The 60,948-nt window shown below is 35.8% G+C and overlaps 1 protein-coding gene across 1 annotated transcript; it reads left to right on the top strand.

Annotated features, from left to right (window-relative positions):
• The first annotated feature begins 18,583 nt into the window (after positions 1-18,583).
• LOC148947349 (uncharacterized) lies at positions 18,584-60,440 on the top strand. Its single transcript, XM_089095220.1, has 4 exons — positions 18,584-18,657; positions 51,736-51,913; positions 53,653-53,820; positions 57,454-60,440. Coding segments are annotated over exons 1-4 (603 nt in total). The 5' UTR covers positions 18,584-18,656; the 3' UTR covers positions 57,710-60,440.
• The last annotated feature ends 508 nt before the right edge of the window (positions 60,441-60,948 follow it).

The raw sequence follows: 60,948 nt of genomic DNA on the forward strand, positions 1-60,948 counted from the left end.
TTTTTATATCTAAAGTGCCTGTCTTTCTCTGTTGGCATGTCTGATTCTATTTGTTTGAATGTCTGGGTTGGTGTGTGCCAGTCCAACTATTTGTGTTTGTTGGTTTGTATGTTTTAAGTGCCCATCTTTCTCTGTTTGCATCTCTGATTCTATCTGTTTTAATGCCTGGGTTTGAGTTTTGAAAGTCCAAGTATTTTTATTTGTTGGTTTGTATATCTAAAGTGCTTGTATTTCTCTGTTTGCATTTCTGATTATATTTGTTTGAATGTATGTGTGGTTGTTTGCATGTCATAGTATCTGTCTTTGTTGGTTTGTATATCTAAAGTGCCTATCTTTCTCTGTTTGCATGTTTGATTCTATTTGTTTGCATTTCTGGGTTGGTGTTTGCAAGTCCAAGTATTTGTGGTTGTTGGTTTGTATATCTAAAGTGCCTGTCTTTCTTTGTTTGCATGTCTGATTCTATTTGTTTGAATATCTGGGTTGGTGTTAGCAAATCCAAGAATATGTCTTTGCTGGTGTGTATATCTAAAGTGCCTATCTTTCTCTGTTTGCATGTCTGATTCTATTTGTTTGCATGTCTGGGTTGGTGTTTTGCAAGTCCAAGTATTTGTCTTTGTTGGTTTGTATATCTAAAGTGCCTTTCTTTCTCTGTTTGCATGTCTGATTCTATTTGTTTGCATGTCTGGGTTGGTGTTTGCAAGTCCAAGTATTTGTCTTTGCATGTCTGATTCTATTTGTTTGCATGTCTGGGTTGGTCTTTTCAAGTCCAAGTATCTATCTTTGTTGGTTTGTATATCTAAAGTGCCTGTCTTTCTCTGTTTGCATGTTTGATTCTATTTTTTCGCATGTCTGGGTTGGTGTTTGCAAGTCCAAGTATCTGTCTTTGTTGGTTTGTATATCTAAAGTGCCTATCTTTCTCTGTTTGCATGTCTGATTCTATTTTTTTGCATGTCTGTGTTGGTGTTTTCAAGTCCAAGTATTTGTAGTTGTTGGTTTTTATTTATAAAGTGCCTTTCTTTCTCTGTTTGTATGTCTGATTCTATTTGTTTGCATGTCTGGGTTGGTGTTTGAAAGTCAAAGTATCTGTCTTTGCTGGTTTGTATATCTAAAGTGCCTATCTTTCTCTGTTTGCATGTGTGATTCTATTAGTTTGCATGTCTGGGCTGGTGTTTGCAAGTCCAAGTATCTGTCTTTGTTGGTTTGTATATCAAAAATGCCTATTTTTCTCTGTTTGCGTGTCTGATTCTATTTGTTTGCATGTCTGGGTTGGTTATTGCAAGTCTAAGTATCTGTCTTTATTGGTTTGTATATCTAAAGTGCCTGTCTTTCTCTGTTTGCATGTCTGATTCTATTTGTTTGCATATCTGGGTTGGTGTTTTGCAAGTCCAAGTATTTGTCTTTGTTGTTTTGTATATCTAAAGTGCCTGTCTTTCTCTGTTTGCATGTCTGATTCTATTTGTTAGCATGTCTGGGTTGGTGTTTGCAAGTCCAAGTATCCGTCTTTGTTGGTTTGTATATCTAAAGTTCCTATCTTTCTCTGTTTGCATGTCTGATTCTATTTGTTTGAATGTCTGGGTTGGTGTTTTCAATTCCAAGTATCTGTCTTTGTTGGGTTGTATATCTAAAGTGCCTGTCTTTCTCTGTTTGCATGTCTGGTTCTATTTGTTTGCATATCTGGGTTGGTGTTTTGCAAGTCCAAGTATTTGTCTTTGTTGGTTTGTATATATAAAGTGCCTGTCTTTCTCTGTTTGCATGTCTGATTCTATTTATTAGAATGTCTGGGTTGGTGTTTGAAAGTCCAAGTATCCGTCTTTGTTGGTTTGTATATCTAAAGTGCCTTTCTTTCTCTGTTTGCATGTCTGATTCTATTTGTTTGCATGTTTGGGTTGGTGTTTACAAGTCCAAGTATTTGTCGTTGTTGGTTTGTATATCTAAAGTGGCTGTTTTTCTCTGTTTGCTTGTTTGATTCAATTTTTTTGCAATTCAGGGTTTGTTTTTGTAAGTCGAAGGATGTGTCGTTGCTGCTTTTTATATATAAAGTGCATATCTTTCTCTGATTTAGTGTATTATTCTATTTGTTTGCATGTCTGGGTTGGTGTTTGCAAGTCCAAGGATCTGTCTTTGTTGGTTTGTATATCTAAAGTGCCTATCTTTCTCTGTTTGCATGTCTGGGTTGGTGTTTTGCAAATCCAAGTATTTGTCTTTGTTGGTTTGTATATATAAAGTGCCTATCTTTCTCTGTTTGCATGTCTGATTCTGTTTGTTTGCATGTCTGAGTTTGTGTTTGCAATTCCAAGTATATCTCTTTGTTGGTTTTTATATATAAAGTGACTGTCTTTATCTGTTTGTGTTTCTGATTCTTTTTGTTTGCATGTCTGGGTTGTTGTTTGCAAGTCCTAGAATATGTCTTTGTTGCTTTGTATATCTAAAGTGAAAATCTTTATCTGTTTGCATGTCTTAATCTATTTGTATGCATGTATGTGTGAGTGTTTTATCGTCCATGTATGTGTCTTTGTTTGTTTTGTATTTATATAGTGTCTTTCTTTATATGTTTGCATGTCTGATTCAATTTGTTTGCATGTCTAGGTTGGTGTTTGCAAGTCCAAGTATGTTTAGTTGTTGGTTTGTATATCTAAAGCGCCTGTTTTTATCTGTGTGAATGTGTGATTCTATGTGTTTGCATTACAGGGTTGGTGTTTGCAAGTCCAAGTATTTGTCTTTGTTGGTTTGTATATCTAAAGTGCCCGTCTTTCTCTGTTTGCATATCTGATTCTATTTGTTTGCATGTCAGGGTTGGTGTTTGCAAGTCCAAGTATCTGTCTTTGTTGGTTTGTATATCTAAAGTGCCTATCTTTCTCTGTTTGCATATCTGATTCTATTTGTTTGCATGTCTGGGTTGGTGTTTGCAAGTCCAAGTATTTGATATTGCATGTCTGATTCTATTTGTTTGCATGTTTGGTGTTTACAAGTCCAAGTATCTGTCTTTGTTGGTTTGTATATTTAAAGTGCCTGTCTTTCTCTGTTTGCATGTCTGATTCTATTTGTTTGCATGTCTGGGTTGGTGTTTGCAAGTCCAAGTATCTGTCTTTGTTGGTTTGTATATCAAAAGTGCCTATTTTTCTCTGTTTGCATGTCTGATTCTATTTGTTTGCATGTCAGGGTTGGTGTTTGCAAGTCCAAGTATCTGTCTTTGTTGGTTTGTATATCTAAAGTGCCTATCTTTCTCTGTTTGCATGTCTGATTCTATTTGTTTGCATGTCTGGGTTGGTGTTTGCAAGTCCAAGTTTTTGTCTTTGCATGTCTGATTCTATTTGTTTGCATGCTAGGGTTGGTGTTTGCAAGTCTAAGTATCTGTCTTTGTTGGTTTGTATATCTAAAGTGCCTATCTTTCTCTGTTTGCATGTCTGATTTTATTTGTTCGCATGTCTGGAATGATGTTTGCAAGTCCAAGAATTTGTCTTTGTTGCTTTGTATATCTAAAGTGCCTGTCTTTCTCTGTTTGTGTGTCTGATTCTATTTGTTTGCATGTCTGGGTTGGTGTTTGCAAGTCCAAGTATTTGTCGTTGTTCGTTTATATATCTAAAGTGCCTGTCTTTCTCTTTTTGTATGCCTGATTCTATTTGTTTCCATGTCTGGGCTGGTGTTTGCAAGTCCAAGTATTTGTCTTTGTTGGTTTGTATATCTAAAGTACCTGTATTTCTCTGTTTGCATGTCTGATTCAATTTGTTTGCATGTCTGGGATTGGTGTTTGCAAGTCCAAGTATTTGTCTTTGTTGGTTTGTATTGCTAAAGTGCATGTCTTTCTCTTTTTGCATGTCTGATTCTATTTGTTTGCATGTCTGGGTTGGTGTTTGCAAGTCCAAGTATTTGTCTTTGTTGGTTTTATATCTAAAGTGCCTGTCTTTCTCTGTTTGCATGTCTGATTCTATTTGTTTGCATGTCTAGGTTGGTGTTTCCAAGTCCAAGAATTTGTCTTTGTTGGTTTGTACATCTAAAGTGCCTGTCTTTCTCTGTTTGCATGTCTGATTCTATTTGTTTGCATGTCTGGGTTGATGTTTGCAAGTCCAAGAATTTGTCTTTGTTGGTTTGTATATCTAAAGTACCTCTCTTTCTCTGTTTGCATGTCTGATTCTATTAATTTGCATGTCTGGGTTGATGTTTGCAAGTCCAAGAATTTGTCTTTGTTGGTTTGTATATCTAAAGTGCCTGTCTTTCTCTGTTTGCATGTCTGATTCTATTTGTTTGCATGTCTGGGTTGGTGTTTGTAAGTCCAAGTAATTGTCTTTGTTGGTTTGTATATCTAAACTACATGTCTTTCTCTGTTTGCTTGTCTGATTATATTTGTTTGCATGTCTGTTTTGTTGTTTGCAAGTCCAAGCATTTGTCTTTGGTGGTTTATATATCTAAAGTGTTTGTCTTTCTCTGTTTGCATGCCTGATTCTATTTGTTTGCATGTCTGGGTTGGTGTTTGCAAGTCCAAGTATTTTTCATTGTTGGTTTGTATAACTAAAGTGCCTGTCTTTCCCTGTTTGCATGTCTGATTCTATTTGTTTGCATGTCTAGGTTGGTGTTTGCAAGTACAAGGCTAGATTCAGTTAGGTTAGATTAGGTTAGGTTAAGTTAGGTTAGGTTAAGTTAGGTTAGATTAGGTTAAGTTAGGTTAGGTTAGGTTAGCCTACGTACGCGCGCTTAAGTAGGCTAACCTAACCTAACTTAACTTAACCTAATGTAACCTAACTTAATCTAGCCTAACCTAACCTAACTTAATCTAGCCTAACCTAACCTAACCATACTCGCCGGAAAATCCCCGCAGGTCGACTTTGTATTTCTCTCTCACTATACATGCTTGCGGTTGTAGCAAGGCGTACGCGCACGCGTATGTAGGCTAACCTAACTTAACCTAACCTAATCTAACCTAACTTAATCTGGCCTTGGACTTGCAAACACCAGCCCAGACATGTAAACAAATAGAATCAGACATGCAAACAGAGAAAGACAGGCACTTTAGATATACAAACCAACAAAGACAAATACTTGGAATTGCAAACACAAACCCAGACATGCAAACAAATAGAATCAGACATGCAAACAGAGAAAGACAAGAACTTTAGATATATAAACCAACAAAGACAAATACTTGTACTTGCAAACACCAGCCCAGACATGCAAACAAATAGAAACAGACATGCAAACAGTGAAAGACAGGCACTTTAGATATATAAACCAACAACGAAAAATACTTGGACTTGCCAATACCAACCAAGACATGCAAAAAAATATCATAAGTCTTGCAAAAAAAGAAAGAGAGGCAATTGAGATATACAAACCAACAAAGACAAATACTTGGACTTGCAAACACAAACCCAGACATCAAAACAAATAGAATCAGACATGCAAAAAGAGAAAGATATGCAATTTAGATATACAAACCAACAAAGACAAATACTTGGACCTGCAAACACCAATCCCAGACATTCAAACAAATAGAATCAGACATGCAAACAGAGAAATACAGGTACTTTAGATATACAAACCAACAAAGACAAAAACTTGGACTTGCAAACACCAACCCAGACATGCAAACAAATAGAATCAGTCATGCAAACAGAGAAAGACAGGCACTTTAGATATGTAAACCAACAACGACAAATACTTTGACTTGCAAACACCAACCCAGACAGGCAAACAAATAGAATCAGACACACAAACAGAGAAAGACAGGCACTTTAGATATACAAAGCAACAAAGACAAATTCTTGGACTTTCAAACATCAACCCAGACATGCAAACAAATAGAATCAGACATGCAAACAGAGAAAGACAGGCACTTTAGATATACAAACCAACAAAGACAGATACTTGGACTTGCAAACACCAACCCTGACATGCAAACAAATAGAATCAGACTTGCAAACAGAGAAACACAGGCACTTTAGATATACAAACCAACAAAGACAAATTCTTGGACTTGCAAACACCAACCTAGACATGCAAACAAATAGAATCAGACAAATAAACAGAGAAAGACAGGCACTTTAGATATACAAACCAACAAAGACAGATACTTGGACTTGCAAACACCAACCCAGACATGCAAACTAATAGAATCAGACATGCAAAGAGAGAAAGATAGGCACTTTAGATATACAAACCAACAAAGACAGATACTTGGACTTGCAAACACCAACCCAGACATGCAAACAAATAGAATCAGACCTGCAAAGACAAATACTTGGACTTGCAAACAAATACAATCAGACATGCAAACAGAGAAAGATAGGCACTTTAAATATACAAACCAACAAAGACAGATACTTGGACTTCCCAACATCAACCCTGACATGCAAACAAATACAATCAGACATGTAAACAGAGAAAGACAGATATACAAACCAACAACGACAAATACTTGGACTTGCAAACACCAACCCAGACATGCAAACAAATAGAATCAGACATGCAAACAGCGAAAGACAGGCACTTTAGGTATACAAACCAACACAGAGAAATACTTGGACTTGCAAATACCAACCCAGACATGCAAACAAATAGAATCAGACATGCAAACAGAGAAAGACAGGCACTTTAGATATACAAACCAACAAAGACAAATACTTGGACTTGCAAACACCAACCCAGACATGCAAACAAATAGAATCTGACATGCAAAAAGAGAAACACAGGCACTTTAGATATACAAACCAACAAAGACAAATACTTGGTCTTGTAAACACCAACCCAGACATGCAAACAAATAGAATCAGACAAGCAAACAGAGAAAGACAGGCACTTTAGATATACAAGCCAACAAAGACAGATACTTGGACTTGCAAACACCAACCCAGACATGCAAACAAATAGAATCAGACATGCAAACAGAGAAAGATAGGCATTTTTAGATATGCAAACCAAGAAAGACAGATAATTGGACTTGAAAACACCATCCCAGATATGCTAGCAAATAGAATCAGACATGCAAACAGATAAAGAAAGACCCTTTAGATATACAAACAAACAAACACAAATACTTTGACTTGCAAAAACCAACCCTGACATGCAAACAAATAGAATCAGACATACAAACATAGAAAGACAGGCACTTTAGATATACAAACCAACAACGACAAATACTTGGACTTGCAAACACCAACCCAGACATACAAACAAATAGAATCAGACATGCAAACAGAGAAAAATATGCAATTTAGATATACAAACCAACAAAGACAAATACTTGGACCTGCAAACACCAATCCCAGACATTCAAACAAATAGAATCAGACATGCAAACAGAGAAATACAGGTACTTTAGATATACAAACCAAAAAAGACAAATACTTGAACTTACAAACACCAACCCAGAAATGCAAACAAATAGAATCAGGCATGCAAACCGAGAAAGACAGGCACTTTAGATATATAAACCAACAAAGACAAATAATTGGACTTGCAAACATCAACCCAGACATGCAAACAAATAGAATCAGACACACAAACAGAGAAAGACAGGCACTTTAGATATACAAACCAACAAAGACAAATTTTTGGACTTGCAAACATCAACCCAGACATGCAAACAAATAGAATCAGACATGCAAAGAGAGAAAGATAGGCACTTTAGATATACAAACCCACAAAGACACATACTTGGACTTGCAAACAACAACCCAGACATGAAAACAAATATAATCAGACATGCAAACAGAGAAAGACAGGCAATTTAGATATACAAACCAACAAAGACAAATACTTGGACTTGCAAACACCAACCTAGACATGCAAACAAATAGAATCAGACACACAAACAGAGAAAGACATGCACTTTAGATATACAAGCCAACACAGACAGATACTTGGACTTTCAAACAACAACCCAGACATGCAAACAAATAGAATTAGACATGAAAATAGAGAAAGAGAGGCACTTTAGATATACAAACCAACAAAGACAGATACTTGGACTTGCAAACACCAACCCAGACATGCAAACAAATACAATCAGACCTACAAAGACAAATACTTGGACTTGCAAACACCAACCCAGACATGCAAACAAATAGAATCAGACATGAAAACAGAGAAAGACAGGCACTTTAGATATACAATCCAACAAAGACAAATACATGGACTAGCACATATCAACCCAGACATGCAAACAAATAGAATCAGACATGCAAACAGAGAAACTCTGGCACTTTAGATATACAAACCAACAAAGACAAATACTTGGAATTGCAAACACCAACCCAGACAGGCAAAAAAATAGAATCAGACAAGCAAAAAGAGAAAGACATGCACGTTATACATAAAAACAAACAAAGACAGATTCTTGGACTCTCAAAACACCAACCCAGACATGCAAACAAATAGAATCAGACACAAAAACAGAGAAAGACAGACACTTTAGATATACAAACCAACAAAGATAAATACTTGGACTTGCAAAACACCAACCCAGACATGCAAACAAATAGAATCAGACATTCAAACAGAGAAAGATAGGCACTTTAGATATACAAACCAACAAAGACATATACTTGGACTTGCAAACACCAACCCAGACATGCAAACAAATAGAATCAGACATGCTAAAAGATAAAGACACGCACATTAGATATACAAACCAACAAAGTCAAATACTTGGATTTGCAAAACACCAACCCAGACATGCAAACAAATAGAATCAGACATGCAAACAGAGAAAGAAAGGCACTTTAGATATACCCACCAACAAAGACATATACTTGGACTTGCAAACACCAACCCAGACATTCAAACAAATAGAATCAGACATGCAAACAGAAAAAGATATGCACTTTAAATATACAAACCAACAAAGACAAATACTTGGACTTGCAAACACCAACCCAGACATGCAAACAAATAGAATCAGACATGCAAACAGATAAAGACAGGCACTTTCTATATTCAAGCCCACAAAGACAAATACTTTGACTTGCATAAAACCAACCCAGACATTCCAAAAAATAGAATCGGACATGCAAACAGAGAAAGATATGCACTTTAGATATACAAACAAACAAATAAAAATTCTTTGACTTGCAAATATAAGCCCATAAAATAAAAAATTGATCAACAGACTTTCAAAGTGAGATTGACTTTCAATTGAGATTTAAAAACCCCCAAAAGACAAATACCGTGATTTGCCAACACTAAACCAGATATAAAAACAAGTAGAATCAGACTTGCAAAAAGAGAAAGACAGGCACTTTAGATATATATACAAGCAAAAACAAATACTTGGACTAGCAAAAATCAACCCAGACATGCAAACAAATAGAATCAGACACACAAACATTGAAAGATATGCACTTTAGATATACAAACCAACAAAGACACATACTTGGACTTGCAAACACCAACCCAGACATGCAAACAAATAGAATCAGGCACATGCAAATAGAGAAAGACAGGCACTTTAGTTATACAAACCAACAAAGACAAATACTTGGACTTGCAAACATCAACCCAGACATGCAAACAAATAGAATCAGACAAGCAAACATTGAAAGATAGGCACTTTAGATATACAAACCAACAAAGACAAATACTTGGATTTGCAAACACCAACCCAGACATGCAAACAAATAGAATCAGACATGCAAAGAGAGAAAGACCGCCACTTTAGATATACAAACCAACAATGAAAAATACTTTGACTTGCAAAACACCAACCCAGACATCCAAACAAATAGAATCAGACATGCAAACAGAGAATAGATAGGCACTTTAGATATACAAACCAGCAAATACAGATACTTGGACTTGCAAACGCCAACCCAGTCATGCAAACAAATAGAATCAGACATGCAAACAGAGAAAGACAGGCACTTCAGATATACAAACCAACAACGACAAATACTTGGACTTGCAAACACCAACTCAGACATGCAAACAAGTAGAATCAGACATGCAAACAGAGAAAGACAGGCACTTCAGACATATAAACCAACAAAGACAAATACTTGGACTTGCAAACACCAACCCAGACATGCAAACAAATAGAATCAGACATGCAAACAGAGAAAGACAGGCACTTTAGATATACAAACCAACAACGATAAATACTTGGACTTGCAAACACCAACCCTGACATGCAAACAAATAGAATCAGACACAAAAACATAGAAAGACAGGCAGTTTAGATATACAAACCAACAAAGACAAATTCTTGGACTTGCAAACACCAACCCAGACATGCAAAAAAATAGAATCAGACATGCAAACAGAGAAAGATAGGCACTTTAGATATACACATCTACAAAGACAGATACTTGGACTTGCAAACACCAACCCAGACATGTAAACAAATAGAATCAGACATACAAACAGAGAAAGACAGGCACTTTAGATATACAAACCGACAAAGACAAATTCTTGGAGTTGCAAACAACAGCCCAGACATGCAAACAGAGAAAGATAGGCACTTTAGATATACAAAGCAACAAAGACAGATACTTTGACTTGCAAACACCAACCCAGACATGCACATACAACAATGTGGGGGCCCGGTGGCCCTTTGGGGGCCCGGGGGGAGGGGGCATTGGGGGACCGGGGGCCTTTGTGGGGCCGGGGGGTTCCTTCGGGGTTGGTGTATGGGGGGTCGGGGTCCTTTAGGGTTAGGGTAGAGGACCTCGCAACACTGTTCAAATGGAACTTGTGTATTATAACGACCACAGAGTTTCACCCTCAAAACATCTTCTAAATCATCTTCTAAAATCATCTTCTAAAATACCTCAAACGGTTCCACTTAAATCATCTTCTAAAATGTCTCAGAACGGTTTCGCCCAAATAATCTCTAAACGTAATTTCTGCGTGTTCCTTTTGTTTTGTCATCCCTGCCCTAACACATTTGAAATTCCTAAGAAACCCTTTCCCGCGTTAATATCTTCATCTCTAAGATCAAAACATTCTCCCCACCCTTAATATGCATGTGCAAACTTCGCCCCGAGACAATTCTCCAGGACGAACACCAAATAATCAATCGACCTTGACATCATCCATCAGACCTTAATAAACTTCGCCCGGAGACAATTCTCCTGGACGAACACCAACAAATCAATCGACCTTGACATCGTCCATCAGACAATAATAAACTTCACCCAGAGACAATTCTCCTGGAGGAAAAGCAACAAATCAATCGACCTTGACATTGTCCATCAGACATTAATAAACTTCGCCTGGAGACAATTCTCCTGGACGAACACTAAAAAATCAATTGACCTTGACATCATCCATCAGACATTAATAAACTTCACCCGGGGACAATTCTCCTGGACGAACACCAACAAATCAATCGACCATGACATCATCCATCAGACATTAATAAACTTCGCCCGGAGAAAATTCTCCTGGAAGAACACCAACAAATCAATTGACCTTGAAAGCGCATGTGCAAACTTATATATAATATATATATATATATATATATATATATATATATATATATATATATATATATATATATATATATATATATATATATATATATATATATATATATATATATATATATATATATATATATATAACAAATAGAATCAGACCTACAAAGACAAATACTTGGACTTGCAAACACCAACCCAGACATGCAAACAAATAGAATCAGACATGAAAACAGAGAAAGACAGGCACTTTAGATATACAAACCAACAAAGACAAATACTTGGACTTGCACATACCAACCCAGACATGCAAACAAATAGAATCAGACATGCAAACAGAGAAACTCTGGCACTTTAGATATACAAACCAACAAAGACAAATACTTGGACTTGCAAACACCAACCCAGACATGCAAACAAATAGAATCAGACATGCAAAAAGAGAAAGACAGGCACTTTAGATATACAAACCAACAAAGACAAATACTTGGACTTGCAAACACCAACCCAGACATGCAAACAAATAGAATCAGACACACAAACAGAGAAAGACAGGCAATTTAGATATACAAACCAACAAAGATAAATACTTGGACTTGCAAAACACCAACCCAGACATGCAAACAAATAGAATCAGACATGCAAACAGAGAAAGATAGGCACTTTAGATATACAAACCAACAAAGACAGATACTTGGACTTGCAAACACCAACCCAGACATTCAAACAAATAGAATCAGACATGCAAACAGAGAAAGACAGGCACTTTAGATATACAAACCAACAAAGTCAAATACTTTGTCTTGCAAAACACCAACCCAGACATGCAAACAAATAGAATCAGACATGCAAACAGAGAAAGATAGGCACTTTAGATATACCCACCAACAAAGACATATACTTGGAATTGTAAACACCAACCCAGACATTCAAACAAATAGAATCAGACATGCAAACAGAAAAAGATATGCACTTTAAATATACAAACCAACAAAGACAAATACTTGGACTTGCAAACACCAACCCAGACATGCAAACAAATAGAATCAGACATGCGAACAGAGAAAGACAGCCACTTTAGATGTACAAACCAACAACGACAAATACTTGGACTTGCAAACACCATTCCAGACATGCAAACAAATAGAATCAGACATGCAAACACAGAAAGATAGGCACTTTACATATACAAACCAACAAAGACAGATACTAGGACTTGCAAACACCAAACCAGACATGCAAACATATAGAATCAGACATGCAAACAGAGAAGGACAGGCACTTTAGATATACAAACCAACAAAGACAAATACTTGGACTTGCATAACACCAACCCAGACATGCAAACAAATAGAATCGGACATCCAAACAGAGAAAGACAGGCACTTTAGATATACAAACAAACAACGACAAATACTTTGACTTTCAAACACCAACCCAGACATGCAAACAAATAGAATCAGACATGCAAACAGAGAAAGACAGGCACTTTAGATATATATACCAACAAAGACAAATACTTGGACTAGAAAAAATCAACCCAGACATGCAAACAAATAGAATCAGACACACAAACATTGAAAGATATGCACTTTAGATATACAAACCAACAAAGACACATACTTGGACTTGCAAACACCAACCCAGACATGCAAACAAATAGAATCAGACATGCAAACAGAGAAAGACCGGCACTTTAGATATACAAACCAACAACGACAAATACTTGGACTTGCAAAACACCAACCCAGACATACAAACAAATAGAATCAGACATGCAAACAGAGAAAGATAGGCACTTTAGATATACAAACCAGCAAATACAGATACTTGGACTTGCAAACGCCAACCCAGACATGCAAACAAATAGAATCAGACATGCAAACAGAGAAAGACAGGCACTTAAGATATACAAACCAACAACGACAAATACTTGGACTTGCAAACACCAACACACACATGCAAACAAGTAGAATCAGACATGCAAACAGAGAAAGACAGGCACTTCAGACATAGAAACCAACAATGACACATACTTGGACTTGCAAACACCAACCAAGACATGCAAACATATAGAATCAGACATGCAAACAGAAAAACAAAGGCACTTTAGATATACAAACCAACAACGACAGATACTTGGACTTGCAAACACCAGCCCAGGCATGCAAACAAATAGAATCAGACAATAAAACATAGACAGACAGGCAGTCTCAATATACAAACCAACAACGACAAATACTTGGACTTTCAAAAACCAGCCCAGACATGCAAAAAAAAGACACAGGCATGCACACAGTGAAATACAGGCACTTTAGATATACAAACCAACAAAGAAAGATACTAGGAATTGCAAACACCAACCCAGACATGTAAACAAAAAGAATCAGACATGCAAACAGAGAAAGACAGGCACTTTAGATATACAAACCGACAAAGACAAATTCTTGGAATTGAAAACATCAACCCAGACATGCAAACATATAAAGACAGGAACTTTAGATATGCAAACCAAAACAACAAATACTTGGACTTGCAAACACCAACCCAGACATGCAAACAAATAGAATCAGACAAGCAAACAGAGAAAGATAGGCACTTTAGATATACAAATCAACAAAGACAAATACTTGGACTTGCAAGCACCAACCCAGACATACTAACAAATAGAATCAGACATGCAAACAGAGAAAGAGATGCACTTTAGATATACAAAGCAACAAAGACAAATACTTGGACTTGCAAACACCAGCCCAGACATGCACATACAAAAATGTGGGGGCCCGGTGGCCCTTTGGGGGCCCGGGGGAGGGGGCATTGGGGGACCGGAGGCCTTTGTGGGGCCGGGGGTTCCTTCGGGGTTGGTGTATGGGGGGTCGGGGTCCTTTAGGGTTAGGGTAGAGGACCTCACAACACTGTTCAAATGGAACTTGTGTATTATAACGACCACAGAGTTTCACCCTCAAAACATCTTCTAAATCATCTTCTAAAATCATCTTCTAAAATACCTCAAACGGTTCCACTTAAATCATCTTCTAAAATGTCTCAGAACGGTTTCGCCCAAATAATCTCTAAACGTAATTTCTGCGTGTTCCTTTTGTTTTGTCATCCCTGCCCTGTCACATTTGAAATTCCTAAGAAACCCTTTCCCGCGTTAATATCTTCATCTCTAAGATCAAAACATTCTCCCCACCGTTAATATGCATGTGCAAACTTCGTCCCGAGACAATTCTCCAGGACTAACACCAAAAAATCAATCGACCTTGACATCATCCATCAGACCTTAATAAACTTCGCCCGGAGACAATTCTCCTGGACGAACACCAACAAATCAATCGACCTTGACATCATCCATCAGACATTAATAAACTTCGCCCGGAGACAATTTTCCTGGAAGAACACCAACAAATCAATTGACCTTGAAAGTGCATGTGCAAACTTATATAATATATATATATATATATATATATATATATATATATATATATATATATATATATATATATATATATATATATATATATATATATATATATATATATATATATATATATATATATATATATATATATATATATATATATATATATATATATATATATATATATATATATATATATATATATATATATATATATATATATATTTACACATCTCTAGATCTATAGTTTGTAATACCATTGTTGTAGATCTATAATATCAAATTCTGTAACATCTGTAATAGCTATAAGAATCTGTATTAAAAATAATAATAACAGTTTATTTTTGAAAATGCCAACAAAGACCAAAACAAGTACAAAACAGACCAGTCGATGACAGCACTAAATATCAAACACGTGACTAAATACAATCATCATAATCATTTAAGGTGCAGATTTCAATAGTTCAGTCCTGCTAAAGGGATTTGTCCAGTTTAGATATTCCCAAAATTCGTCTTTCACATTACTCTTATCAACTGATATGTATCGATAAGAATTTCCGAAGAAAATATTCTTTTAATCGACCAAATTTTTCCATTCCCCTACAAAATATACCAACCCAATTGCAAATAACCCTAACACAATAATTCTATCAGTAGCCGATTTCGGAGTTTTGGCAGTGGAAAATTATGATATGATGCGAATACTGATGAGTTTTGAATCAGATCAGTAGAGAAAAAGCTATTTATCATTTTCGGGTATTATTTTGTAGTGAACACTTCTGCATTTTAAAAGAAATCTTTACTCAGCTAGAATCTACGTTTAAAAAGTATACAGGATTTTTACAAATATTACAAATGCCATAACGAGATGCCTAAATCAGTTTGATCAGCTATTGGAATTTGCCCCAACATTCTAATTTTCCATCCTAAGCTAGAGGTTTTAAGAGAGGTAAATTACATTAAATATGACCCATAAGAAGTATTTAAAGCATAGGCATGTTCATTTGTACATACATGAAGTATCTACTATTATTACTTAATATTTTGGGAATAAAGCCCCAGGTTTTTTTGGCAGTAAAGGGGGGGATATATTTTCAACCGTCAGTGGCAATGTATATAGAGGAATAAAAAATAAAAGAATGTGATTAATAAATTATATAACCAAATCAATATAATTTAAGATTCAACGTTCAAAATATAGTTTGGATTACATATAATAGAATTAACATAAATCATCACGAGTTAAGATGGAGGCTACTACTTTTTAACCCTCTACTTCTGGCGATAATTTAAAAATGGGTACTAAAAATATTTTTCTGGTGGTAAGATCAAAGTTTAATTTTTTTTTTTTTTTAAGCTAGAAAACATGTATTTCTGAATGATACATCACTCTGTATTTTATCTATTTGTTGTTTTGGTTTTCTAACAGGGGTCCAGGCACAAAATTTTTTGACCTAGGGATTATCTTACTTGTGTGGAACTTACTAATTCTTTACTGTCTGTATGTATTTCTTAACATTTGAAAAACGACTTTACCCTAGGAAACTCTATTTCAGCAGTCACTAGGGTTTAAAGTAGATCTCTAATTTGGCTAAAAAATGTTACTTTATAAAAGTGCATAAAATTACACATCTCAGCAGTATTTTTGGATTTACATTCTCTTGTTCTTTTCTTCCAATAAATAATCCCAGGTAAAAGTGAAACAGACAAGTCTGAATTCAGAGGCTTTAATTTCTCAAAAAATTGTCTTTTCAGGATAGTCGTTTTATGATGATGCAAGAAGTCAAGCAAACAGCAAAAATTCCTTGGATGAGAGTTTAAAGCTTAAAGTTTAAAGTGCTGGAAAATAGAAGAATACAAACACAATACAGTTGTGTCTTAGGCCACACTTGTCCGGCTAGCCGTTCAACCCACTCTCAAAGAATCTCCCCACTTCTAGCCAACATGTATGTATGTAAAGAACTAACATTACATTTCCTGCATTTTGATGCACTTTGTCAAGAGTTTCTTGTAAAGGGGGTAATAAAGACTTCCCCTTTGCTTTCCCCTTGAGCTCGAATAAGAGCAAGACATAACCAAGATATGAACTTTAACCTTCGCCAAATTTCAACTTAATGGTAAATTCTAATCTGTATTTTTAAATGGGTAATAGTTAAAGCTGGCGTTTAAAAAAAAAATAAGGAAAATTTTCCAACAATTAGAGATCTGTCTGAAACGGGTTGTTTAGAACTAAAACTTTCTGAAAAACAAAATCAGAAGAATAACTAGTCTCATTTTTAAGCAAGCTATTTCAAGGTCACGTCAGAATAGTTTTATTTCAGGCTCAAGAACAACCCCTCTAAAATCCACTTTACTTAAAAATAACTATACAACTTACTTTTTAAACTGGTTTTTCACTTAATTGGTACGACAACTACTCCTAGGTATTTGGGCGACTAATCCCAAATAAAATTGGGACAAAAGTTCAAACTTTAGCGTGAAGAGCGGGGTATACAGGAGGGCATATACCCCCTTATATACTGAATAATTTATGTTTGCTTTAAGTTTTAATGTTGCTCCTTACTTTCAGTAGAATAAAAGTTATTTTTTTTATTTTATTTCTTATTATTTTCCAAATAATCCCAGGAAATCCACCTCCCCTCAATGGAAAATTCCTTCCACGAAAAATTCCTCCATAGAGCGATTCTCCCACGTAAAACCCTTTCCCCCAGGGATTTTCGGAAATGCTCAGGCAAAAGGGTTATATATTTTTGGTTAGGTTATAATTAGCTCCGTAATGATACAAATCAACAGGCCCGTCAAATAAACAGGCCCAAACTATGAAATTGTAATCTTATCAGGTAAACAATGAAAAGTTCACTTTTGATGAAACTGTCTACATCTAAGAAAGCAGGGGCGAGGGGGAGTTCGGGACCGGTAACACCCGTACATCGAGGAATTGAAAACGAAACATAGATCATAAATATTCAATAGCACTTCTTCAAACATGTGTACAAGAACTATTTTCAAAGGATCCCAGGAAAACTAAATAAATCCAACATTTAAAATATCAATAAGTTCTAAAAGCTTGCTTTTTATTAGAAATAGATCCAAAAAATCAAGGTACAATTTATAAATTCAAAATTATCCACCATCCACCATCATCGTCACCATAACCATAATAAAAAAAAATTGAAAAGACAACACGAAAAATTATATTGAAATACTTTTGAATTGAAAAAGGATAAAGACTTTACTATCACCAGTGCAGATAAAGACAATACTATTGTAATTATGGACACTAGTGATTATGAACGTCAAATGAAATCTATTATTTCTGATACCACCACTTATAAAAAACACACGTTTCAGTTTTGACTCCCAGATTTGAAAAAGATTACGTGTCTGAGCATAGCTTTCTTTTTCTACATTCCTTTGTTCTTTTCCTTCAATGCAGGATTTAAAATATAAACGGCTATGATTTCACCTTCAGATTTCTTTTCAGAAGAACCCCTTACCCATGAAGGAAAAGCAAGCAAACCATAAAATTCCTCGGATATCAGTTTTGGGATCTGTACAAAGTAATTTTAATTGCGACCTAAAGCTGATGAAAAACTGTTATTAACTAAAGTTCTACAATAGGGCTAAAAGAACAATTCCAGTTTTGGCAGTTTGGCAATACTTGAGAATTTGATATTCTAGTATCCGATGATTATAATTCTTGTGAAGTATGGGCAGCTTAACCTTAATACGAGCAACAGACCGTCTCTCCATTTTTATTAGTGTTAGTCCGTTATACACTATAACACAGTCAAGTTCTCCAATAAAGGGTACAAAATTTGAGAGTTTAAAGTAAGTAGACTTTAGTAGAATAGTAGGTCAGATTAAGCTAGTAAAAATTTTCAGTGTTTTGAATAATATGCTTTAATGAGATAGGGTGGGGGGAGGGGGAGTATAAAAAAATGCTTTTCCCATAAAAGTGCCATTTTCTCGGAATGTCACGAAATCGTTTGCTTTATATATATTAGCGATCTTTAAGATGGGGCCACACTGCCATGACGATAAATAACAGTTCGAATAGGAATAAGTTTTTCTATTACACAGTAAAAAGATAATCAAAAATATACTGGATATTTTGATATGTGATTGAAAAACGCGTTTGGGGCAAAAAAACGAAAGGTCCAGTTGAATGGTCCAGAAATTATATCTAAGAGGATGATACTCCCCCCACAGCCCCCGGATAAGGGTTTTAAGTTGTAGTTTTTATAAAAGCTTTGTTGTAGAAACTTGATCCTTCAAGTGATCCTTCAAATAGAAAAAATCCTTCTGGTATTCGATGGATAGTAATTGAATTATTATTAAAGGAAAAAGTATGCTGATACTGTTCGATGGAATACAAAGATTGCAGCTTCGTTATATAACACAAAGTAATTGGATCCAAATGATAAAATTAATTTCTTTCAGATAAAGTATTTCACACCCAAAATACCCAAACTTTTTAATCACAACATTTTTGGATTCAGTGGTTTCAGATTTATTCATTCACCAAATCAAATTATGATAGTCCTCAGATTTCTCTTAGAGAATGATTTTAGATTATAATAATTGAGAAGTCTCTGTAATGTATATTACACACAGGAAGAAACTGTGGTGGGTAGGTCAATTCAAAAGATATTGAGCTAAAAAAAAATTTCACAGAAAAATTTCAGTTTTGGGGCATTGACAAGTCAGTTGCCTTTTACAAGGAATATTTTTAAGTTTTTTAAATAAAGGAAAAGTAAGTTTGGTATAGAAAATACCACTGTTAGAAGGGTTATTATTTTGTTCTACTGATGAGCTTTGCTGAATTTCCATTCAGTGCAAATTTTCGATAAGAAAATTTGCACTTCTCTTCTCCTGGGTTTACTCAAACCTTTCTTTGTCCTTATGTGCAATATTTCCTTAATAGTTCCAATTTTATCCGACTTCCGACTAGACCTATGTTTAAGGGCTCTCACACTATAGTATATGAAAATTTGCTGAAATTCTTTGATTTTTCTACTGAAATTGCTTATAAGCAAAAAAAGTTTTGTCCTTAAGACATTTCTACTAGAACACAATATTGACCAGAGTAAATTACCATAGCCTTATTTGAACTGATTACTTCCATTAGCAATCTTAAGGCATACATACAAATGAAAAACTTTTTTCCTGTGATTAGCTGCCCTAAGGAGGGACCTCTTATCAGAGGTTGTCCTAAGAAAGCTTTACTTTGTATAAACTGGAGTTTCCCCTTTAATGTAAGGGGAATTGATCGATGAAACTAGCGGCATCATTTGATCGTCCAACGAATCTTTCAAATGAACTGAATAAAAAAAACAATTTTGTTCAGCTAAAGGTAAGGAGCAACTTTAAAACTTAAAACGAATAAAAACGAACAGAAATTATTACGGATATGAGGAGGGTTCTTCCCTCCTCAATACCTTGCCCTTTACGCTAAAGTTTAACTTACTATTCCGATTATTTAAGAATGACCTCTGAAGCAAATTGGCCGTTTAAGTAGAATAATATGCTTTTTTAAAGTTCGAAAAAAATTCAGCCTGAAAAGTGAGGTATTGAGTAGGGGATATCTCCCTCACATCCGTGATAATTTCTTTTCGTTTAAGTTTTAATGTTACTCCTTATTTTCAATTGAAAAAGTGTGCATTTTTTAAGATTCGGATCTTTTCTTTAACAATACCGGGAAATCCAGCCACCCCTCCGTAAAAAAATTTCTCTACCCCGCAAAAATTCCTTAATAGAAAGATACTCAAACGTGACCCACGCCAGAAAAATTGCCTCTCCCGAAAAACATCCACATACTTCATAATAGTCAATACTATATGTAAGCAGTGGGCAGAGGTCACAGCTTTCAACCCTTTCCTCGAGGGCTGTGGAGAGTCAAGTAATTCTCAAAGACATATTTATAAGATCTTACGACTATACTAAACAAAATGGTAATACAAATTTTTATCGGGTGACTTTGGGAAAAAGCAGGCGTGGGAGGGGGCTAGTTACCCTTCAATATTTTGGTCACATAAAAAGGGCACTAGAACTTTTTATTTCAAATAAAATGAGCCATCTCCCAATGTTCTGGGATCACGACACGATCACCCATTGGAAAAACAAACCGGAATAAAAATAAATAAACACACATCCGTGATCTTCCTTTTGGAAAAAAATGCAAAATTCTGCATTTTTGTATATTGAAGGTTAAAACCTCTACAGAGGGGTTCTCTGACATGTTGAATCGGATGGTGGGCATTTTATTAAGATCACTTGATTTTTTGGTGGGTGTTTCTTCCCCCTTTTTCAAAAACTGGCCAAATTTTCTCAGGTTCGTAGTTTTTGATGAGTAACATTAAACTTGATGAGTTTTGTATATCTTGAATAAGCATTGAAATTTGATTCCTTTCCATTCCATTATGTTACATAGCGACCCTTGGCTCAATTCAAACAAGCATCTATCTCTTTTTTGGGGCCTCTCCCAGGTAACTCAGCGTACCCCCGGGTGGAGGATAAAGGAACGCCCTACAGATATTTAGGGTACCTCCACTAAATAGGAGCCGTGGACCAAGGTAGCCTAGCTCCAGGGGTCCATAATTGAAACTGGGACACCCTCACCCGGGGTAATAAATGCTTGTGGAGAAGGAAGGAGGCCCCTTTGATGAAGACTGAGCTGGGACCATCAGTGTGTGGACACGTCCCGTCAGCTGTAAGCCTTCTCCCAGCAGCGGGTTAAATTGCATGGTACTGCAGGATACCATTTTGGGAGGATCCTCTTCAGGAGGACAACTCCAAAAGGGCGGATGATCCAGACACGGAAAATGACCCCTACCAGTTGTCGGAGAGGAATGGCTAACCGCTGTCTACTAATCAGCCAAGAAAACCTTGCGTGGACCAAGGGGAACCAAGCTCCTGGGGGTCCATAATTGAAACTGGGACACTCTCACCCAGGGGTCATAAATACACATGGAGGAGGAAGAAGGCCCCTCTGATCGAGACTGAGCTGGGCCCATCAGTGTATGGACACATGCCATCAGCTGTAAACCTTCCTTCGGCAATGGGTTAAATTGCATGGCACTGCAGGATACTATTGTGGGAGGATCCTCTTCAGGAGGACAACTGCAAAAGGGCGAATGATCCGGAAACAGACAACAACCCATGCTGAGAGGAGTGGCTTATCGCCGTCTACTAGTCAGCCAACAAACCTCTTTTTAACCTATTGATATACGTATTTGAAAAAACGATTAATTATGAAAGCCAGTGCTACCGTGTCCGGGATAACCGAAAAAGACCACACGTTAAGAACTACCGTGTCCAGGGCAACCGACGTTGTGACGACCGTGAATCGTGTGAATATGACAACTCCAATCTCTGATGCCAAAGAATTACCAAAAACAACCCTCTTAGTTGGTACCCTCAACACCTGAACCCTTGCTAAACAAGAGTAAAAAATTCTTACTTCTGAGAGAGATAAATCGATACACTTAGGAAGTTAGTGGTTTATCTGAAACCCACCTTCCATTCACTGGTGAAAAGAAACATACTAACGCCACCCTTATTCTCTCTTGACATAATGATGGGAAACATCGACAGGGAGTCGGCTTTCTTCTGTCCAGGAGAACTTGAAAATCTCTGATGTCTGAAACACCCATATCCAAACGACTTATTATGATCCACCTGAAAGGATCGCCTGTCAATATGACAGTAATCCAAGTTTATGCCCCTGGCTCTAGTAGAGGCGATGGAGAGACTGAAACCTTCTATCTACACCTCAAAAGTCTAATTGGTTCTGCCCCAAAAAAAGAATGTGCTGTTTGTCATTGGTGAATTTTATACCAATACTGGCAAAGACCCCGTTGGCCTTGAAGATGTGATAGACAAATTTTGCCACAGGAAACTAAAGAAAAGAGGGTAATACCTAATAGAATTCTGCCGAAACAGCACTTTTGTCATCACGAGTACAATCTTTAAGCACAGACCCCAAAGTAAAACTACTTGTAACACCCCTGATAAAAACTCAAAATCTCATTGACTACATCTAGTCTTTGATTTGTCAACCGTGGCTGATACGGTCAAGCTTTCAGGTGGTAACTTTGACAGTGACCACTTCCTTGTAATTTCTAACTTCAGAATAGGCTTAAAACAGCCTCAAATCCGTCTAGGAGGCTCCCCAGATTTTGAGTAGATCTCCTGAATGACAAAGAAACTCAAAAAGCCTACATAACCACACTATCTGATAATATTTTGAAGCTGACTTCAAACTTACCCCCACCAATGCATAAGAGTGACATTGACAACTTGGTGACTGTCACTATGCAAATTGTCCCTGATGTTGCTCTCTCCACATTGGGTGTCCAGAAAGAAAACGAGAACCACTGGATCATAGACGAGATCGTTCATTTCTGCGACGAAAACCACAGCGTCACCAACGAGCTTGATAGAGAAACCAGAGGCCAATGAAAGCAACTTAAAAGGGTGGTAAAGAAAGCAGTAAGTCCTGCTTACCTCACCTTTTTTAAAGACATATGTGAGTAGTGTGAAACGGCTTTTAAGAAAGGGGACTCACGAGTTAGGGAAGTTGCTAAGAAGAAGGAGCTTGGGACTTGCTCCCTTCTTGACGCACATGGCAACCATATACAATTCACAGATGGAATCCGATCTAGATGGAAAGAGTACTTGGAGAATGAATTAAATTCAATCATCGTTCCTGACCCAGCTGTGCTATCTAGTTTCCCCCTAATCGCTACCGTCTAAGTCACTTCCCTTTCGCTTTGAAACTAAAGTAGCCATCAGAGACTTGAAGACCAACAAAGCTGTTGGTCCTGATGGAATACAGCCTTTACTTCTGAAAGTTAAATGTGAACCCTTCGTTGATCTAGATTATAACGTCACCACACCTGCCTGGGAAGTAGGTCACTTCTTCGCACCATGCTGTGAAACCACGATAGTCCTTCTTCATGCGAAAGGCTTACAAACATTCTTTGACAACTACAGACCCATCAGTCTGACCAGCCATGCTGCTAAAATAATGACAAAGCCATGCAATGGCGCATCCGAGCCATAGGATCAGCAAACATTCCAGAATACCAAGTGGGTTTTAAACCAAATAGGTCAACAGTCAATCAGATCTTCATAACCCGTCAGCTCATGGAAAACTGTCTCGAACGAGCCCACTTTATATTGCAAGCTCTTCATAGATTTCAAATAGGCCTTTGGCCTCGTTTGGAGAGAAGGTTTATGGCCAATTGTTCTTCACTTAGGAATTCCGGCTAATATAGTCTCCATGATAAGGGACATGTACAGGAAGTTCGGACGGACTTACCAAAAGCTTTGCAACATCAACCGGTGTTCTAAAAGGTTGCTTAGTGTCACCGGAGCCCTTCAATTTCTTTTTAACTACAGTCCTTTCAGTAACTGATACCCCATCTGGTACCCTCATAGGAGGGGTAATGATGGACAAACTTGCCTATTCCGATGATATAGCTCTAATTTTTGGGTCCCTTTGTGATTTAATTCTGGACTCACATCGTCCACACGACAACCAACCTCTTTGGGACGATCTTCAACACCTCGAAAACGAGGGTCATGCATTGCTCATGTAAACCTTATCTTCAGGTAAACTCCAGCCTCTACTTTGAACATCTTAATATAGAGTGAGTCTATGAAATTACCTAACTTTGCAGTTTACTCACCTCCGACAATAACTACTCCAAATATATAAAGAGACACCTGGCACTTAAGAATTCCAACTTTAAAAGTCGGATGCCCATCTGCAGGAACAAGAACTTATCAGCAACGCTTAAAGTGAAGCTATTTAACTCGCTTATCACCATTACAGCCTGTGATTCCTGGGCTCTAAAAAAAGATGATAAGTATCGTCTTATTGCCTTCGAAACAAAATTGTCTTGACGTATTGATGGTATCACTTATCATGATAGAATTTCCAACATCAAACTTCTCCGTAAACTCAAGGTCAAACTAACCATCCTCGACAAAAAAAATTGCCGCACCTTGGATGGCTAGGGCACATACAACAAGATAGCCTTAATCCTGAAGATAACTTTTGATGGCCGGGTACTTGGTTTTTGACCTAGAAGGCACCCCCACAAAGAGATGGAAGGACAACTTCTCGTCCCTTATCCTACAGTATTTTCTCCACCTCTCAGGAGATAAGAGTGAATACAGGACTTAAATCAATAGAATGGTGTAAAGAAGAGGCCCCAAAGTGACCTCCAAGGACGGATGGGAATTAAGTCAAGTTATTTTTATCAGGACTCGGTTTCTTAGAGTTTCAGTTACTATTGGGCCGCACTGTTCCTTGCTTACAGCTTGTTACCACAAACTGTTTGTAAAATCCATTTTTTCTTAGAAGAAACTTTCAAACCTTTTTATAAATTTCATACTAAACCATAAACAAACAGAAATCAAGCCCTATAATAATTGAAACTCAAGAGAGCTATCTATTTTAGAACTGTGTCGCTCTCTCTAAAGGAAAAGTGACACTTTGGTCTTTGGAAGATTAAATGAGTCTGGCTGCCCAATTCTTATTTGTGGTAATATCTGTTCCTTTTAAGTTTGACTTGATAATTCAGGTCAGTTTTTTTTCGTATTAGTATTCATTTATTCACCCGTAGCAACGTATGTTATCTTTAGATTTGATATAATTATTCCTTGTAACTTATGTTTGTCGCGGGTTTCCTTTATTCATTCATAGTATTACCTCTTCTTTTTCAGTTGGAACTATTATAAATGACTTCACTTTTGCTCATTCTAGGTTTTAGTTACAATATATTTGTTTATCTTTTTCCGAAAGTTTTTTATTAATTTCTGTTAGTTTTTTAATAGACATAGATTTTTTAATACGTATTTGTAGGAAGATTTTGAAGCATTCTTTGCCTACAGACGGATGCTTTTGAAATTAAAAAGTGGTCTAATGCCTGGATGGTAAGTTTTAAGTCATCGAGAACACAAAATTTGATGATCTAAGTACAACATATACACCCCAACTTCATCTTCATTAATCAAGTTAAAGTCGACGTTAATAAGGAAAGTCGACGAGCTACGTCTCTTTGGAATTCATATCGCAACGGATCTCCCTGATCCAGGAGCCTAAAATTATAAGCTTCAAGCCATAAGAAAAAATTTTCACCTTTTTCAAAATCGGAGGAGCCAATTTTTTTGCTTTTCTTTTTTTTTTGTGGCCCTCCTGGAAGCAAAACTTTGGATATAGGTTTTAAGCTGATCCGAAAAAGGTGTTTTCGACTATTCCTGGGACCATATTTGAGAGAACTCTAAGCCTAAATAAGATTTTCTTAATATGTAAGTAGGGAGGGGTCAGAAGGCACTGATTACACTACGTGCTGCCATCTTTAATTGAGTCTAAAGCTGTACGTACGTAATTTATTCAAGGATTATTGATCGAGTCTAACGGGTCAATGACCCCTTTTTCAAGGTCGATTTATTTGTTGTTTCTATTTGTAATTCTCCCGGGGGGATTTCTCTTAGTCTATATGATAAACTAAGTAAGCTATAAAAATAATGAGAAAATCAAAAGGTTCTACCGGGATCGTCTATGATCACACCATTTGAGCCGTCATAGCTTATCTCGTGCCGTTGAGGGCTTCAACGACAGCTATGGTTCTCCTCCAAATTTATCACCGCGCCACTTGTGGCGTTAAAGACCGTGCCATATGTGGCATTAATGATCGACCGCGCTACTCGCTGAACGCGAGAAAATAAAATACGTAACTGTATAAATGTAATCTCTTTTCCCTGGGTTATCTCGAAATCAATTACCTCTAATGTTAAGTAGAAATCAGATTCCTGGGAGCGCTACCGATGGAGACATTCGAACTAGTTACCTGCTGTGTGATTAGATAAAGATACATAAATAAAACGAACACAAATAGAAAAGCAATAGATTTATTAAGACTTACATTTTAGATGTACAACAGTGCTTCGCTTCAACTGACGACAATAGTGGCTGAGATTACAATAATGACCAAATCTCTACAATGACTGCATAATAATAATTTGAATTGCAATGCCTGAATGCCAATAATAATAATTGTGATCTACGAATGCCTCGAAAAACACTTTTTTTTCACTTTATCACACAAATATAGCATCTGCGCTCTACTAACTTTTTCACGATTGGCCCAAGTCCTCTGGAGGGGCTGCTACCTTGTAATTAGGTTCGCAAACTGACTTCATTATGCTAACTCTCTATCCAATAATTTGTTTTAAATATTTCTATGATTTAAAAATTGACACTGCTCTTATAACTTAAAACTTCCTGAGAAACTGTGTATCTATCATTTTTCTTATTACCAATTATCTTAGCGAAATTCAAAACCGAATACCGTCGTTGTTTGGCTGAGGCTAAAATGCAATTTCTCTTTTTGCTGATTAAGAACTTTTCTTTTTTTGAAACTAGATTTAAACTTAATTAGAGAAAGTCGGAATTATCTTTAGAAAGAAAAAGATTTTATTTTTTTGTATTTTAAATATATCACATTTTACTCACGGTACATATTACCCTTCCCATTATTTAATGACGTCCCTTCATTAGGACTTGCTTGCCCTTGGGTTTTTGAAATATTTGCGATTTATTTACTATTGGTCCTACGTAATTTTAATTGACATTGTATTATTTTATACTTTTATATAAAATTAATCAGGAGCGCTAAAAATTTTCTCTATTACTTTTCTTATTTTATTATATATTCCTTTCTAAAGTTCATCTACTGGATTAAGATTATTTATGGTTCTAGCCTAGCTACTATACTAAAGTTTTTTTTCTTTTTCTACATCTAACAATGATAACTTTTACATTTCCAACAAGGTTGGGGCTATTCTGCCTTTACATAAGATTTTTTTGAGAAATCACCTTTTATAAGTTTTTTTTATTTTGCTGACTATAGGGCACACTGCTTCCTATCTACGCTAAATTAAATGAATAGTACGATAACGCTACACATAACTATCTGAACATCTAACACTACATATAAGAACGATTTAAAACACACAATATTATGTTTACCACGTTCACTGGTAAACATTAGAACACTTTCACTGGGAATGTTTGCTATGTAATTTTACTGATAGGATATTGGAATTTTTAAGTTATCGAAGTTTTTAAAATGTAGCATATGTAAATTCACACCTATTTCATCACCATTCATGTCTTTTAGGGTACTCAATCCTTCTATTGTAAATTATGGTCCTTCACTCCTTTCGTCTTGGCAACATTTTTATAACACTTGCAATATAGTTTCTTCATAGAACAGTTCGAGCATGATTATGTTCATCTTGGACGAAACGCCTTCTCTAATTGTCAAATGGGAAATGATACTCCCAGGTACAGATGTGTGGAATCTTGATATCAGAGTTCATTCTCTCCTGCTGTTTTTGGATAGTTCGTAGGGTGCCTTATCATTAAGGGGTTGAACACTGGGACTGCGTTCATTTTCTTCTCAGTACATCATTCTTGGGATATTTTAAAGCACATAGAGAATGTGATTCTCGTATAAAATTGTTCATTCGTGCAATTAGAGATTATAGTTCTCTTACAAAGTTGTTCGTGCCTGGCTTGCGTCTATTAACTTTTGCGGTGATTCCTTGGTTATTCACAGGGGAATTGATGTTTGGATTTGGAATGGGTCGACATCAAACTTTAGTGACCCCTTGAACTTATTGTCTTTAACTTGTGGGAGGGGTATATTATCACTGAGAGATTGGTCACTTGGGCTAATTTTTGTTTTTATAATTCAATGGATGGTGTCCAGGTCCATTTTCAGATATTATCTCTTGTCATTTATTGGATATCAGAGATATTAACTTTTCGCATTTGATAGAGGTGACAGGATAGATTCCGAGGGATGGTCGAAAGGGATTCGACGCGTGAATCTGTTACACGTAAATGATTTTTGGGATCATCAAATATCATAACTATACAGTCGTATGGTACATGGGTCCATAACGATTATCAAGGGTGGTATTTATGTACTTATATCTCGTACTGGTCGATGGGGTTCTCAGTATTTATGTGATTATATTGTTCGATAATGCACTGGATACTGAGGTTCAAATATAGTGTTACCTGATACGTAGTAGGGTTGGTGGTCGAGGAAAAAACCATCAAGAGGTAACTATAATTTTCGTAGACGAAGCTGGGATGACAATTGCCCGGAGTCTATGGTGAGTTCTCTTCGTTGGTTGAGGTTTGATGAAAATAAATGCTACTAGGTTGTACCTGCGCTGGACAACGCATTGTAGTAATTGATTTCCACTATGTCAATCTACTTCGTGTAATAAAAATAACGAGGCAGAATCACACGTTCTTTAAAACAAGTAGTCATAATACATAACAAGCAATATGATTGGTTACAATAAATGGTTAACATTACACTACAAGGCAATATCAAGCAAATGCCAATATTAATATGCATATATTGTTTTTAACAAAATGGCAATGTTATTTCTCTTATAAGAGATTACTTCTCTTAACTTTAAGTAGTGCCCCTTATTATTTTCCTTGATATACTTTATTACACACAATTTAACTTAATCTTTCTCAACACTCATTTAATTCTATATTAGGTTTAAAATAATCATTTAAATATAAGTTACGCTACATCATTAAGTTTGAGGTCTAATTTTAGAAACATATTTCATGCCTGCATTGTTCACACACGTCCGTGCTGTTTAAGAAACGCATGTTGCAGCGTCAGAGCAACACGAATTTACGTAAACTACACTTACAATGAGGGAACAAGACACAGCAAGGACGAGTGGAGACATCTATACCCACTCGTTGTCTAATGTCTTCCCTATTTCTTGGCTTACACGTTCTCATGGGTTTCCGGGTTTAACTTCTGCATTTCTGCCGTTTCCCCGTGTTCTTCCTTTTGGTTTTGCCTTCTTAGTCTCAGGATTTTTCTATAATTAAAAGTCAGTAAGATTCTCATGGTTAGGGATGTCGTTAATACGAAAAATACGGTCAGTAGTATGTTCCACCAGAAATTTGTTGAGAATAATCCGTATCTATCATCCACGTGCATTAATCTTTGGTCTTTATTTTTAAATAGGGGAATCTGGGGGTCTAATGCTTCTCTTATTTTGTAAGCCTTAGTGTCCCTTTATTCTTTTCTAGTTTGGACCATATCGAGGTTATCATTTCCTCACTTTCTATATTGGGAATAGTGTACGACAGGTTAATTGGTTTGAAATTGATTATTTTGGGACTTATTACATTTGCGCTCGTGGTAATTAACGGCGTTCGAATAGTTGACTCTTTAGTTACAAGTCGACACCCTTGTTTTATGGTTATCGTACCCATATCTTGTAACAGTAATTCTGTCCTGTAACTTGGATTTATTCTTTCTGTATTATTATAGCAAGACAAAGTTCCAACAGTTTCTCTTGGAACAGAAAATAACCAAAGATCATTTCTAAGGTGTATGAATATTTATCGTTTAGTACTTCCTATCACGGCTTCTTTCAGTTGGACTAAATACATCGTACTGTAATGGTACGGGTAGACTTTTTATATTAAAGGAAATTATTCGAATTAATTATATGCAATGTGACTTTTTAATTAGAATTTGTTTTCGGGAACTGATATATGTTGAAAAGATGGTATCAGACGGTTTTGAGTCGTGCGAAGCCTTGATATATGTTGAAAAAAAAATTCTACAGCGTTTTTTTAATTGTATGATTTTTACTTGTGAGCTAAGAGTCCTTTATGACGCCTACCCATTTAAAATCTTTTTTTTGTATTTTTAAGGGTATTTTAATCTGTCCGGTTTCTTAACCGTTCTACTTGACTGTGTCGTTACTTTTTTTTCTGTTTGTTTCGGTATTTTCCGTTTAGGTTTTTCTAGCGATATAAGATCAAAATTTTTGTATAGTTTTTTCAAATATTCTTTACCTTTTAATTTTGTTTATTTCGCATTCTCTGCTGCTGAAGTCGGTTTTGATTTCCCTATTTCTTTAACTACTATATGGTCTGATTCACCGCCAGACTCTTCGGAACTGGTTTCCGACAAACCCACATTAGAACTTTTAGAAGGGAAACTTCGCTTTTTTGAGGTATCACCTGCCCTCCCTTCGTAAATTTCTACTCCTCTGGAAGTAGAAGGTTTATTCTCTAAGTTATCGCTTTGAGTTTTCAACTCGGGAGATTTGAAAGATTCTTGAGAGCTTTGAGAGGAATCAAAAGTTTTTGCGGGGTTCCTCCACTATTTAAAAGCCATGTCTTCAGAAGGAGGGGGAATTCTTTGCACTAGTGTTTCCCTCCATGAAATCCAGAGATTAGGTTTGATCTTAGACGCAGTTCTATCATGATATTGTTCTTGCTGGTCATCCTCGAGATTTGGATTCTTAGGCAAAGTACTTTGATTCTTTTTAATTGCAAAATTTATTAAATCCGTCGCTTCTCGCAGATTTGTTTTAGATGAATCTTTGGGAGGAGTTTTCTTTACAATAATACCCGGAGTTTCTACAGCTCTGTTCAATTCCTCCTGTAATGACAGGGGCCTCTCTATTGGCTTTGCAGGTCGTCTGGAAATCTTTTGGGGGGCCAAGGGGTCGAAATTCTATCAGGGAAAAATTGGGTTTTTGGAGATATCGTATAATCTAATTCTCCTGCGCTCTCTGTTGATGAACTTTTTGGATCTTTTGGCGGTTTTTCTCTTACTGGTATTAGGGATTTTCTCCTGGGATTAACTAGATTTTTCAAAGCTAAAAATTCTTCAAAGTTTTCCTCGTCACTTTCATTCTCGAAATAGTCTTGCTTGAAATTAAAGGGTTATAGCTCTGCCAATCTTGATTTAGGTGGCTCATTTTCTGCATCTGACGAAACGGTAGACGGGGGACGCAGTACCCATCTTTCTGGAAATTTTGCTCTTTTTATTCGGCTAACATGTGCCTTGTAAGTTCTTCCACTATCAGAGTTCATTACTTTAAAAGTATAATCGTTAAATAACTTTTGACCATTCTGTACGGTCCAGAATATTTGTTGGAAAGTTTCTTGCCTTCCGCTTTTGCCTCATTTTTTAGGTAGACACAATTTCCTATCTTAAAATCTATATTCCCTTTTATTTTGGGTAGGTTTCTTACCTCATGACATATTTTACATCTTTCCAACTCCTGTTTTACTGTTTTATAACTTTTCCTCATCCTATTTATGGATTCTTGTTTGTAATCTTCCGAGTTATTGTAATATTGCCGGGACTCAATAATCTCATCATACAGGATTCTAAAATCACGACCAAAAAGTGAATAAAAAGGGTTGTCTTTGGTTGTTTCTTAATAAGTAGTGTTGATCATGTTAGTTAAATAAGGTAAGAATTGATCCCAATCGTACCTGTTGTCTTTCGTATAAATGCTTAATACATTCGAAAATATTTTATACCTATTTTCTATTTTACAATTAGCTTGTGGTTGGTATGGGGAAGTCACCAATTTCTCTATGTTAGAAAACTCATTAAGTCTTTTGTTACTTTTGAAACAAAATTGCTTCCGTTGTCATTTAAAACTTAATTTGGAATGCCAAATTTTAAAAATAATTTCGCCAACGCCTTACTTGTGGCGTAAGCGCCTTGATTTTTTAATGCTTTTGCAAAAGTAAATCCGGAAAAGTGATCTATAACTGAAAGAATACAAGTATGGCCTCTGTCGGAAACAGGCAAGCCTCCACTGGTTCCATATAAATCAAATGAGACAATATCGAAGGGGAATTTCGCTACTGGGACTCTTCTCATAGGCAGATTAGGATAAGCTTGGGGTTTTTTTCTTAAGTTACACGCTTTGCATATACTTACAAATTCTTTAAGTTTTGTTATTCCCGATGGCACGTAAAAGTATTGTTTAAATTTATGGAAAGTTTTCGCTACTCCTAAATGTCCACCTATATCTGAATGAAAATATTCGAATGCAGGTGATATTTAGTTTTGGGGTAATACAGGGATTATTGAGGTTTGGTTTCTATTTGTCTCAGCAGTCACGATTCTGCATAGTATTTCTTCATCAAGATCATATTATAAATTATCTATCTCTTTTCTAAGGGTTTTGAATTTATCAGGAAATACATCATCATTCACAAAATAATTAATAAGTGCTACACACATTTCGTCCTTTTTTGCTTTTTTTATATTTTCAAGACAAGGGACAATAGTTATCCTTATTTTCTTACTGTGTCTTTGAATTTTTTTTTCTTACATTTATGTTTGCTCTTAGTATTGATAGCGTTAACTTCATTTTCCTCGGTGTCCGATGGCATATTTTCTGGGTATCTACTCATAAAGTCAAAAGCTGCATTTTGTTTACCTTTTAATCATTCAAATTCGTAATCTAGGTCTTGGATTTTCATAATCCATCTAGCTAGAATTCCCGTGGGGTTTTTAAATGTGCGCAGGTACTGCAAGCTTTTATGGTCTGATTGTATCATAAATTTTCTACCAATTAAATAGTGTCTAAATTGTTCCAAGTGGTGCATTATAGATAATAATTCCAAGTTTGTGGCGGAATAACTACTTTCGCCTTTTGATAAGGTTCTGCTCGAATAGCATATAACTTTTTCTAATTTTTTTTAGTTTGGGTGTTCCCTCTAGAGGATTAGGGTTTTCTACCGGGATTATTTGCGAAAAAATAGCGCCAATGCCCTTTGAACTAAAATCGGTAGTGACCACAAATTGTTCGTTTTCGAAATAAGGCAGTGATAATATTGGTTCAGAAGTGAGTGCTTTTTTGAGACGGTCTAGGGAAGTTTGAGCTTCCTGGGACCAGATAACATTTTGGAAGTTCCCTTTAGTTAATTCCGTGAGGGGTTTCGCAATTTGGGCGTAATTGCGCACGAATTTTCTAAAGTAGCCAGTAAGACCTAAAATTCCTCTTAATTCTTTCATAGTTCTAGGGGGCTTGAGGTTTTCAATACATTTTATTTTGTCAGGGTCTGGAGATATCTCTCCTTGCGTCCCATCTACTCCTAAAAATTAAAATTTAGGTTGAAATAAATTTACTTTTTCAGGCCGGCATTTTAAATTGCCCTATCTGAATTTCTCGAACACCTTAGCTAATGTTGCTAAGTGTTGTTCAGCGTTTTCTCCCAAGCATATGACATCATCAACAAAATGAGCGATATTCTTTAATCCTCTTAACAGGTGTAATAAGGGTCTACATAGCGCGCTTGAACTTGTCTTAAGTCTAAAAGGTACTCTTAAGTATTCATATGAGCCACATTTAGTCGTAGAAAACGCAGTTTTATAGACATCTTTTTCGGTTATTTTCACTTGGTGGTAGCCTTGGGTAAGATCCAAAGAAGTAGAAATTTTGTTTTTGCTTGAAATAGAGTCAAGAATTTCATTTATTCTTCGTAAAGGAAATTTATCACTAACTAATTGTTTATTAAGGGCTCTATAATCTACTACAAGTCTTAGATCACCATTCTTTTTTGGTACCAAGACCACTGGTGCTGAATACGGACTTATACTGGGGCGTATAATTTAATTTTTTTTCTAATTCGCTGGTCTTTTCTTAACGAATCTTTGTGCTTATACAGCATACGATAAAACTGTTTCGCTGGAACGCTCCCAGTTGTTAAAAATTAATTTTAGTAAACCTGTATAAGTACGATGTAATATTAAGATACGGAAAATAAAACTTTAAAATTCCAAAATAATTCGCATAATTTTTTCTTAAGTTCTAAGTCCGTAATATGATCCATATTAAATTTGTTTAAGAATTGCGATTTAGTTAGAGGGTATTTGTTAATTGAGGTTTTCAGGCCATTTACTAGGTTTCTTTTGGAATTCTCTCATCTATTTAAGTCATTACCGGAGAAAACTTGGATTTGAACTAAACCTATCCCGTTTTTGCTGTAATTATATCAAATTTAGAGCTTTTACCTATAAAAAACGTATTTACTTATTCGTCGTTATGTATAATTTGTTATTAATGTAGCATACTATCGGGGAATTCGCTCGATGGGGTCACGCGTCATATTTTATATGTAAAATGCACTTGTTCGACCATAGTTGATCTTTGAGGCCCGTACAGCATTTTGGGGGGGATTTCTTCTTTCCGTCTCATGAACCCGTAATATTTTTCTTTATTTTCATTGTCTATTAGATTCATACTGGCGCTTTGCTGCATCATTGTGGCATCTTGCGGCTTCACATTGGGTTTTACTATGTTTTTCCGTAGTTCCGCTATTTTCTTGATTTCGTTTGACCTGTACCGTCGCATATTTCCTATTTTTATTTTTGCAGATTCAAAACACTTATTATTTAAAGTTACTTCATTTCTGCAATGTCTCTCAGAATAATTGAACAAATTTCTGATTATGCCATGTCCTCCTTGCGAGACATGCGGTTCAGAAGATTGTGACATTATACCGCAAGAAATTTTATTTACTGTTACGTTTTCTTCGTAACCTCTGTTACAGTTTCTTAAGGTAGATATTACTTCCCCTACCTTAGCCGGGTATACAAGCCTTTCGTTAGCCACGTCTAATAGTACTCTATTAGACCTTAAAAAATTTGTGCCGATAATGGCTTCATACGGAAAGTTATCGCATATTATAAAATTTGTCGGAAAAATTCTATTATCCCATTTTACGTCTAGGCGAATTGAACCTTTTGCATCCAATTTATGCCCTGTCACGCTAGTTAAATTGGGATTATTAAAATTTTTCTGTCGCCTAATATGCGGAGGCAACATATTGAATACGTATGAGTTTATGATGTTCGCGGTAGCACCAGAGTCAATTAAAGCCTTAAAGTAAACATTTGCCACACAAAAATCATTAAATATAGTTAACTTGTTATTACTATCACTACAAGACGGTACTACTATCGGTTTGGACCGATAAAACATTCTAGGCACCCCGTGGGTCCAATTTATTCTTCTGAGGGGCCTGACGCGTTTCCCCGTGGATTTATTTCGTACGTCGGTGTCTGCAATAGAGATTCAAACATATCACATTCCGTAGGCATATCTAATTGATTTACTTTTGTCTGTCGATTTTGCCATGTATTATTCCGATAGTTTGGATTTCTTGTACCAGTGCCGGGTGATGGCGTCAAATGCCAAGGCCATCTGTTTGGGAAATTATCATGTGCCGTTAACCAATTAAGTATTAGCCGTTGCCTTGGAAACAGTGCATCTTTTGTTGACAAATATTCCGGCTGCATAAATACTGTGCTCCTAGTTTATTGGGTTTGACGACTATTGGGGTTTTAAATCGTTAAGTAATTTTTCTATTGTGGGGAGGATTGTACAAATTTGGTTGGTATGCCTTGTAAGGTACTGATTGCCGCAATCTTCCCTGGCTATAGCCTAGTGCACCACTGGCGCTAAAATTTGCTCTTCCGAACAAATGATTGCCATAATTTTGCGTACTACCGACAGTAATTCTTGGTGTGCGATTGGGGACGTAACGGCACTCTTTCGCGATGTGCCCAGGTCGATTAAAAATAAAGTATCTTATTATTGTCGGGTTATTTTCATAACTAATTTGTTTGACGGGCTGAAAACGTACTGTTTTCTGCCTAGCGGGTTCTTGCGTTCTATTTTTTTGTGGCACTGGGGAATTATCCCTTGAAAAGAAATTGGGAGATACCTGATCGCCCTTGAAGGTCAGGCTTTCGTTTGACTTGCCTAGGCTATTTATTTTTTTTTTACTGTGATTTGCCACCATCGTATCGACTTCGGTCAATCGCCCTACCTCCTGAACTGCAAGATCTAACGTCTGAATATTTTTGGATATTACCATTCTATATAGTTTTGGGGGTAGCCCTTGCAAAAAGGTATTTAGTATGACTTTTTCATACAGTTCTCCTGAACCTTTTCCGTATTTTGCTTTTACTGAAATCCGTATATTATCAAGATATTCTCTTACGTTTTATGAATGGTCGAAGCATACCATTCCGTGTTTTAATTTATTTGTGGAACTGGTTTCGATAAATCTATCTTTAAATACTGTTAACAATTTGTCCACCGTATTTATTGGCAAGCTGGCGTCATCACCTATAGTATCTTCAATTTTCTTTAGGAAGGTTAAGGCCTGCCCTTTTAATCTTATCAGGAGCATGCTGACTAACGTTTCTAGCTCTGTTTTTGTTAATTCTACAAACTGGTCCAATTGGATATTAAATTCCTCGATATCTGTTTGTCCATCGTATTGCGGAATAGATTTTGCTATTTCTACATTTTTTGCGACCAACTTTTACGCCATTAATGGTTCGCTTAATTCTTCTGATATTTTTGCGTTTGAATAACTCAAAATAAATTTATTTTTTCCCTTAACCTATTTCGAGGGAAGCTATTATCTCCTATGAGATATTTTAAAGGGTTTTCCTGTAATAGCTTAGCGGTTAAAGGCCTAATCACTATTTTTTTTTTATAAGTCTGTATCTTTCCAATGATATAAATTCAAATTACGAAGTTTGTAACCTAACTAGTTTGCATGTTTTCCTCCAAGTTTACGACCGCGCCAGTTCTTCCGGGGGAATTTTTCTTAGTCTATATGGTAAACTAAGTAAGCTATAAAAATAATGAGAAAATCAAAAGGTTCCGCCGAGGAATTTTACGATCGCATTATCTGAGCCGTCATAGCTTATCTCGTGCCGTTGAGGGCTACAACGACTGCTATGGTTCTCCTCCAAATTTATCGCCGCGCCACTTGTGGTGTTAAAGACCGTGCCATACCTGGCATTAATGATCGACCGTGCTACTCGCTGAACGCGAGAAAATAAAATACGGAACTATATAAAGCTAATCTCTTTTCCTTGGGTTATCTCGCAATTAATTACCTCTAATGTTATGTAGAAATTAGATTCCTGGGAGTGCTACCGATGCAGACATTTGAACTAGTTACCTGCTGTGCGATTAGATATAGATACATAAATAAAAAGAACACAAATAGAAAAGCAATAGATTTATTCAGACTTATATTTTAGGTGTGCAACAGTGCTTCGCTTCAACTGACGACAATAGTGGCTGAGATAACAATAATGACCAAATCTCTGCAATGACTGCATAATAATAATTTGAATTCAATGCCTGAATGCCAATAATAATAATTCTGATCTACGAATGCCTGGAAAAACACTTTTTTTCACTATATCACACAAATATAGCTTCTGTGCTCTACTAGCTTTTTCAAGATTGGCCCAAGTCCCGTGGAGGGGGCTGCTACCTTGTAATTATGTTCGCAAACTCACTTCATTATGCTAACTCTCTATCCAATAATTTGTTTTAAATATTTCTATGATTTAAACATTGATACTGCTCTTATAACTTAAAACTTCCTGAGAAACTTTGTATCTATCATTTCTTTTATTACCAATTATCTTAGCAAAATTCAAAATCGAATAGCGTCGTTGTTTGGCTGAGGCTAAAATGCAATTTCTCTTTTTGCTGATTAAGAACTTTTCTTTTTTTGAAACTAGATTTAAACTTAATTAGAGGAAGTCGGAATTATCTTTAGAAAGAAAAATATTTTATTTTTTTGTATTTTAAATATATCACATTTTACTCACGGTACACAATGACTCCGGGACGAAGGTTGCACATGCGCATTGAATTCTAACGGGGCAATGTATCGATCAACTCGAGGGGAACTGGATTTCTGAGAAATTGATTACATAATCTAAAGGTGAATTACTTATTCTAACGGGAAAAAGATCACGTGTCTCTTTCTAAGCCAATCGGGGAAGTTAGGTAAGATTTCCCATTACATAACAATTTGCCCTGAGGACTTGAAATATGTTTATTTTCAACCAAAATACTTCAACATACAAAAAAACCAGTAGCCCCTGTAAAGAAGACACGATAAATGCACTGGAGTCGAACGGCTACTAAACAAAAAGTAGCTATTTCAAAATTTTGATCCGATAATATATGAGGACATGGAATAGACAGTACCAAAAGAGCACACCCGATAAGGATTGGTTGCTCTTCAACCAATTTTGACCCTTAAAACGGCACTAAAACCCAATGAGTCCATTCAGAAGTTTCTACGGCCACCTCTTTGTACCGTGAGTAACATATTTAAACTACAAAAATTCTTTCCTTCTAAAGATAATTCCGACATAAATTAAACTTCCCCTAATTAAGTTCAAATTCCGTTTCCAAGAGCCTAAATTCTTAATCAACAAAAAGAGAAACTGCGTTTTGGCCTCAGCCAAACACTGACGCTATTCGGTTTTGAATTTCGCTAAGATATTTGGTAATAAAAAAATCACCAGATACAGAATTCACAGGAAGCTTAAATTATAACGTTTAATCATCAGAAATATTTAAAACAAATTATTGGACGGTCAGTGAGAATAATGAAGGGATTTTGCAAACATAAGTACAAGGTAGCGGCCCCCTCCACAGGACTTGGGCCAATCGTGAAAACGCTAGTAGAGCGCAGAAGCTATATTTGTGTGATATAGTGAAAAATGCGGTTTTCGAGGCATTCGTTGATCAGAATCATTATTATTGGCATTCAGGCATTGCAATTCAAATTATTATTATGCAGTCATTGTAGAGATTTGGTCATTATTGTTATCTCTGCCACTATTGTCGTCAGTTGAAGTGAAACACTGTTGTACGCCTAAAATGTAAGTCTTAATAAATCTATTGCTTTTGTATTTGTGTTTGTTTTATTTATATGTCTGTATCTAATCGCACAGCAGGCAACTAGTTCGTATGCCTCCATCGGTGACGCTCCCAGGAATCTGATTTCTACATAGCATTAGAGGTAATCGACACGGCGATAACCCTAGGAAGCGAGGTTACGCCCCCAAATTGATAGTTGGAGAATTTCTAACCTACTATAGCTACGCATTTTTTTTCTCGCTCTCGGCGAGTGGCGCGATTGGTACACTGCTTTTAATCATAGTATTACATTTGTAGCCCCATACTTCATTGCTACATTTGCCGCATCTTAATCACCACAGCTTTAAAGAATAATATTAAATGTGGTACAGTCTTTAGCGCTATATGTGGCGCTATCGGAGAACTTATAAGGTATAAGTTCACAGCTTTAAAGCATAATATTACATTTGACGCGGTAAATCTTTATTACCACAATTAACACAGTCCAGTCTATCTTTTTTATCGTTACATATGGCACGCTCGGAAATTTGAGGAAAACATGCGAACTAGTTATGCTAAGAATTTAGTAAATTAAATTTAATCATTGGAGAGATACAGACATATAAGAAAAAGTAATTAGGCTTATAATCGCTAAGCTATAATAGGAAACCCTTTTAAAATATCTCATAGGAGATAATAGCCTCCCGCAAAATAGGTTAAGTGAAAAAAAATATTATTTTGAGCTATTCAAACGCAAAAAAATGTCAGAAGAATTAAGCAAACTTTTAATGGCGCAAAAGTTGGTCGCGAAATATGTGGAAATAGCAAAATCTATTCCACAATACGATGGACAAGCGGATATCGACGAATTTAATATCCAATTGGCCCAGTTTGTAGAATTAGCAAAAACAGAGCTAGAAACCTTAGTCGGCATGCTCCTATTAAGATTAAAAGAGCAGGCCTTAACCATCCTAAAGCAAATTGAACATACTATAGGTGATGACGCCAGCTTGCCAATAAATACGGTGGACAAATTGTTAATGGCATTTAAAGATAGATTTATCGAAACCAGTTTCACAAATAAATTGAAACACGGAATGGTATGCTTTGACCATTCACAAAACGTAAGAGAATATCTTGATAATATACGGATTTCAGTAGAAGCAAAATTCGGAAGAAAAACAAGAAAACTGTATGAAAGTCCTGATACATACGTTTTTATAAGGGTTAACCTTAGAACTATATCGAATGGTAATATCCAAAAATATTCAGACGTTGGATCTTGTATCTCAGGATGTAGGACGATCAATCGAAGTTAATACGATGGTGGAAAATCACAGTAAAACAAAAATAAATAGCCTAGGCGAATCAAACGCAAAACTAGCCTTCAAGGGCAATCAGGCGTCTCCCAATTTCTTTTCAAGGGATAAATCCCCAGTGCCACAAAGAAATAGAACGCAAGAACCCGCTAGGCAGAAAACAGTACGTTTTCAGCCCGTAAAACAAATTAGTTATGAAAATAACCCTACAATAATAAGATGCTATATTTGTAATCGACCTGGGCACATCGCGAGAGAGTGCCGTTATGTCCCCAATCACACACCAAGGATCACAGTCGGTAAAACGCAAAATTACGGCAACCATTTGTTCGGAAGAACAAATTTTAGCACCAGTGTTGCACTAGGGCATAGCCAGGGAAGATTGTGCCAATCAGTACCTTACAACGCGTACCAACCAAATTTGTACAAAATGCCCCCCAATAGACAAATTAATTACCGATTTGAAAACCCAAATACTTGCCAAAGCCAATATAATGCGAGAATGGTATATAAAAATCCCGAAAATTTGCCGAGGGGAAATGAAAATTTTTCAAGCCAACGGCATTGGCAGTCAGCGCCAGCAAGCGGCACTGACACAAGAAATCCAAATTATCGTAATAATATATGGCGAAGGCAGACAAATGTAAATCAATTAGATATGCCTACGGAATCTCACATGTCTGAATCCCTATTGCAGACAACAACGCACGAAATAAATCCACGGGGAAACTTTTCAGGCCCCTCAGAAGAATAAATTGGACCCAGTGGGTGCCTAGAATTTTTTATAGGTTCAAACCGATAGTAGTACCGTCTTGTAGTGATAGTAATAATAAGTTCCCTATATTTAATGTTTTTTGTGTGGCAAATGTTTACTTTAAAGCTTTAATTGACTCTGGTGCTACCGAGAACATCATAAACTCATGCATATTGAATATGTTGCCTCCGCATATTAGGCAACAAAGAAATTTTAATAATCCCAATTTAACTAGCGTAACAGGGCATCAATTGGATGCAAAAGGTTCAATTCGCCTAGACGTAAGAAAGGATAATAGAATCTTTCCGAAAAATTTTATAATATGCAATAACTTTCCGTATGAAGCCATCATCGGCGCAAATTTTTTAAGGTCTAATAGAGTACTATTAGACGTGGCAAACGAAAGGTTTGTCTGCCCGGCTAAGGTAGGAGAAGGAATTTCTATATTAAGAAATTGTAACAGAGGTTAGGAAGAGAACGTAACAGTAAATAAAATTTCTGGCGGTATAATGTCGCAATCTTTTGAACCTCATGTCTCGCAAGGAGGACATGGCATAATCATAAATTTGCTCAATTATTTTGAGAGACATTGTAGAAATGAAGTAAATTTAAATAATAAGTGTAATGAATCTGCAAAAATAAAAATAGGAAATATGCGACAGTGTAGGTCAAACGAAATCAAGAAAATAGTGGAATTATGGAAAAACATAGTAAAACCCAATGTGACGCCGCAAGATGCCGCAATAACGAAACAGAGCGCCAGTATGAATATAATAGACAATGAAAATAAACATAAATGTAAGAAAAACAAAGACAAAGACACAGTAAAAGAAAATAAGGATAACTATTGTCTCTTGTCTTTAGAAAATATAAAAAGAAAGCAAAAAAAGGACAAAATGTGTGTAGCACTTATTAATTATTTTGTGAATGATGATGTGTTATCAGATAAATTCAAAACTCTTAGTAAAGAGATAGAAAATTTTTACTATGATCTTGATGAAGAAATACTATGCAGAATCGTGACTGCCGAGGCAAATAGAAAACAAACCTCAAAAATACCTTTATTACCCCAAATCTTAATAACACCTGCATTCGAATATTTTCCTTCAGATATAGGTGAACATTTAGGAGTAGCAAAAACTTTCCATAAATTAAAACAATACTTTTACGTGCCGTCGGGAATAACAAAACTCAAGGAATTTGTAAGTACATGCGAAGCGTGTAACTTAAGAAAAAAAAACCCAAGCTTATCCTAATCCTCCTATGGGAAGAGTGTCGGTAGCAAGATTCCCCTTTGATATTGTCTCATTTGATTTATATGGAACCAGTGGAGGCTTGCTTGTTTCCAACAGAGGCCACATTCGTATTCTTTCAGTTATAGATCACTTTTCCGGATTTACTTTTGCAAAAGCATTAAAAAATCAAGGCACTTACGCCACGAATAAGGCCTTAGCAAAATTATCTTTAATAGTTGGCATTCCAAATAAGGTTTTAAGTGACAACGGAAGCAATTTTGTTTCAAAAATAACAAAAGACTTAATGAGTTTTCTTAACATAGAGAAATTGGTGACTTCCCCATATCACCCACAAGCTAATGGTAGAATAGAAAATAGCCATAAAATATTTTAGAATGTATTAAGCATTTATACAAAAGACAACAGGAACGATTGGGATAAATTCTTACCTTATTTAACTAACATAATCAATACTGTTTATTCAGAAACAACCAAAGACAACCCTTTTTATTTAATTTTTGGTCGTGATTTTAGAATCTCATATGATGAGATTATTGAGTCCCGGCAATATTACAATAACTCGGAGGATTACAAACAAGAATTCATAAATAAGATGGGGAAAACTTATAAAACAGTTAGGCAAGAGTTGAAAAAATGTAAAATAATTCAAGAGCTAAGAAACCAACCCAAAGTCAAGGGGAGCATAGATTTCAAGATAGGAGATTGCGTCTACCTAAAGAACGAGGCAAAGACGGAAGGCAAAAAACTCTCCAACAAATATTCTGGACAATACAGAATAGTCAAAAAGTACAATAACGATTATACTTTTTAAATGGAGAACTCTGATAGCGGAAGAACCTACAAGGCACATGTTAGCCGAATAAAAAGAGCCAAATTTCCAGAAAGATGGGTATCGTGTCCCTCGTCTACCGATTCGGCAGATTCAGAAAATGAGCCCCCTAAATCAAGATTGGCAGAGCTAAAACCCTTTAATTTCAAGAAAGACTATCTCGAGAATGATAGTGACGAGGAAAACTTTGAAGAATTTTTAGCTATGAAAAATCTAGTTAATCCAAAGAGAAAAACCCTAATACCAGTGAGAATAAAAACGCCCAAAGATCCAAAAAGTTCATCATCGGAGAGCGCAGGAAAATTAGGTTATACAACATCACCAAAAACCCAATTTTTTTCGGATAGAATATCAACCCATTGTCCCCCCAACAGATTTCCAGACGATAAGGTTTGCCCTGCAACACCAATAGAGAGGCCCCTGTCATTACAGGAGGAATTGAACAGAACTCTAGAAACTCCGGGTATTACTGTAGAGAAAACTCCTCCCAAAGATTCAATTAAAACAAATCTGCGAGAAGCCATTGATTTAATAAATTTCCCAATATAAAAGAGTCAAAGTACATTGCCTAAAAATGAAACTCCCAAGAATGACAAGCAAGGACAATATCATGATATAACTGTGTCCAAGATCAAGCCTAAACAGTGGACTTCATGATGGGAAACACTAGTGCAAAGAATGCCCCAACCCCCCGAAGACATGGCATTTAAACAGTGGAGGAACCCTGCAAAATCTTTTGATTCCTCTCAAAACTATCAAGAGTCTTTCAAATCTCCCGAGATGAAAACTCAAAGCGAGGACTTGGAGAATAAACCTTTTACTTCCAGAGGAGTAGAAATTTACGAAGGAAGGAGAGGTCATACCTCAAAAATGCGAGGTGCAACCTCTAAAAGTTCTAATGCGGAATCATTTGAAACCAGTTCCAAAGAGTCTGACGACGAATCAGACCATATGGTAGTTAAAGAAACAGGAAAGTCAAAACCGACTTCAGCAGCCGCGCACGCGAAAGAAACAAAATTAAAAGGGCAAGAATTTTTTAAAAAACAATACAAAAAATTTGATCTTATATCGTTCTAGCAAAACCTAAAAAGAAAAACCCGCAAGAAACAGAAGAAAAAGTAACGACACAGTCAGGTAGAACGGTTAAGAAACCGGACAGATTAAAATACTCTTAAAAATACAAAAAAAGATTTTTAGGGGTAGGCATCACAAAGGAATAATAATTTAAAAACTTTTGGCTCACAAGTAAAAATCATACAATTATAAAAACACTATAGAAAATTTTTTTCAACATATATCAGTTCCCGAAAACAAATTATAATTAAAAAGTAACATTGCATGTAATTAATTCGAATAATTTCCCTTAATATAAGAAGTCTACCCGTACCATTCCAGTACGATGTATCCAGTCCAACTGAAAGAAGCCGTGATAGGAAGTACTAAACGAGAAATATTCATACACCTTAGAAATGATCTTTGGTTATTTTCTGTTCCAAGAAAAACTGTTGGAACTTTGTCTTGCTATAATAATACAGAAAGAATAAATCCAAGTTATAGGAAAGAATTACTGTTACATGATGTGTGTACGATAACCATAAAACAAGGATATCGACTTGTAACTAAAGAGTCAACTGTTCGAACGCCCTTAATTACCACGAGCGTAAATGTAATAAGTCCTAAAATAATCAATTTCAAGCCAATTAACCTGTCGTACACTGTTTCCAATATAGAAAGTGAGGAAATGAAAACCTCGTTATGATCGAAAATAGAAAAGATTAAAGGGACATTAAGGCTTACAAAAATAAGAGAAGCGTTAGACTCCCAGATTCCCCTATTTACAAATGAGGACCAGAGATTAACGTATGTGGATAACAGATACGGATTATTCTCAACCAATTTCTGGTTGAAAATATGACTGACTTTATTTTTCTTATTCGTAATTTTCCTAACTATGGAAATATTACTGACTCTTAATTTCGACAAAGTTCTGAAATTAAGAAGGCTAAACCTAAAGTAATAGTACAGGAAGATGGATGAAATGCAGAAGTTAAACCCGGAACCCCATGAGAACGTCTAAGCCAACAAAAAGGGAAGACAATAGAAAATGAGTGGGTATAGAGGTCTTCACTCGTCCTTACTATGTCCTGTTCCCTCATTTTAAGTGTCGTTTACGTAAAACCATTTGCTTATGACGCTGCAACATGTGTTTCTTAAACAGCAGGGACGTGCGTGAACAATGAAGGCATGAAATATGTTGTAAACTGAGACCTCAAATTTAACAATGTAGAGTAACTTATGTTTAAAGGGTTGTTTTAAATCTAAGGGAGAATTAAATAAGTGTCGAAGAATTAAATAAGCCTTGTATCGTCGTTTCCTTTCTCAAAACAAGTTAAAAGAAATCTCTGTTTTAGATATCCCAATGGGAACTCTATGTATCTGGAACCTACATGATAATAATGTCATTTTATTAAAATCAATATTCATGTAGTAATATTAGTGTATCTATTTAAGTTTGTCTTGTAGGGTAACATTCACCCCAAAATGCACCTAATCGTATTGATTATTATGTATTAAGACTACTTGATTTTAAAGAACGTGTGATTCTGCCTCGTTATGTTTATTACAGGAAGTGGATCGACGTATTGGAAATCGATCATTACAATGAGTTGTCCAGTGCGGATACAACCTAGTAGCATCTATTTCCATCATACCTCAACCAACAAAGAGTACTCACCATAGACTCCAGGCAATTTTCATCCCAGATTGCTTACGAAAATTATAGTTACCTTTGATCGTTTTTTCCTCAACCACGAACCATATTGCGTATCAGGTAAAACTATATTTAAATCTCAGTATCAATTGCATTATCGAACTGTATAATCACATCAATCTTGAGAGCCCCATCGACCAGTAAAAGATATAAGTGCATAAATATCACCCTTGATAATCATTATGGACCCATGTACCATACGACTGTATAGTTATGATATTTGATGATCCCAAAAATCATTTACGTGTCACAGATTCACGCGTCTAATCCCTTTCGACCATCTCTTGGAATCCGTCCTATAACCTCTATCAAATGCAAAAAGTTAATATCTCTGTTATCCCATAAACGTTACGAGATAACTTCGGAAAAGTAGACCTGGAAACCAACTATTGAATTACAGAGACCAAAATTAACCCCAGTGACTATCCCCTTTGCGACAATATACTCCTCCCACAAGTTAAAGAAAATATGTTGAAGGAGTCACTAAAGTTTGATGTCGACCCATTCCAAATCCAAACATCAATTCCCCTTGATTAACCAAGGAATCACCGCAAAAGTTAATAGACGCAAGCCAGGCACGAACAATTTTATAAGAGAACTGTAATCTCGAAGTGCACAAACGAACAATTTTATACGAGAATTGCATTCTCTATATACTTTAAAATATCCCAAGAACGATATGCTGAGCAGAAAATCAACCCAATCCAGACTGTGTTAATAGATCAATAATAATAGATTAAGTCCCAAATCTCAACAGTCCCAGAGTTCAACCCCTTAATGATAACGCACCTTACGAACAATCCAAAAACAGCTGGTGAGAATGAACTCTGATAACAAACTTCCACTCACCTGGACCTGGGAGTAACATTTCCCATTTGACAATTAGAGAAGGCTTTTCGTCCAAGATGAACATAATCATGCTCAAACTGTTCTGTGAAGAAACTATATTGTAAGTGTTATAAAAATTTTTGCCAAGACGAAAGGAGTGAGGGACCATAATTTACAACAGAAGGATTGAGTACGCTAAAAGACATGAATGGTGATGGAATAGGTGTGAATTTACAATTGTTACATTTTAATAAATTTGATAACTTAAAAACTCCTATATCATATCACTAATATTACATAGCAAACATTCCCAGTGAAAGTGTTCTAATGTTTACCAGTGAATGTGGTAAACATAATATTGTGTGTTTTAAATCGTTCTTATATGTAGTGTTAGATGTTCAGATAGAGTTATGTGTAGTGTTGTCTTACTATTCATTTAATTTAGCGTAGATAGGAAGCACAATTATCCTATAGTTAGCAAAGGATAAAAACTTGTAAAAGTTGAATTTTCAGAAAAAAAAACCTCATAGTAAAAGTAAAATTGCCTCAACCTTGCAGGAAATGTAAAAGTCATCAGTGTTAGATGTAGAAAAAATCTTTAGTATAGTAGCTAGCCTAGAACCATAGATAATCTCAGTCCTGTAGATGAACTTTAGATAGGGATATATAAAAAAAAATAAGAAAAGTAATAGAGAAAAATTTTAGCACTCCTGATTAAGCTTATATAAAAGTGTAAAATAATACAATGTCAATTAAAATTACGTAGGACCAATAGTAAATAAATCGCGAATATTTCAAAAACCCAAGGGCAAGCAAGCCTAATGACGGGACGTCATTAAATAATGGGAAGGGTAATATGTACCGTGAGTAACATGTTACATATTTACAATACAAAAAATTTTTCCTTCTAAAGATAAGTCCGACATAAATTAAACTTCCCCTAATTAAGTTCAAATCCTGTTTCCAAGAGTCTAAATTCTTAATCAGCAAACAGAGAAACTGCGTTTTGGCCTCAGCCAAACAACGACACTATTCGGTTTTGAATTTCGCTAAGATATTTGGTAATAAAAAAATCACCAGATACAGAATTCACAGGAAGCTTAAGTTATAACGTTTAATCATGAGAAATATTTAAAACAAATTATTGGACGGTCAGTGAGCATAATGAAGTGACTTTGCAAACATAAGCACAAATTAGCGGCCCCCTACTCAGGACTTGGGCCAATCGTGAAAAAGCTAGTAGAGCGCAGAAGCTATATTTGTGTGATGTAGTGAAAAAAAGTGTTTTTCGAGGCATCCGTAGATCAGAATCATTATTATTGGCATTCAGGCATTGCAATTCAAATTATTATTATGCAGTCATTGTAGAGATTTGGTCATTATTGTTATCTCTGCCACTATTTTCATCAGTTGAAGTGAAGCACTGTTGTACGCCTAAAATGTAAGTCTTAATAAATCTATTGCTTTTGTATTTGTGTTCGTTTTCTTTATATATCTGTATCTAATCGTACATCAGGCAATTAGTTCGTATGCCTCCATCGGTGACGCTCCCAGGAATCTGATTTCTACATAACATTAGAGATATTCGACACGGTGATAACCCTAAGAAGCAAGGTTACGCCCCCAAATTGATAGTTGGAGAATTTCTAACCTACTATAGCTACGAATTTTTTTTCTCGCTTTCAGCGAGTGGCGCGATTGGTACACCGCTTTAAATCATAATATTACATTTGTGGCCCCAGACTTCATTGCTACACTTGGCGCATCTTAATCGCCACAGCTTTAAAGAATAATATTACATATGGCACAGTCTTTAGCGCTATAAGTGGCGCTATCGGAGAACTTATAAGGTATAAGTTCACAGCTTGAAAGCATAATATTACATTGGACGCTTTCAATCTTTAATACCACAATTAACACAGTCCAGCCCCTTTTTTTATCGCTACATCTTCTATACGACGTGGCCGGGGGTAAAATAAAAGATAATGCATGGGAGGCAAAAGGCTCTATAATAAGCCCAACGCTAGAGCTTTCCTTCTTGTTATTCGCAATTTTCTTTCATAAAGTCGTCCCGCCAAGGCTTTTTCCAGACTGGAGGTCAAAAGCTTTAATAAACCTTGCAAGGACACGCAAAACTTTTGAGGATGTTAACTTTTTCTGTCTTATCGTCGACTGTTAATTAACCAAATCAAAGGTAAATCTCATACTGCTGAAAAGATATAGAAATGATCTTGTGTAATGCCTCATCCGTAAACAAATTTTGGTAAGAGGAGTATCCGCCCGAAGAAGGAATTTGGTGTTTTAATTAAGCAATTCTCCAACTAACAATTTAACTTTTTCCCCAGTGTCTGCAAATCCAATTTTAGTACGTCCCAGATGGAACGTTGAGAACTGGTTTGTTCTTCCTTTAATAACACAGAGTGGAGGAACCGACTAATATTTAAGCTAAAATTCGGAGGAACCGACAGTTAGTTAGGTGGGAAGATCTTTCCATGAAGGAAATTTTCATGAGGGAAGGGACTCTGCTATGAAGGGGGCGACGGATTTCCCAGCATTATTTTAAAAAAAGATCAGAAATTAGATATAAAAAAAACAAGTTTTCCAAATGAAAATAAGGAGTATAATCAAAACTTAAAACGAACAGAAAATATTACGTGTATGATTGGGTTCACCCCCTAGTCAATACCTCGCTCTTTAAGCCAAATATTTTTAATACATTCATAAGAGCTATTTATTCTAAATAACGGCCTTTGTAATTAAGGGGTCATTTTTAAAGATTTGGAACAAAATTCGAACTTTAGATTCAAGAACTTTAGCTAAAAAAGCGGAGGAACCGACTAATAGACAGAGCGGAGGAACCAGAACCGACTAATATTATCGGTTCAATATGAATGTCAGTTTCATTATCGGATATCGGACATAAAATATTGCTTATCGGCCGATAAATTTTTTTTTTAGTTAAAACTTGTCCAGAAGATGTCACCAGATTTCCTCATGTAATTTTGCTTTTCCAGTCCTTGGCAGTAGAGCCACCAGCTAAGTCTGACCATGGTGGAGAAAGTAGTAGAGATGAGTCAAATGAAGTCAAAATACGCAACGTTGAAGGCAGCAACGTTCTAAATGTATGATGACTTCAAGAAATAAACCATACGGTTTCTGTTTAATGAATGTTCACTTGCGTGGTGAAATATCCAAGATTCAATAAAAAAAAACAGTCAGGGGCATAGCTAAAGGGACGAGGGGGTGTTGTAAGGTGGGAGGGCCTAATTGTTGGAACTCACATTAAGGGGGGGATGTAAACTTTATGTAACGTTTTTAAACTGAAACTTTGGGTAACGTTTAACGGAGAGAAATTTATCGACAAATTATATCGGTATCGTATCGGTGCGATACCGATATGCCGGTATCGGTATTCGACCTCAAAGGTCCATATCAGTTGAGCCCTACTCTTAAATAAATTTACCCTCTGCTCCCTCTATGTTCTTTCATCAGTTCAATAATTTTAATTTTTGACGTAATATGAAAATTTTTATATCAATCAATACAGGATATTCGATGTTACCCATCTACTGAATAAAATTTTAAATTTTCTTCAGATTTTTCTTACTGAAAGAAATATGTCGAAAATTGTTTGAGAATCTTTGAAAAAGGAGAATTTTCCTACTTTTTGTGCAAGTTTAACACTTCATATAGGAGAATTACAGTTCACTGTCTTAAACAACAAGGAAAATCATTTTTTCGCACGGGAAGTCCTGATACGTCTTTTTTTGCCAGGGTTGATCATAAATAATTTCATTTTTATAAGACTCCTTAAAGATACCGACTAAATTATATTCGTTGGACACTTTATGTCACAAAAATTACAGATTTACTTTTTTTTGAAAAGTTTAAGATATGAACAAATTAAAGGATATATTTAATTCCCGATTAAGAAAAATAGCAAAACAAACTTATCTTGACTGATTTAGTTTCATCCACAAAAAGATATTTTTACAAAGTCTATTGTTCATATTATTATGCCTTAAAAACGAACCACAAATAATAAAAAAAACAATTTTATTATGATGGAAGCAAAGAGGAAAGAAGAACTTAAAACGAACAAAAATAATTGTTTTGCAGTTAATGAAACATATATCCGAAATGCTGGTTCAAATAAACTGTCTAATGAGTTTTTCCTATATTTGTAGAATTCTGTAAATCTAGCGCTTTACTGAAAACAGTAATTTGTGTATTTTAATTAAAGCGCGTTTGTAAAGCCTCCGTTTTGTGCTTGTCTTATAGAGTTTTGCAAACACTGAGAAATATCAAGACTCAGTTTATTTTAGCCCTTCTGCAGATAATCCTAAAAAAAGAATTTTTCCGTCCAACGCAGAAACTTTTTTTTATTACACGATTCGTTGCGCCTAGCCTCTAAAAGCTTAGTGCGTGATAAGCCTCTAGTCAACAAATTACTTAGATTTTATTCAAAGTGCTGATGTCGGTTTGTGTCTGTTGTACATCCTTACGGTCAAAGTGTGGCTCTTTACTAGCAGAAAACTAATAACCCTAATTTGATTTTTCAGTGTCTTCAGATCCGATTTTAGTCCGTCCCAGGTGGGCAATAAACAACCAATTTAGTCTTCCTTTAATAACACAGAGCGGAGGGAAACTATCAGTCCGTGGCATATTCGAAGTTTATATAGCTATAACAACACTTTTGGACTCCTTATTTGATGAATCGGAAGGGCTCCTTAAAAAAAGGTAATTTACTTGTTTGCATTATGAATACCGACACAGAATGGACTTGTAAGAGAGGGTAGGCTGGGTGAACAATATAGAGGGTCCATATACTTGATTTCTAAGGAGTCTGATTTTTTAGTGGCCCTGGAATCCTTGCATTAAATTGAAACAAACAATTTAGAAAGTATAAATGTCTGCAATCCTATACAAAGGGTCTAAGCTGTCGCTCCCTTCCTCTAAGCAAAAAAGAAAGTAATAATATCTCTTCTATAATCTTCTGCATCTTCATTTGATCGGCCTATTTTTTCATTTTTTTTTTTTTTCAATATTGATTTCCCAGATACCCTAGCTACAAACGTACCTTACAATAGGGTCGACAATTCAGTATTATTTTAGTTTTAGAGAATCTGCTTCTGTCAGGTCTATTTGTACATATAATGGTTGTTTCATCAATCCTTATCCAAAGACCGGGAATGGGTATATTTGCAATTGAATTCCCAATTATTGATGTAGTTAAAATCAGTTCGTATATCACTATTCATGCTGAATAGTCAAGCCAATCCGTTTATAAAACGGCGTGGTCTATCGAATAGCAAGAAGGAGTGACTCTAATTTCGTTCATGTATTCATTTCATGATGGTTTAGTACCTCTTAAAATGTAATCAACCTCTTAAAATGTAATTGACCTCTTAAAATGTAAAATGTAATCAACACCGATGCCGGTCGGGTGGCATATTATTGAGCTTATTGTAATAACAGCTTATTGTTCTTTAACCCAATCTGTTAGATCGACGGATTGTTTAGGTTTTCTTACACCATTTGGAAGCAATGCTGATAGAGAAAACAGGTCTTCGAAACTTTAAGCAATTAATAATTAAATCCTAGTTTTTCAAATTTTGTGAATTTTGCGGTTAAAGTTAATCAACAATCTGTCCTTACAACTCCACAAAAATAAAATTGCAACAGCAAGAGGAGAAGCAGAATTATTACTAAGAATATTCAAAAAAAAAATTTACGACGGCGCAAATATACCCAAGGGAAACATTAGATGGAAATTCTTCTAGATATTTTTAGTTTATACTTCCAAAGAATAATGCTTAAATTTATTATGTACCACTTGATTTCTACAGATTAATTGTTAGCATTATTGCTCTGTAGATTATTATTTGCAACCTTTTTTGGCCTGGTTTTTTTTTTCCCTGATTTCTTACAGTATGTTTAACACTTTTAAGCACCCACAATAAGATATATCTTATAACTAACTAAGTTAAATAATCATATTTAGTCAGTAAAAAAATAAGATAAAACGATCAATAAAAATATAGAATAAATAAAAGAGTAACAATATAAGAAAGTTATGTCTTAAATTTTCATAATTTGAGCCCAAAATTTATCAATAATATTCTTCAAGGACGCTTTAAACAATGAGTTTTTAAAATGTTGTTATCTCGTGGATACACAATTGTTCGTAAAATCCTTCATAAAATGTTAAGACGACGCAAAAATTTAATTTTATATTCTATTTACCAAGAATATTGCTCAAAAACACTATGCCCCAAGATGCTCTTCCCATGCTATTTTCAGTATTATTATTTCCCAAACCATTATTTTCCAGGACAATTCTCTCCCTGACATTTTTGCTTATTTTTACCCAAAATGGTAAGCACTCCATGTTCACCGTTTTGGTACATTTTCAAACAAATTTCTCGTATTTATTTTTTGTCATTTATTTATCATTTTTGCTATTCTTTACTATTTAGGAGTTTGGCTGAAACAGATCAGCTTCAAGTATTTCGTTCCATAGAGTTTGGTCTGGCTTCTTTAGGATTAGATGGCAGAGCTTGTCTCCTTCGCACAATCTGTGAATTACAAAGTAATCCAATCATTCATAGCGGCCTCTTGGGAGAAGTTGTAACAGCAGTTCTGACGTAAGTTTTGATTTTTAAAATATTTCCTCTTAATTTTTATTTTCATAATACAAATATTTATTAACCAAAATCTATGAAATTTTTGCGGCAGTATCAAAAAAGGGGAGGAGAAAAAACTTTGTCCAAAGTTCCATCGGTAAACTCGTCTCTAAGATAAAATACATTTACATACAAAAGACCAAATTCCGTAATTCTCAAAGATAAATTCTCCAACAAAAAGATCTAAATCATACTAGAAATACAAAGCACTGCTCCTCACAAACCTACCATGGCCTATAAAGGAAAAGATACATCTACTATTTGCAAGGCCGTATCCAGGATTTTTGTTCAGGGGGGGTTTTACTAATTTTTTACTTTTTCGGGGGGTGTTTTATTAATTTTTGAATCAGTTTTCGACTAATTTTACTGATTTTTACCTAGGTTTTACTAATTTTCGACTTATTTTCGGCTCGGTCAAAAATTTCGGGGGGGGGGTTCAAACCGGGTAACCCCTCCCCCCCCCCTGGATACGGCCTTGACTATTTGAACACTAGCTCATAAACATAAAAAAAGAGAGATAGAATGAGAGAAAGAGAAATTACCGACAGACAGAAAGAGGTGGAAGAGAAAAGAAAATACAGACAGAGAGGAATTGGAACGAAAGAGAGAGAGGGAAATATTTTTGTGATTTTTACGAATATCTTCTATTTACTCAGCAAAACCTACACCGTCTTCATTAGAAACCAAACATTTATAATAAAAATCAGATAAGCCAAAAGAGTAATAAACAGAAATTGTTATGAAACCAACTATTTTTTTTTTATTATTTCAGTCGGAATTCATAACCGAGTGGTATTCACGAGCCCAATCAGGGAGGGCATACTAAAGGACATGACACAACCAAAAGATTCAAATTTGATCTGACTGTTGGAGTTAGAAGAACTTGAATGTCTTGAGAGTTGCGGGGATGATTATATAATGCCTTATATGCATACTACTGCTACTACTACTAACAACTCACTGCAGCACCAAGCTGCTTGAGCCCAACACAGCTAGGCTTGCTCTTCCTCGATCCTAATCTATTCAAAACCTTCCTTTTTACACCCGCCCTCCAAGTTCCCATTTCCTTTAAATCTTTCTTTATGACATCCTCCACCCCAGACGTGGACAACCTGCTTTCTCTTTAGCCCTGGACCGTTGGCCGAAAAGAACAATCTTCGGCAATCTGTCATTCTTCATCCGCACAACGTGCCCTAGCCACATCAACCTTTCTTTCATTATAGCCCTAGAGAACGGCATTGAACCACATTTTTGGTATAGCCTATTGTTGGAAATACAGTCAGTCAGCCGGGTATACAGAACAATCCTTAAGCAATTTCTCTGGAAAACCTCTAGCAAATCTTCATCCGCTTTTTGGAGCGCCCATGCTTCAGAGCCATATTTGACCACTGTCATCACTGTAGCTTCTAGTCTTTTCATTACCCAACGTCACCTTTTCATCTTCACTTATTCCTAGCCTTAGTGACTTAGTCTTCTTAACATTAATTTTCAAACCTATTATTGCACCATGTACTCAAAAAACCTTTAAGAGTTGATTCAATTTGCTCCCACTTTCATCTAGGATGCTTAAATCATCAGCATAATCTAAGTCCAGGAGACTTATTCCTCCCCATTTGAATCCATGGTCTCTGATTGCCTTTCCTGTGCTCCTTAAGACAAAGTCCATCAAAATAATCCATATAAAGGGGGATAGAAAACCAACCCTGCTAAAGTCCTGATTTAATACAAAACCAGCGGCTAACCTCAATTCCTACCTTAACCGCAGCAGTGTTATTCTCGTACATAGCACTAATCACTTTAATGTGTATGTCTAGTATACCATACAAGGATAAAACCTTTACTAAAGCTCTTTTATCAACAGAATCGGACGATTGCTCATAATCTATAAAACTGAGGACCAATTCACAATTCCCTTGTTTTCATCCTCTTTGCCTTTCATTTAAATTTACTGATGGCCTCCATGATGATGTCTAGAAGATGGAAGTCAGCCGTAGTTGACGTTGTTTGCTAACTGGTTGGGATTTTAATACGAAACACATTCTACTTATATCCAAGCTAAAACTGAGACTATGGTAACTTCCAAAGACCACAGAAATTCCTAGATTCCGGGTGAAATTTCGACGTAAAAGGTTAGAAAAGATCCATATAAAATAAGCGTTTCTGCAAAATCTGTGACATTCTCTATCCAGCCACTGCCCTAACAACTTCAGAAGAAAGTTTTTGCTTAGTCTTAGATAAATTACCATAAATACGATCTGGTGACCAGGAACGTTTCTATAACAGCGAGTCCGACTACAAACATTTATAAAGGAAAATTTATTGAAAGATTGGAGACTAAAACTAAATTCGTAATAATTTTAGGGATTGCAAAACTGACTTCCAGAAGGGGAATAGTCACAAAATTTGTATATGTCAAAGTTAGGTTTATTATATACCAGGACAGATCCTAACGGGACTTTTTTTCAAACTTTTTACTTTAACGGTGGGGAAAAGGTTTGCGAGACTTTTAAAGAGACGGAGCTGTACTGAATTCAAAGTTTCTGATAAACCTACGTCGATTTAACCAATTATCATCAAGGAACTAAAGAGTAGTCTGAATTTAGTTGGACTTTAGTTGTGAGTATTGTTTGTTTTGCAGAATCACTTGAATCCAGTCTTTATAGTGATTATTATTATTAACCTGCATGAATTAGTTTTGTTCACTTTCCTAATAGTTTATCCAATCATTACAATATTTATTACTACATTTTAGTCTTACAATATTGTTTCAGTTGAAAAGCTGCTTTGTAAAGGATGACTTTTGTAGTTATACGAGCAATTGAATCCTATTTTAATGTAGTTGCATCGTTTTCTCACAACTGTTTTGAAGCCGAAGAAGCAGCCAAAGATATCAATTTCTGGCCAGTTATCTGGAGGCTGAAACAACAAAATTTCCTCAAATAGGGTTGTAAAATGTCATAAAAGATGAAATTTGAAACCTTGAAAAGAATGGGTAGAGGAAGAGCGTGCTGAGCTATGTTAGTCAAAAGCTTTCCAAAGAATTCCGATACATTCTGAACCGAGCCACTCCTTTCAGAGCTTCAGGGGATATTCACCACCTGGATGCATGTGGTGAAATTTACTTTCTCGAGTTCGAAAGAAGGTATAAAGAATATTAGAACTTCCTGTGAGTAAGAAAAAAAGGGACTTTGAGTGGATCGAGGTAGAGGATGAGAGCGCTGAGCTGCGTTACTGATAGACTTGTCCACAAAATTCCAAGACTTTTTGAGCCAAACCACTCCCGTCTCAGGCTAGGAAGAAATTGACCAGTTGTTTTACTATGCCACCTCTGTAATTGACTTCCCCGAATATCCAAAAATATATAAAGGAAATTACAATTTTGTGGAAGGGAGTAAAGTATGAAATCTTGAACAGACTGTGCTAGAAGAGTGTGCTGGGCTGTATTAGTCTCAGTGACTTTGTGCAAAGATGATGTGTTCGTGTTATTAGGGATAAGAATGGAATATCCTCTGTCTTTTCCTAAAGACTGTAGTATATCTGTTTTTTAATGGCTATATGCTAATTATGGTTTTAAATTACCTTATTATTTTTCAGCCCAAAGCGAGGAATGAATGATTTTCTTCATGACTACCTTGAAGCTGAAGCAGTTGGCCGCATGGGAAATACAACGGTCAAAAGTTGTGGACACCATTTCTCAGACTGTCCATTTTCAATCTTTGATGTTTTCAAGAAGTGGATCAAGTCCTCAAAAAGGGAATTCATTATTAACCTTGATGATGGCAGCAGCCAGGGGAACTTGAATGATCAGGAGAAGAGTAGCAGTGCTGAAACTTCTGAAAATGAATTGTGACTGTGATATTAACAATTTATGTGTGCAAAACTAGCTCTTACTGGAAGGAGTGGAAAAGGGGGAAAGAACGCTAGTTTAGAAAGTCAAAAGGAATAGTGCCAATATTTTACAGAAAAATGGGTACTTGTTAATTAAACGAAACACAGTCGAGAAGCTTGTTGAACACAGGAATTGAGATAGCCAGCTTCATAGCCACAAAGATAAAAGACGGTTGAAAGAATACATTGGACTTGTATAATTTGGGCTATATATTTGAATATTAGGGCGTTGATTAAGTTAGGATAGGTTAGGTTATTTAGGGGCATTGCCCAGATACTTTACCCTTACCCACCCCTAATGTACAAATATATAGCCCAAAATATATTATCATATAAACCAAAGGTTATATGAAGGTCATTTTTCATTAGGATTAACCTAACTTCACTTCTCGGGTGTGTTTCGTTCAATTAACCAGTACCAAAAAACCTAATCTTTGTCCGGAGTTAAGAAAGAAGGAAATTAAAGCGTTAAAGATTTGAAGAAAATTAACTATGGTGATGCTTGGAGGTCAGTAAACGTTCGTTACAAATCATGCAAGACCAGGTATTTTCAAAGGGGGATGCGAATAACCGTCTTATTGCGAGGAAGCGCTTCAGGGTGTAGATAAGGTTTTCAGGTTTTCAGGAAAATCAGTTTTAGAAGGAACGATATACACTTGTGATGTGGTGTTGTGTGTTGTTGTGTTTTGTGGTGTGATGTGGTGTTGTAATGTGATGTGGTGTGATGTGATGTGGTGTTGTGTAGAATACACTTCCAAAAATCGTTTAGCCCACTCCTACGGATGTTTTTTAGTATTCAAAAACGGTTCTAACTCAATCATAAAAACTAAAATTTATTAATTTATTTCAGTCTCCAACAATTCTATTGTAAGTTATAGAGCATTATATTAGCATATTTTTCATTTCTTTTCTTAACAGTCAACAAGTGTATTAATTGATTGCCTCATTTATTAGAATTATGCTAATGTTCTTTCTCTCCTCCTACTCATATGTCCGAGTCATGCCTACCCATAGTTAAGATCGGCCAAGATTAGGTTAATTTTTGTTTCTGTATTTTTAACATTTTCGTAGCGCAGGAAGTGGTTCTAGGATTTGGAAATTCATACAACCAAAGTGTAGGAATATGGTATTGATTTGGAAATTTTCACCTTAATTTGAAATGTTCTGAGTCTTTCTGTTTTTGTTAATTTTTAGTCATACTTGTGTTTCTAACCTCTCTTAAGAATTTCATACATTTATTGCAGTTTACAGCATGTATATGGCACCTTTTGACTGGTTCCACCTCAATCCCCCCCAAGCAAAAATGAAAATTTTTACAGATAGTCTCCTGCGTTGTTTTCTCTGATTCACTTGTTTTAGGATCTTCCTTATTCCTAAAGCTCCCTCTCTTTCCTTCCCGCCAAAAAAAAATGTCTTGTACCAGCCGGTTAATCAGTGCTGGATACTGTTTTATTTAAATTTACGCTGCTTTTTTCAAATCGTTTGGGATAATGAACTATAAGTAAAGAAAACCATACCAATAGCAACCAAAACTCTAGAAAACGGAATATTGATAGTAGTTTACACATAAAAAGTATCCACTTTTTACCATGATTCCCAATAGAAATAAGCAAAATAGTAGCATAAGAAAATTTGAACAATTTTAGAAAAATGGGATAAACCCAACCTAAAAAGATGAGATTAAAATTAAATAATTATATTTATTATTTTTATGAACCATATCTGAGAAGTTTCAAGTTCCCTAGAAAAAATTTGGTTTTGTATTTTCTGGAGAAATTTGGTAGTGAGTACGTATTTATTTGTCGGATAATTTGTCCCAGGAGGAGACATTATCGAGCCAAGGGTCTTAGTAAATTGGTAGATGAATTTCAAAGGGAAATCAAAAGTCCTAGTGTCTTTTTAAGTAGGAAAAGAGATTTTTCTGCAGGACAGTGTGAATTTCTGCTTTTTTGTATTGCAAAGTAAAATTCGTGGCCTGAAAAGGACCGATAAAGCAAAAATTTTAAAGTAGACAATCTTTGAGATAGCATATTGCCTCCAATTTTAACATCTCACACACATTTATGGTGGTGCAGTCGTCTTTTAACATTTAAGAGGATGAAGGGTTCGTAATATGTTTGCACAGAACTTATATGTTTGCTGCATATGTTTGCACGAACTTATATGTAGTGGTTATATTATCAGTGGTTATACAGTATTGCAAATGACGCACCATCTATTGGGAGAGAAGTATTTTTTTTGGAAATTCTGTTATGGGGTTTAGAGCTGACCCCATAAACCCAATAGGGAGCAAACACCCAGTAAGTTTTAAGTTTTACAACTTTCTGCAAGCGATACCCCGATCAATACGGAGGTATTTACCCTCTTGAAGCAGATCTACCCTCTAGAATCCCTTTACGTGGAAGACCATATTTAGACTGAGCTCGCAATTTGGATTTAAAAGGCAGAATAGCTCCCTTATTATTGCGAAATTAATTTTAATGTAAAGTAAAAGATGAAATTTACATGCTAGTATTAGAAAGCTGGGGAGAAACAAAAGGTAAATATAGAGCCTTCTGAGCAATTGTTCAATATTATAGACCAAATTTTATGTAAGTCTTTTTATGTGGATAAGAAGTTCACCTTAATTTATAATCTGTTACTTTTTTGTCATGGCCCGGTGTTATTTTTTTCAATAAATTCTTGGTCACATCGCATTGTTTACTTGAAGAAAAGTAGGATTTCGGAAAGGTATTCCAGAGGAGCAATATTTTTCTTCCCTTAAAAATATAAATACTACTTCCTGGAAAATCAGTTTGGTATTTCAGACCTAGCTTGAAAAACTTTAAGAAATCAGATAATTCTGGAGCGTTTGGAACAGGGGAGGGGTATACACTCAGAAAATTTTTTTTTTAATGAATCTCCCTACCCTCAAAAAAAAAACAAAAAAAACAGTAGTATCCCCAATCTGTTTTTAAACGCAGAGCTAGGGAATTAGCATAGGATTTTAAACGCACAAATAGTCCCTCAAACCGTCGCACGTGTGCAATACAAGCGCATGCCCTGTTTCCGTGACCAGATGACGCAGTCTTCTTTAAGTATTACTTAAACCTGTGATTTTCCCTAAGAACCTTCCTTTTCCATTAAAATCAATATTAGCCTAATATCACAGACGCCATTTTGTTAGTAAAAATTCTTAGCCATTTTGTTATAGAGTCTAGA

The sequence above is a fragment of the Artemia sp. Qi Xiang Cuo genome, chromosome 10 (assembly GCF_049724085.1).
Source record: "Artemia sp. Qi Xiang Cuo chromosome 10, ASM4972408v1, whole genome shotgun sequence".
NCBI classification, from domain to species: Eukaryota; Metazoa; Arthropoda; class Branchiopoda; order Anostraca; family Artemiidae; genus Artemia; species Artemia sp. Qi Xiang Cuo.

Bases quoted from the DNA above. Each gene is read 5' to 3' on its own strand.
- LOC148947349 (XM_089095220.1), top strand. The intron at 51,914-53,652 runs GTAATTTACTTG...TTTACTATTTAG, and splicing joins GAAGGGCTCCTTAAAAAAAG to GAGTTTGGCTGAAACAGATC. The intron at 53,821-57,453 runs GTAAGTTTTGAT...ATTATTTTTCAG, and splicing joins GTTGTAACAGCAGTTCTGAC to CCCAAAGCGAGGAATGAATG.